The 72,089-nt window shown below is 38.8% G+C and overlaps 1 protein-coding gene across 1 annotated transcript; it reads right to left on the bottom strand.

The window, feature by feature from the left end:
• Positions 1-47,393: 47,393 nt before the first annotated feature.
• On the bottom strand, positions 47,394-53,780 carry LOC149205758 (1-deoxy-D-xylulose-5-phosphate synthase 2, chloroplastic-like). Its single transcript, XM_089395146.1, has 10 exons — positions 53,509-53,780; positions 53,053-53,220; positions 52,784-52,948; positions 51,969-52,119; positions 51,610-51,881; positions 50,785-51,058; positions 49,641-49,948; positions 48,429-48,713; positions 48,058-48,345; positions 47,394-47,708 (listed from the first exon to the last, which is right to left on the bottom strand). The coding sequence occupies exons 1-10, from the start codon at positions 53,668-53,670 to the stop codon at positions 47,559-47,561; spliced, it is 2,223 nt and encodes a 740-aa protein (XP_089251272.1). The 5' UTR covers positions 53,671-53,780; the 3' UTR covers positions 47,394-47,558.
• Positions 53,781-72,089: the final 18,309 nt, after the last annotated feature.

Genomic DNA, 72,089 nt, shown 5'->3' on the forward strand with positions numbered 1-72,089 from the left:
CCCCCTGTGACCCCCCCTGCTGTGTAATTGGCACAACGAAGGGGGGCTCCGCCCCCCCTATAACCCCCCGATTAGCTACGTGGGCTAGTCGTGGAAAGAATATAACACAACCCAACATTATCCCACTTGTTGTTTTCTTTCCATAGGGGGCCACAAGAGAGCTTAGTCATTTATCCAGCCCTACAATGCCCATTGTTTCTCTACACCAAGAAAACTTCTTAGAGCTCATAGATTTTGTCAATGCATCTGTAGTATTCTTCAAAGTGTCCACCTTTACCAGCACCACCTTTTTGTCTTCTATCATATCCCTCACAAAGTGATACTAAACATCAATTTGCTTTGTCTTTGAATGATATGTAGGGTTATTTGCCACGAAAATTGCACTTTAGCTATCATAGTCTATCCTTATATCTCCTTGTACTAACCCCATACTTGAACACAATCTCTGCAACCAAATTGCGTCCTTGCTTGCATGAGTGGCTGCCATGTATTCTGCCTCTATAGTTGATAGTGACACTACAAATTGTTTCTTACTCATCCAACTGACTGCACCTCCAAATATGCTAAACACATACCCACTTGTAGATTTTCTTTGATCTAGATCTCTAGCCTAGTCAACATCAACAAAGCCACAAATATCCAACACCCTATCCAATCTTGGTCTTCCTTGGTAGCACAAACATAACCACTAGTGCCACACAAATACATGAAAACTCGCTTCGCTGCTATCCAGTGCTTCTTCCCTGGTTTTGACATAAACCTGCTCAATAGTCCCACTTCATGTGCAATGTCTGGTCTAGTACAGACCATTGCATACATCAGACTACCGACTGCACTTGCATATGGAACACAGGACATGTCCTCTTCCTCTTCTTGTGTCTTGGGACATTGTTCATCAGATAACTTCACACCTACAGGAATAAGAACATTCACTGGTTTACTATCTTGCATATTAAACCTCTGCAGTATTGTCTCGACATACTTCCTTCGGTTTAACCAAAGCTCTCTCTTTGCCTAATCTCTTTTATTTTCCATGCCCAAAATATAGTTTGCAGCACCAAGATCTTTCATATCAAATTTGGAGGAAAATTGGGTCTTCAAATCATGGATAATATCTTTGTCATTTCCAATGAGAAACATATCATCCACATACAAGACCAGATAAATAACACAGTCACGAATTAATTTAAAATACACACAGTGATCTTCTTTTCTTCTGGTGAAGCCAAGTCCTTGTATAAATGTATAAAATTTCTGATACCACATCCTTGGGACTGTTTTAACCCATACAAAGACTTCTTTAACTTGCATACCATTTCTTTCTTACCCTTCACCGTAAAACCTTTAGGTTGCTTCATGTAGATCTCCTCTTCCATATCCCCATGAGTAAATGGTGTCTTCACATCCATCTGTTCTACTTCAAAATCAAAAGGAGCAGCAACAGATAAAAGTAATCTAATAGAAGCTACCAAAATCAGTTCTCGGTTCCTGGGAATAACCGTTTCCTACCAATTGAGCCTTGTATTTCTCCACCTTTCCTTCTGTATATGTATTCCTCTTGAACACCCATTTTCTACCAATGGGTTTCCTTCCAACCGGCAACTCCACCAGATCCCAAGCCACATTTTTGTGCAAATATGCCATTTCATCAACCATGGCCTCTTTCCAGAGTTTTCCATCCTCTGAATCTACTACTTCATTCACAGTTTTGGGATCATCAGCAGTAAGTGATAGAGAAAAATTTGAACAGAAAGCAGATGGACTATTCCTTTCCAACTGCCTTCTTTCTCGAATCGATCTTCTCACAACCAGAGTTTGTGGCTCTTCATTTTCTGATTCCTCCTCTACTATAGAGTCTGATTCTTCCTCCTTAAGCTCAAACTCTATCTTCTCAGGTTCCTTTGGTTGGAATTCATGTTTAATAACAACTTTCACCTCTCTGAACACCACATCTCGGTTGTACACAACCTTCCTTGTTACTGGGTTCCAAAATTTATAACCCTTTAAACCATCCTTATACACAATAAAGATGCACTTTTCAGATTTACTATCCAACTTGGTTGTTTTCTCCTTTGGAACATGTACATATGCATCACATCCAAATACCCTCAGATGTGAAAGAGAAGGTTTCTTACCAGTCCATACCTCTTTTGGAGTCTTATCCTCTAACGTTGATGAAGGTGATCTGTTGACTAGGTAACATGTTGTCTCTGCTGCCTTTGCCCAGAATTCTAATCCTAACCTGACACCACTGAACATGCTTCTTACCCTTTCCATCAACGTCTTGTTCATTCTTTCTGCAACTCCATTTTGTTCAAGTGTGTATGGAGTAGTATTATTCCGTGCTATACCACACTTCTTACAGAATTCTTCAAATTCCTTGCTGTAAAACTCTCCACCATTATCTGTCCTCAACACCTTTATCCTTTTCTCTGTCTGGTTTTCTACTAGAGCCTTAAATTCTTTAAACCTGTCAGAGACTTCAGATTTCTTATTAAGGAAATATATCCATGTATTCCTTGAGAAGTCATGTATAAATGATACATAGTACATAGACTTACCCATTGATGGAACCTTCAGAGGTCCAAAGACATCACTGTGCACAAGTTCGAATATATGTTTCACCCTTTTACCACCAGAGGGGAAACTCATCCGATTCTTCTTCTCATATACACAATTTTCATAGAAATCAAAATCCAGAGAGCTATTACTCATACCTTATACCATACCTTTACCATGAAGTATTCGAAGGCCCTTCTCTCCAATATGTCCAAGCCTTTCATGCCACAGCATGGTCTTCTCTCCAGAGACCACTAGATTTTCTACTCCACTTTCATGAACCACAGAACTATTGCACCCATCAATAAAAGTGCTACCTTGCAGCTTGTACAGATTGCCAATCCAAACTCCCTGCATCAATACCAGTGCTCCCTGAACCATTTTGCAGGTATCATTCTCGAACACTATTTTTACACCTGCATCATCTAGCTTGCTTACAGAAATCAAATTTCTGGCCAATGCAGGAATATAAAAAACACTGGGAATTGTTCTAACCCTTCCACCTTGCAACTTCAACTTTACTTTTCCACGACCAATGATTCTAGCCTTCCTATCATCCCCCAAGAAGACATCACCACCATCATATTTCTTATACCCGCAAAACCACTCTCTATGGGGAGTGGAGTGAAAGGATGCACTTGAGTCAATCAACCATGCCTCATGATCTACATGTGTGCTTGAAGAAGCCAAGTACACATCCCCACCTTCATCTAAGGCGGTTTTCACCTCTACAGAATGAGCATCATCAGATCCGTTTCCTTTATTAGGAGCTTTAGATTTACAGTCCCTTTTGTAGTGCCCTTACTTTCTGCATTTCTAGCACACCACCTTTACAGGTTTTCCTGAAGATTTAGATCTCACTCTAGATTTAGACCTCCCACTCAATGACTTATTTTTTTCTGTTCTGAGACTGTCCTCATACAGACAAGGCATCATCATTCTAGCTCTCCATATTTTTCTGTCTCATCTGCTCCGTCAGCAAGCATGAGACTATTTCATCAAACTGCAAGGAAGTTGTATTGCTACCTATTGCAATAACCAAACTATCCCACAAATCTGGTAGAGAACACAACAAATTGATGCACTTATCTTCATCTGAAATTTTAATATCAACAGATAATAACTGACTTACCACAATATTAAATGCGTTCAGAGGCTCTATCACCGAGTCTCCATCTTTCATCCTCAGGTTATACAGCTTTTTCCATAGGAACAATTTATTCACCAGAGACTTAGATTGGTACAAAGTCCCTACTTGTCCCACAAAGCCTTCACTGTAGCTTCCCTGATACATTCAGCAATACTAAATCTAAGACACACAATCGTATTATGCTCTTTGCCTTCTGATCCAACTTCTTCCCTTCGTCATCGGACACTCCCGTTGGTTTAGTATTAGGATCTCCTACAATCCACTAATCTTTATCCACCAACAGATCCTCCATCTTGAGTTTCCATAACTCAAAACTCTCACCATTAAATTTCTCAATCTCTATCTTCCACTACTTGCCATCTTCTTTCACTACCAGAATTGATCTCGTATCACGGATAATAATTTCGTTTACCACGGGGCACTCAAAATTCATGGGCGGACCAGACATTTACCTTGGCCTAGAGTTAGGAGTTTTTGGTCAATTTTGGGAGGGGTTAATATCCCCATCAAGGCTGAAGGCTCAGTATATGGGCTCTCAGAGAATTTCATTCTCTTCGAGGCTAGCTCTTAAACAATTTCATTCTCTTCGAGCAAGATGGAAATTACATATATAGAGGCTCTTCGAGAATTTAATTCTCTTTCAGCTCCTTACCTATGCTACGGTTTTGGGACCTTCGCTATCTAATCCCCCGGTTAACTACGTGGGCTAGTCGTGGAAATAATATAACACAACCAAACAATCAGCTGGCGTACTATGATCCTAAGTCTCACACTGCACCTCAATCCCCTGTATCATCGATGACTGGAAATAAGACTATCTCATCCCTCACCAATTTCTCTCTTAGAGTCTACATATATTCCACCTTGGTTGGTGCTTATTATGGTCGACCACCTACTCCTTCTGAGCCTAGCTCGTCTAGTGTTTGCAGGCTTTTAGCGTCACAGGCTGCTTACAAGCAGTCTCATACACCTTTACAACAACCATCACTTTCGTAACCTGCTACTCCTAACTCAACTTAGCATTCAAGTACTACAACTCAAGGTCCTTTTCCTTCTACTGTATCTCTCCTAGTCAATTCCATCCTGGAATCATTCCCCCAGGTCTTATCCATCCTGCAACATTCCCCTAGGTCATTACCCTTCTGGTCATATACCATTTTTATTTCCACTCCCAGTAGTTTATTCTAGACCTATCATGGCTATGTTGATTTTACCTAAAATTACCTTGGGGATCCCAGTATGGGACATTGATCCTCCCACAAACACTCCCCCTGATCATATCAAACCTTACAATTATTTTACCCTAGTTCAACCTACTGTTCCTAACCATTCCTTTGCTTCAGTTCCACAAAAACCTCAACAAGAACCTACTCTTGTTGTGAAAGAATCTGGTGGGGGGGGGGGTGAAGCCCAGTAAAAGGGAACCAAAGACAAGGCAACCCAACCAAATCTAGCTCCTTCTAAGTTGCCAAAGCCTTTGAGTGATGTTGTTGGTCGTGCCACTAATAATTGTCTTGAACTCACTCATATCAGGAATGTGGTCTCTGATACCCTCCCTGATTCTAACATTCCTAAGGTTCATGTCAACTTACTCGAGTCAACTAAGAAGAATAGATCATTATGCATGAATGAACCTTGTGATTTGTGTGATGATTTTGGGCCATTATTCTCATCATTTTCCCGTCTCAAAGACTTTCATTATAAACTTCAAGTGCTTCCCAAATTAGAGGTCACTCATAGTGATTCCACCTCTCCTCTAACTGCGGGTTATGGTCGGACTCTTATGCCAGAGCAAGAAGTCTCTCAACCACCCATCGTGATACCTCCCCCTGATATCAAGATGACGGATAGTAACACTCCTATTCTCTACCTATCGTCATCCATGAGATCAATATTTGGGACTATCTTGACATCTCCTATTGTTATTCTATTGAACCTTATTCAATGAACACTTCAGTCTCAACATCGGTAGATGTCACATCTACTAGTCACATGTCTCCTAGCATTGACGATGTGTATGTGAACCTTGTCTCTAATGAATATGCTTGAAGTAGCTCCTCTTCATCATGTGGTCTCTTTTCCTCCCATCCCCCCATCTTTCATTCTGACAAAGACATCATGGAAGCCATGACCACCTTTGATTATCCTTGAGATGATATGCACCATCATGTGTACTTCCTTCTACAACAAACCCATGATAAATATGTTGTGGAGTCCAAAAACTTCATTCATGGTGAGGTTGATTGGTTCAATAACCTTGTACTTTGAACCCATGAATTCTAACACATACACCTTATGGCCATTACATTGCCACTCAATGTTTGGCTAAGGGGCATCCACTTTTAAGAGTCTACGAGTAGAAATTCTCCCCAACCCTCCTCCTGCATCTAGTAGTGTTGACTTTAGTACCATTATTTTGTCCCATTTAGAAGAAAATTTGGTGTCCCATATCACTCTAGATCACCATGGGTATGATCCACTTAATCATCCCTCCATCTTCACTCAACAACCCAGTCCCTTATACATTATTTTTGTTTCACCCCTTGTGTTGTCTAGGTGAGAATCAGTTCATTATATTCAAATCCATTATTTGGTATAATGACACCATGTATGTGAACCCAGAAATTCAGTCCATTTGATTCATACATGCAGTAACAAGTGAGATTGGTAATCCATTATTTCCTTTCTCATACTACACCCATCATACATTCTTCCCATAAGAAGACATCCATAACATAAACAAATGGCGAACCACATCATTAAAATGTGTTTAGATACCACTACTCTAGATACATCTGGTATGCCCATAGCATGCTACATCTATCCATACAAAATTGGGGGGCATATATGACCCTACATCTCCTTATTATCCACTGGAGGATCTCATGCCAATAGGACTGAATGCTTGAATCCCTTATCTGAGCACTTGGAACACAATGGCACTCCAAAAAATCATCTAGTTGGGGGCATGATTCCCACCTTTGGCATACTTGATCAATTCCCCATCACCACATATGGTGAGGGGAAAAATATAATGCTTGGGGGCATGATGGCCCCTAGCCACCTTCTCACTTGATTAACATAAGCCTTGGACTAGACCCCAACGATCTAGGTATGGTCAATTATCCTTTCATTTCTTGGATAATCTTTCGTACTAACCTCTCTGGCAAGCCATATACACATCAAAAATTGTAGATGCTTGATACCATATCTTCATATTCTACTCTATTTGATCCAATTACCACCTAGCCCCCATGTTTGACTTGGTGGGCAGGGATGATCCTAGACCTTCTCTAGTAGTTCATTCATGTATTCCCATTTTACCTTGATTCTTCACCGGGAACCATCCTTCCAAGAATCATTAAGGCCATTTTTAGAAAAGTAAGGCCACATACCTGAAAGTCATAGATCTAAAATTTGATGGCCATTTTTTCTGCTAGGATGTCCACAAGATTTAGGGCCTTCTCCTCCTCTCCAAATTCTCCTAAAACTCACTATGAAAATGAATTGGATTTGGGGGAAAGAAGCCCTCTTATAAGAAAAAAATTTGTTTTTATGTCACCAATTGCGACCAAACTGTATCCCAGTTTGATGAGTCCTTATCATCACTGGAAATATCTCACCGAATCCTATAATGGGTCTCCATTTATTTTTGGTAATGTGACACTTCACCAGGAAGCCATTTTTTCCATGAGGTGTCACTTTGTTGCCTATTAAAACCAAATTTCTTCATTTGACCAACCTATACTCTGGTACCACTTTACCCAACATTGGTTTACTCATGTTTCAATTTTTGTCATGAGTAAGCATACTTTAATCATGTTTTTATGTTCCCCTTGGGCCTTCCCCATGTGGCAGCATCATCAAGTCACCTTTATTCAGAGCATCCGAGATGAGTCACACCTGTATCTATGGAGTCTGTTACGAGTGCCCTTGAATCCAGTTATAGTATTCCATGCATATTTGTGTCTCGTTCATCGCATCATGTTCATATTTAGCCTACAGCTATATTGCTCCGTCTTTGAACAACCCCCATCTCAGTAATTGACCATCCCCTATGGAATTGAGTCAATCACTCCCAGGTCAACCATGCATATTATGCTCTGACAAGGGAATTCATTAGCCCAACATTCATATTGTTTCCTTCCATCATCATCCCTGGTGTCATTCCATCAGTCACTCTACTATGATACCTCGTCCCTTTGTTAAGGATTCCTCATTTCCTTAACTATGGCGGGCCCTCTTCTATCGACTTCAACACATTTATTCCAGAAGTGTGGTCCAGAGGGTGGTGTACCTTAGTTCTATCCTTCATTTTTTTTCAGTGCCTCGGATCAAGAAAAGGGACTCATCATTTCTCTTTGACTTAGTTATTTTTCACGTGCTCGACTCCAACTCATTATCGCACAAATGAGAATCATACACATGACAATTCAGTGATCTAGACGATTATCCCATCGATTCTTGGGTGTGTGTGAGATGTTCCAGACCTCATGAGGGGGTGGACCTTCAGGTATCCCCCCACATGCCTGTATGTCTGTAAATTTTGATCTAGCCTTACATGTAGTTCTACAAATGTGATGGGTTCGGTTTCAGCCGCTTGGAGTGCCCACAAATTGCATTTTTCCTTTAAATGATCCATTGAGATATTCAGAGCCCTTTCCTCTACAACATGTTTCCTTTAGTTGTGATCCCCCCCCCCCCACCATGTCATGTTGACGCTCATTATATCTGATGTACTCATATGTTATTGTATTTAATCATGACCTATGTCTTTCCAAGCACATTATGTATATGGGATTCATTGTATTATTTTTTGGCCCATTGATGCCAGCATATCATGTATCATGTACTTTGTAACTCAGTCCCACATTGTTGGGCTCACCATTATTCTTTGTACTAAGTTATCTTGGCAAGTATGGGTATGCCTCCCCCACCTCATTTGATATTATGTACTCCAACATAAAAGGAGACTTCTATCAGTTTAGTAGGTATCACCCCCTCCATTTTTGTCCTTCCTTGCATTGCTTCAGTTCTCTCTCTCTCTCTCTCTCTATGACTTCCCTTTGGTGTCTAGTGGAAGTGTATTTTAGTCATAAGATTTTCTCCTAACACACATAAGATTTACTCAATTATTCTCATGGTTTTTTTAAACTAAAACTCATGGGTTATTTGCTCCTAACACTCATGGATTATTTCTTATTAAAGTTTTAAAAACCCATGAGAATAATTGAGTAAATCATTATTTATTTAATTTTCTATAGGAATAATTATTAATTCATTGTTTGATAATTATTCCTTGCCACATTTGACTAAATCGCCTAGGAATAATTAAATAAATCACTATTTATTATGCATGTACAACTCTAAGAATCCATAGATATGGCATGAGAGTCTTCCCTATATACAACACAACTACAAAAAATATCTCCATAGCTCGACTAGCCACAATCCCTTTGAAGTGGGACTAGGATTTCAACCATTATATCCCCTTGATGTTGCACTACGTTTTGTAGATACACAGGAAGAATTTTCCCATGTTCAGTCTGAAGTTGATAAAGCCACCAGGTTTATTAAGTGCACCCAACATATATACCAGCACGTTCACGACATATTAGAGAAATATAATTCCAAATACAAACAACAGCATGATCATAATCGGGTTACCCATAAGATTAGGTGGGCGGCAAAGTTTGGTTAAATTTGCAAAAAGAGTGCACCGATGGAGCCAATTGTAAACTTTAACCACTCTGATACAAGCCTTGAATAATCACTAAGACTATGGAATACAATGCCTTCGAGCTTAGTATCACTGTATTCCTTGGCTTACACCTCGTATTCAATGTGGGTCACCTTCGACTATACTTTCCACCAATTTTTTACACATCATATATTGTTGAGAAGTTGAGACCAAGAGAGTTCAACCCGAACTACATTGAACATGCCACAACTGATCAGATCATGGACACACAGATCAAGAGCACTCGGAAGTAGAGGGTTCAATTGTATTGAGTTTTCAAAGTTGGCCAACTCTTGCACCAAGGCAAGTGGCTCACCAGGGACCAAGTTCAGCAAAATTTTCCCCATCTCATGGAGGCACTCAATGCAATGTGGACCATTAATTCCTAAGGGGGGAGGATAGATCCAAGTGGATATTGGTGGCCAACTATCTATTCCACAATTTACTATTTTTGGTAGTTTTTCAAGTACTGAACTTCTGGATCTGTTTTGAGGCCTTTTTTTGGAAAATGGGAAAACCCACAAGCTATAATAAGGTTTGGTAGTTTAAATTTGTATTCCTTTGATAGATCTTTCTAGTGAGGTATCGTATGCACCAAACAAAGATCGTATACCAAAGTTACGACCCCAGGAAGTTGATGTACCAATTTCATAGAAAATTTTAGGGGCGAATGTTCGCCCTTTGGCGAAATTAAGGGGTTTTAAATTTTTAGTGGGCGAATATTTTGTATCATAGTACATTTTTACAAGTCACCTCAAATAGCCCACCTTATTTTAAGGGAGAGGGTAAACAAGGTAAATTTAGCCCTTGAAATTAGGAGTTACAACCTTCCATTCTCCCATTTTCAAGAATAGATTTTATTTAAGTGAATCCATTCGCCCATTTTCAAGAATAGGTTTTATTTAAGTGAATCCTATGGGCCAAATACCATATTTATAAAAGAGGTATGGTACATTAATAAAAATATAAATAAATGAGAGGTATGGTAAATAAATAAAACATTTTTTATATTTACTCCATAAGTCATCTTATATACATGTAAGGGTGTAAACAAATAAAAGTATAAGTAAAGTGGAGGTATGGTAAATAAATAAAAAGTCTTTTTATACTTACTCAAAAGGTATGGTAAATAAATAAAAATATAAATAAACTAGACTTATGGTAAATAAATAAAACCTCTATTTATATTTAGTCCATAACCCTCATTCTATTTATGAAGGCTCAAGAAAGAGGTTTTATTTAAGTGAATCCTATGGGCCAAATACCATATTTGTAAAAGAGGTATGGTAAATTAATAAAAATATAAATAAACAAGAGGTATGGTAAGAAAATAAAACATTTTTTTATATTTACTCCATAAGTCACCTTATATTTACAAACACTCAAAAAATGTGTTATATTTAGGTGAAACCTATGGGAAATATACTATGGGACAAATATCATGGACTAGATTGTTATTAATACCATGAAAAAAACATTATTAACCCTAATATTAGTATTAATAAAAATAAAAATGGAACATGGTATTGACGCATGGTATTCACCAAAATGGCACATGGTATTGATCCATGGTATTCACCTGGAATGTAGCCTATTTAAATGGGGGGAATTAAACCAGCATAGATCCATCTTTACTCTCAATCTACTAACCCCCGAGAGGTATCAAATATCGTGATATGCAAACTAGCATAGAGTGAAAAAATATTTGATCCCTCTCGGGGCTTGGTGAGTAAAAATGGATGTTGTAATTTAATGTATGTTAAACATTTTAGCTTGGTTAAAATAAAAATCAACTATTAATTTTATTAATTTTTATAAATTACTAATAGTAATTTTTAAGCTACAGGTTTATGATAACCCATGGTAATTCCAAGATCTTACAAGATTTTATTATTGAGTAAAATATTCGCCATGTATGGTGAGAGATTTGCCAAAAAATTATATATACATATTATACTATTGATAAATTCGCCTTCCATTTTTCCTATATACCATGGAGATTCGCCCATTTATTATACATATAAATTTAGGGGGGTTCTTAAAATTTTCCCTGACCAATTTACCTCAACTAGACCCACAACATTTTGGTGCTTCATCTCCTAGGGTTAGGCTTTTGGATGTTTAGGGTTTTTCAATGTTTCTCAATAATAAATAGGTCTCCAAGCCTCATTTTAGCATAGTTTAAAAGGAATGATCCACCACATCTCTTCTCAGAGATAAGCTACCATTGCCTAAGCTAGTTTATTTCCACTCTGCATGTAAACACTTTTCAGTACTTTGTTATGAATGAATTGAAATTTTTTTTTTCAATCTGTCTCTATGTTTCTATTTATATTTGTATTTCATTTTTTCCCTTCATAAATCTAGATCAAATAATAATCCTTAATATCCAGGAGGTAAGAAGAAAAAGAATAAGTCTAAAACTCCAACAGAGGAACAAGGGGTATCACAAGGCCAAGACAACACTAAGTGGTACCAAGGAGAAGAAGAAGAATAGCTTCCCTTGTAAGATTTTTTGGGATGATCATCTTACTCATGAGTACCCCAGGATTAATGAGATTCATAGGTATTTTTCACAACGACCTGCTAATCAACTAACTACCTTGATGAATCCTTCCTGGCCCAACAACAACACATGGTTGCTAGCACTTCTTCTAATGCCTTGTATTTTACATAAAATATCTTTATGGTTAACTCAAATATCAATGTCATGACTCTACGAGCGGATAATTATGAGAATCCTAAGAGTGGAACTTCTACCTTGGAGCCCACGACCCAACCTCTACCTGATGGTCGGCTTCATTTTGATAAGCCATCATTGACCACTATGTCATGCCCACCTAAGGTAACACTTCAAAATACTACGCATAATCATAATTTGAAAGCCACTAACAATTATAGTATTGTTAAGGATCTAGCCCAAGCTTCGACTGTTATGTCCTCACTAGAAGTTTTCTAAAGTTTCCCAACACAACACAATGCACTATTATCTACCATTGGTGGGATGGATCCCTCATATTCAAATATCATGACCTTAAATATTCTTTATAGAAACCCTATCTTCCACGTCATCTAGCATTCTAGAATGTGTTTCATGCTTTTGGACAACGTGTTCATACGAAATTTTTGGATGAAGTGGCATCAACATGCATTATGTCATCAAAGAGTCATAAATATCTTGGTTCCCCAACATTGTTTGCACCTAGATCAACATTTAAGGCTTTTGACGGGCATAGCTTGCAGCATCAAGGGGTATTTTTTTCTTTACCTATAGAACTAGGGGGAAAAATGATCTCTATTGAGGTCAAGATCATCAATGCAACACTTGATTATAACCTCCTTTTTGGGAGAAGTTGGTTTTATGCTATGATCATTATTGTGTCTTCATTATTTCGAGTCATCATGTTCCCAATGAGGGTAGGATAGTCACCATTTACTAGTTAGACTTTTGTAAGCCTAATCTTCAATTTCATGATAGTTAGATGGTCCCATCTTTTAGTGATTCCACCACCCTTTCTAAAAGCATTGGAGTAGGGATTTTCAGATATTCCTCATTGATGGTCACCTTTCCCCTTGCTCCATCGAATCCATTTCCATATACTTACATAATTAACATGATATCTTCTATCACTAATGAATCTCTTAGACCTCTTGATTCTTAGGAAATGCCTATGAAAGATGATTCCCATGGGGAAAAGTTCCACATTTTGAGGAATTAATCACCTCTTCAATGGTCCCACCACCACTTGATGACACTTGTCATAAACTCCATCCCAATATGGAATATGATCAAGCTACATTTCCCACATGGGTCATCACTCCATCACTTTCACATGATCCTCGTAATGTTGAGTTGCCTTAAGATAAGCCCCTCTCGGAGGTCATGTCTTCACAAAATAATCTAAGGGACATTATGCCTCATGATTCCTCTACTCTCCTGACATCAAAAATGATGGATATTGGCACTCAAAATATTGAATCAAACCATGGGTAATTTCTTGTGTCGTCCAACAAAGTGCCACCCTTGGACTGAGTCAAGTCAAGGATTTTTATCATTGAACTTGTTGCTAGATTATCCACTCTAACTTCCCACACAGATGAATGTCTCATACACTCTTAATGTCTTAATGAATTTTATCAAGTAGTTCTCTTAGCTCAGGAGACCATTCACCCTTTATGTCCTCATTTTTTCCCTGATAATGTTATGGTTCTAAGATATCCTAGGAATCATCAACCTTTAGGAATGTGGAAGTCTAATTGGATGTGGCATGGCCCTATCATGGTGTGCCACATTTTTCCAACAACCACACATGAGTTCATACATTGCAATCCTTGGATTATGCATGATAGTGGGCACTATATTGCATAACCTATTAGACTATGTCATGATTTGTACATATGTATATAATACAACAAAAAATAAAAGAACTTCATCTTGCTTTGAGATATATCACTAACACTGGAATATAACACTAGGACCCATTTATTTTTTCATTGCATTATTTGTCTTTTCCATCACTATTTCACCTTGCCTTAGGGTCCACCCCACCAGGTTACGACGTTAACCACTCCTTTTTGCATGTCAAAACTTTTGTGGTAGAGCATACCCTCCATGGACACCCTAGAATAGCACTCAATTGTTGTTTTGGTGCCCATGCAGTAGTTTTTCGTAGGTATGGGGACCCTCTTTAGTACCAAGCATGACATTGGGAATGAGCCTCATGCCTCTCTTTTTCAATAATTTCTAGATATCACCCTATAGGGGGTCCACACACATCTTTTTTACATGTTTCTTTATAGTCTCCTATGCTTATGGTCCTAACTTTATTGCTCAATGCTTTTGTACCAATGCTTTCTTTCATTTTTCTTACGAGTTTTGTAGCCATGATCGACCACTTCCCTTTGCATTGGCCTTTCCTCCATCTCACAAACTTCCATTACCTTTGAAAAATATTGTTGTGATGAGTGGTTTTCCATTACTAGACACATTTCCAACACTTCTTACTTTTCTTAGGTAGGTTCAATCAACATCAAAAAAATATATATATCGTTATTATACCACTCATCTCTTTGGAACGAGATTTCTTTTGGCCTTCTTTTCATGCTCATTAAACATTGAAAATACCGAGATCCTTTTTCTATATTTTCATGCTTATTAAATATATATGAAAATGATAAGTTCATTTTGGTATTATTTTCATGACTTGTTAAACTCATGAAAACCTCGAGCTTCTTTTCCTACCATATTTTCATGTTTGTAAAACCTCTATGAAAACAAAAGTTATTTCCGTATTTTCCTACTCATTAATTAAATTGAAAGTGGGTGAGTGATCTATTTTCCATTCTCAATCTCATCAAAACATGAGAAGGACATGAATATACCTTTATCTCTTTTTTGGCCTCTCTACAAAACTTATGAAAAAGAGCCTATTGAGATTACTTTTCTTCTCTTTCATGCTCATTAAATTATGAAGGGGATACAGTATAAAAAAAGGGGGGAGCTTTCTTTATCTTTCAAATTTCCATCATGGAAGTTGTATGTCACCCTTAAACACGGCAGTTGTTTGATTCATTGTCTTACATTTGGTATTTTTAGTATCTCACTTTATTGGTTACCCTTCTACACTATGGGATTTGGTGATGCCTCTTGTGTCACACTCATGTTTGTTGGTATTCTTTAGTGTATGTTGACAAATTAACTATTGTGTCATTCCATTATATTTCCAATGGAAGTACCAATCACGATTTGGTCATCTACAAGTATTTTTATACCTTTTTTGTCGATCATCCCTATGTCAATTGTGCATCAATTCTTCATTTTCTATCATCAAAGGTCTTATATTGGTGTTAGTTTCATGTTAATGATGGGGGATAGATTAAATCCCTCCTTCAATAGATATCTGCTTGTTGACTTCAGAATCTTATCTGGGATGTAGATCTAGAAATATTCTAGTACCTTGGAGCTTGCAGTCATTAGTGGTAGGTTTCCTCATGGTCCACATTAGGTTTTCATCATTACCACATGTTGAATGATTCTGCAGAGTGCTCAACTCCATCTCATTGATTCACACTTTGTATATTGTCTTAGGTCCTTGGGAACCATTTTCATTATCAATGGCCACCCTCATGTCTATTAACGTGATACCTCAATATCTGGTAAACAGACGGTCTCCCTCCATGCTTGACATCAGCTCATTCATTCAGATGCAGTTGAGTCATACCATTATGAAAAAATCAAAGACCTTGGGGCATGAGGCTACCTCACTCATTATCATTTCCTTCCCCAAATTATGATCGAAGTATATCTTATGTACTTTGACAACCATATTTGGGGGCACTCACATTAGTGTCCCTTCCTACTAATAGCTTGTGTGCTAGAGATCTATATTGTATCAGACTAGTCCTTGATGACAATAATCCACAGTATATTGTGTGGGCCACCATGCTCTATTCTCTTAGAACTAATTATGGGCATGCCTACCTCGGGGATGTACTTATTTATGTATTTGAATATACCTTTTTCTATAATATAGGGCTCTTGTTCATGGTCTCTCCCTATGCCTCACTCACAGGTCTACTATTGTAATGTATTTCATCCATCTGATTCTCTTTTGACCTTATACATTTGGGGGCATCTATTATAGCTCAAAAATTCAACCCCTAGAGTCTAAGAGAAAGAAACAATCCTTGCCAAGTCAAAGGGTCAACTTGTGATAAGTGGAACATCCAAAAAAGTGGCATTTTGAGGGTTCAAGACAAGCTTGTACAGTTTTGGCTATGAAACAGAAGGTCTATCAACATTGCTTTCTAGTGTTAAGATCAAAATATTAGCTAACAACGCCCTCTCTCCATAACAGTTATGAAACAAAGTGCAAGTTATAGAATAATTAGCTTGATTTGGTTAAGTTTTATCAAATCAAGATTGATTCAGTCATGTTTAATCATAATCTATGATATTGTCAAGAATGTGTCTAGTTTCAATGTGGCTAATCACCAAATAAATATATATAAACCAATCTCTTCACTAGTCATAGGGGATAGGAACATTATTGTATGCCAAAATGATGAAGATATTTTCCATGATAAAATTATGCTAGCAAGTTATAATTCTAGTGAGCATAGAGGTTAGGAGAGTGATCCAAGAAGGAGCTGCAAGATTTCTCATCCATGTATTTTTAGTTCATGATTAATGAAATGTAATGGAATATTCTCCCATTTACCTTCATGTATATTTTTCTTATGTTTCATGAGTGATTTGGTTTGCATGCACTAACATTGTGTTTTCTATTGTTTGTGTGTAGGTTTCAAGGAAGAAGAAAGAGCCAATATCTCTGGGAGATCTTATTCCAAGCTTGATATGCCAATGGAGACTATATTCTCATCATAGCAAGGTAATGCTTTCATATTTTCTACTTGACTACTTGTGTATGCTTAGAGGTTTTCTTCCTTATTGCATCACTTTGTACATGCACACATTGTCTGGGAAAACTGTGGGCAAGTCTGTTGGGCTTAAATTAGCCTACTATTGTAGGTGAAATTTTCTCTTTAACATGTTGTTGATATTTTCTGTGTATAATTTCTCAATGATATAAGTGGCATAATATGAATTGATTGGATATCATTAGGAAGTAATTATCAGATTAGAAAATCAGTTTCTACCATTCATTTTTTAAGAAAATTCAATAAGTTGTGATATGATGAAGCATTGATATTATACAATGATGAACGCATCGTTAGGTAAATGCTTGCATTGAAAGTATGCTAAAAAGATTGAATAAACTACATGTAAAACCATGTTATAGTGATCCAGGTGGATATTGGTGTCCACCCACTTATTCCACCTAGAGCCCCCAGTCAGTTTCATCTGTTTCCTTGTTCATTTCAACATTCACTATTATTAGTAGTTTTTTGTGTCTCGAACTTCCGGATTCGTTTTGACCCCCTAAACGACATTTTTTTGGGGTCTGCATTAGGCCCTGAAGCCGTTGATAGGGGCCTCTAACAAAACCTATAGTACTCAGTGAGACCTTTCCAACAAGGTATCATACACGCCAAATAGAGATAATATGACCAAGTTACGACCCCAGGAAGTTGGCCGCCCAACTAACCCCAACGGGGCCCATAAACGCTTGGTGTTACATATCCTAGGGTTAGGGTTTTGGTTGTTTAGGGTTTTCTCATGTTTTCCAATAATAAATAGGCCCTTGAGCCTCATTGTAACAGAGTTAATAGGCATGTAGCCGCCACATCTCTTCTCAGAGATAAGCTACCATCGCCCAAGCTATCTTATTTCCATCCTATTTGTAAGCATAGTTTAGTATTTTTATATTAATGAAATGAAGTGTTTTTCTACTGCATATCTGTGTTTATGATTATACATGTAGGTTGTTGCGTTCTTTTTTAAGCTCGGATCAGTCGTATCAGAGTGGTCTTCTCTTTCTCTATTTTTCTTTGCATTTCCCCAATGAGGTCAGGGTATAAGAAGTTAGGGCTTGATCTGGTTGAACCATTGCAAGGTCAACCTCGCAAAACTTGACGACCTCCCATGGCAGAAGAAAAGAAAGATGAGGGGTAGGAGAGCCTTTCAAAATGTTGCTTGAGGAATCCCTCGAGCGATAGAGAGATGTGATGATGGATAACTTTTCCCAGATCCTTTGACGGCTACCCACATGCGATGCATCTTCATCCAATAATGACTCTGGAGGCCCCACTCCTTTTAAGGTACAAGTTAACTTTGATATTCCCATATTCGAAGGCATGATAGATGTAAACACCGTAGATAAATGGTTAAATCAGTTGGAAGGATATTTTTTAGTTCATGACTTTTCCAATCAAGAAAAGATTAATTTTTCACTTCTCAAAGCTGCCCCACATGTCAAGGACTGGTGGGAAACTTTTTGTTAACAAAAGGACAAGAGTGAACCCTCGTTGTTTTCAACCGCACCCACATGGAATTCTTTTCAGAAGCCATCAAGGAACAATATTACCCTGTTAGGAGCTATGAAGAAAAATACATAAAGTGGACCACGCTATGGTAGGGAAGGGACCAATATGTGCCAGAGTTCACAAATATTTTCCATAACCTTCGCACAAAGTAGGGTATCAAGGATATTGAGTGGAATTTGGTTCTCAAGTACCGTGACTCTCTACACAAGTACATCCAGGATGTTATGAAACCAGCTCACAAAAAGATAGAAAAGAGAGATCCACACCTTAGAATTCAGCCTCTTCGAGGGGGTGACCTCCTTTACATTACATAAATGAGAAATTCTTGGATGATACAAATGAAAAGACCTCCTTTCTATATATAGGAGTCTAAGGGGTCATAACATAATCAGAGCCGACATAACAATAATAATTTAAGGGCACAATAATAACAATAGTGGGCTTCTATGGGGCACAATAGTAACAATATGGGCATCACATGGGTACATCAATATAATAAGTGGGTTGTACTAATAACAATAAGGGGTTACACTAGTAGTATAGGGGCCTAACATGCCCCTCTCCTTCAAAAAGCATTGTCCTCAATGCTTGAGTAGTTCTTGATGCTTCTGTATAAAATTCTTGTCCTCCCATGTGGAATCTTCAGCGGGTAAGTTCTTCCACTTGATGAGATACTTTGAAATTGATCGATTTCATAGTTGTCGGGTTCTTTTTTCTGTGACTGCTCCAGGTTCCAATATGATTTTTCCTTCCTCTTCAATTTCTGGCAATATTGTTTGAATTAGGATCTTTTGCAACTTTTGAATAAGTGGCCATACTTCTTCGTCCTTCTTCCATTCATCCCTTGCTTCGTTTATCCAATCTGGTTGGATAATAGAAATAGCACAAAACAATGCTTCCACATCCCCATCCTTGAAGAGTCTTCCCATTCGGTAAGTGTTGTGGGGAAAAATGCCTATGCAGGACGATCCTATCCACCTAAGGTGTGACAGTGCCTTAGCAACAAATAGAAACAGCTATTCTAGTATTATTCCTTTATGAATTAAGAATGAAGAGAGATGGATGGACTAACCGATGTCTTCCGTTTGTCCCTCGATCCGGTTTCTCTTCTCTTTGAGAGTTCCCAGCTACTTGCCTTCTCGCTCGCCCAGCTTCAACAGGTTCCTGCAAGATCACAAGAAGGGAACGCTACACAAAGACATAGATTCATATTCCTAACTAGTTCAGGATTAGAAATAAACTAAACATACTAATGCAATCATACATCAAAGATACATCAGTATATAGGAGAAACCAAGATAGCTTTATTGATGAATAACAAGGTTCAGGAGGAGATACAACCAAGAGAGTTCCAATCCAGCATCTACCTCCCAGTGAATGAAATCCTTTCTTCACCTCCCTTCAAAGCATTAAGCACCCAATGATTCCAATCTCAAACCAACAGCAATTCTTTGCAATAACAAAATTCCAGCCTCCTGGATCTCATGGAGGAGAGATCCATATATAGATGTTTGGAGAGAGGATGAGTCAGCTTGAGATCTGACTAGTGTCCTCTCCCTCTGTCAGTTCTTGCTTCCACTTGGAGACTAAGAGCCTCTTACTCATCACTAGTCGAATTCATTGAGGCAAGTGTCATTGGAGAAGATTCTGGAAGCTTCCAGGGTCTTTCCACCTCGTTGAATGAACTTGCCATTTGTCATTTCCCGCTCAGCGCACCCTGGTAGTGCTTCTACCTGCGTTGCAGTGCACCTAGCCAGTGTAATCTCTGCATTTCAGCGCAGACAGCTAGTGGAGCCTCTGAATTGATCCTGAATTGACTGTTTCTGAGCAGTTTCTGGTGGAGAACTTCTGTGAATTGCTGTGGTTTGTTAGCCTTGTTCCTCTAGGGGTAGGAACAACATGTTTAGGGACTTTGGATCCCTTGGATTATGGACATTTCATGCTTATAGCTGTAAGGCACAAAAATGTCTATAACAGTTGCCCCCTAAAGTATGAGGTCGTTTATCGGGTGAAATGCTTTATTAGGAGGATCCGAAGTTCTTCCAATGCTGGGAGGAGACCTATAATAAGATACAATACAATACATTATTTTTCATACTGCTTTCATGATCTAGCTGAGGCGGGCATTCCCATGCTCAGCTTTATAAATGCATTTTCATGTACATATAACAGACAATCGTCTGATGATAGACTGATGATTCTGATAGAGCCATCATCCTTTTGGTAGGATGATTATCTGTGCTGTAAAGCTGTACATTTCTATGTCTTTATTTTCTGAATATATATCGCAGCCTGGATGGATGAAACTAGATCCGGGGTCTTCAATCTCGTCCGATCTTCACTCTAAGTACAAGTCAATCCATGTGAGAATTGTTCTGAAGTCGAACATGGAAAGACATTGCTTGATTGTCAGTCAATGATGTAAACTGTTAACAAGCGCGAGAGGAATCACCGATAATGAAGATGACCCTCAAGGTACTGCAGTACAATTCACGTGGTGTGAATAGAGGACTTGGCGTCGAACACCACGCAAAATCTTTCGGTCGAAGGTCATTGATGTGTACCTGTCGCCGGAAGTGAGAAACTTGCCATTGAGGCATGCAAGCTTCAAAGTACTGAAGGGGGTGTTCCTAGATCAACTTCTTGGATAATGAGCTGATGTCAACAAGAAGTGATCCGTCAAAGGAGGGCCTTAATGAATCCCACATCAATGACACGGAACGAAGCTAATGATTTTGATGGAGGTGAAAATGATCTGATGACATATGATTCAGGGTGGCGGCCATGAAAGAGTATAATGTATGGTAGTAGATGGGACACAGGTGACTTCTCTGAACGACTTCTCTTGAACATATGGTGACACTTATGCGATGGATCGGTAGCATTACCCCAAATATGGATGGTATGGCGAGACCATGGCGAGGTGACCGGTGAATGAAACAACCCAACCCGATTGTGGTACGGAGGAAAAGTGTCATGTTCAAGAGCGACTTGCTACCATCAAAGTTTTCTTGAGTTTCTCCCAATTTTTCCCCAGTCATTGCTGACCAGTACCTCTTTATTTTTGTCAAGCTTGAGGAGGATAACATATGCTTGTTCTATAATTTACCCTTCGGGCAAACCCATCGCTATGTTTTAACGAGCCTAGCGATAGTGAAACTCGTTCTCGTCTAAAGACAAGTTTGTCGCTATTTCATGCATTTAACGAGTCTAACGACAAAGATAACTCGGTCCTTTTCATTTTTAGAGAGTCTGAAAAGGTACGTAAAGTCAACTCTGAAAGTCATTTTTCGTCATCTAATCCCTTAAGTCCGAAAAAGTATAAAACAATACAAAAGGGATGAGTTTTCGATAGTTTTAACAAGCCGAACAAAACAAGCGCTCGATCTTTTTGTGCAATAATCCCTCAGGTCCAAAAAGATTAAAATCTAGAGGAGGGATAGCACTTCCAGTCGCTTTAACGAGCTGGAAGGCCAAAACTCGGCAATCTTTTCATATTTTACGAGTCAGATGAAGAGAGCTTAAAGAAGACTCATCTTTTGAGGAACGAGTGATAAAACGGGTTAGCAGCTGATTCCAGGTAAAGGTTGGAATTTTCCAATCACGGCAGTGTCACAAGGATGGCTAGCGAAATCACTCTTCGCAGTTGTTCCTCAAAATGGGTAAACAATCATATGGAGGTGAATGATCGGCCAATGGAAAAGTGGAGGTGATGGGCAAACACGACCAAGGCTTTAATGGCTGATGATATTACACTCACGGTGGTTATTTACCGGAATAGTTCATTTTTTAACGAGCTTAAACGCGGGTGGAAACATTTGCTCGATCTTATGTTTATTTTTTAATGAGCATGAACTATGCGCTAAAACTGCTCGGATCTTGCGTTTATTTTTTAACGAGCATGAACTGTGTGCTAAAACTGCTCGATGCGGGTTTATTTTTTAATGAGCTTGAACCCTGTGGTAACACTGCTCATGATAAGTTTGCATGCCCCCATCATAACAACGCAAATCGAGGTGCATGCCCCCCAAGCTTCATTGCATTCAACTCGGTGGTTGGAATGAAGGTTTACCTTTGAGATTTGGAAAGGGGATTGTTTCATTTTTTAATGAGGTTGACACAGTAAAAGAACTATCCTCATGACTCCTTGTTTCATTTTTTAACGAGGTTGACACGAGATAAGAACCGTCCTCAGAGCCCACTGTATTTACAGTATTTGATAGAAAATCGAAAATTGAAGGATGATAAAGGTCATCTTTAGTATCTTCTCCACAATCCAGGAGAAGGGAACGATGGTGGGAATCATTCCATGGCGCCCCGTCAATTACCATTGATTGAATGATTCCTTCGTTTGTAGAATGTACAAGTGACGAAGGATTTGAAGAGGTGCCATATTCCTTAGACCTATCTATCCAAACACTCGATGAGTGTTGATTTTGGTTTGCCCCCCAGGCCAAGAAAATTGATTGCTACAATATTTCTAATAGGGCGATGATCCATGCTGACAAAATGTTTAGGAATCTTCCAAATCCGTTAGATATAGAAGATTTCATATTGTAGGTTTCCACTGTGGCCACTTCCGCCAGATTACTTGGAGGCGGTAGGGAAAAAGTACCCATTAAGGCAGGGTCTTTTATAAGGCCTACTCCAATATTTTGAAGCGAATGATTACTTCCATGGATCATTGGAATGCTTCCCGTAACTTGTGAACTGTCGGGGGGGAAAGTTTGTTGGTCGACGACTGTAATTCCTCCTTGAAAGGGAAATGCAATCTTCCTGAAGTAGGTCGACACAACTACGGCCATGGCATATATCCAGGGCCTTCCCAGTAAGATGTTGTAATCGAGGTTTCCGTCGATTACTTCAACATCAACTTCTATTGTTTTGCCCCCTAGTTCAAATTTCAAGTTACTTAAAATCCTGTATGGAGTGTATGATCGTCCATCAAATGCTTTTATTGTTGTTGAAGATCGCGACAAGGGTGGTTCCAGCAACTCATCGACATAATACATGTGGATGCCCCCTCATCAATAATTGTTCGATGAACCGTTTTGTTGAGGTCTTTCACTTGAATAAGGAAAGCTAGTTGAGCTGGTAATTGAGGGTCATATCCTTTATGATCAAAGGCCACAAGATTGGAATCCATTGGGCCAATCCCATCTATTGCTGATAATAAAGCTTGCTTTTGGGAGGGTCAATTCTGTGGTACCCCAAGTGTCGACATAGCGGACGACGATTGGGCCAGGTCCTCTATTATATTATAATTCTGTGCTACTTTTGCACGAGGATTAAATGTCGATTTGTGTGCTACTCCCTTTGGCGACTTTATCATTGGTTCAGGAATGATGGGTGGCACAACTTCGGTCAAAGTTGTTGTCGAACTACTAGGTTGTTCATTAGCCTTGTTATTCGACAGTTGTGGATTCCCGTAATCTTTATTCCTTGTCAAAGCATCATTTGGGTGCTTTGAGATAGACAACATAAGCACTTGGGATCGGGAAGCATTTTGATTAGCAACCAGTTTGGTTCCCGGGTTTGGAAACGGATCAGTCAATACTGCTGAGGTTTTCGGACTCTTAAAGAATCTTTTAAGCTCAGCTTTGTATGGACATTCATTCGTCCAATGGTCCTCATCGCATATTTGACACCCGAAAAGGGGTTTCCTTTGCCCAGAAGGGTTTACAGAAGCTTTTTCGGGAGATGACTCATCCTGCTTCTTTTTCCTCCCTTTCTTTTTCTTCTTGCCCCCTGGCTGCTTCAGTTTTTTGCCCTTGTCGGTTGACATGGCATTTACTTCTGAGGCAAGAAGTTCGTCTTTTGCATTTTGATCTGAAATCTTACGGGCTTTCTTGGACGTAGCCTTTGTCGATTTCGCGTTTGTCGTACCAATCATGCCATCGCCGGCGTGAGAGTCAATGTTTGATTTAGGAGGAGGAGGAATTGAGAATTCCGGTCTAGGGGCATCAGGTATTTTGTCGTAGAGTGTGCCAGACTGAGTATAGACCAAGTCTAGATATTGCACATGAGCGATAACTTGCTCTTCCGTTACGACTCCCCCCTTTGCCACATCTTCCGTTATGGCAGGAAGTAACGACTTGATAAACCATTCAGCTAATAGCTGATCGGGAACGTACGTTTTTACCATCCTACGACGACGTCACCACTCATGTATATGATCAGATATGTGAGTGGCTGTTGTCTGTTTGAAATTGGTTAGGAGTTTCGTTCCCGTTTCATACCTTATCGGTAATTGAAAATGGGTTAAGAAAGTCGTGGCTAAGGTACTGAAATTGTCGAACGAAGCTCTAGGCAATTCAATATACCATTTTGCCGCTGGACCCGTTAACGTCCTCTGAAAAAGGTGAAGTCTTATCGAATCATCATTCAGGGTGTTTGATGAACACCACAGATGAAATGTCATCACATGATTCGACGGATCTTCACCCGGATTTCCATTAAACTTAGGAATATCTGATGGAAGTTTATGCGGAATCGCTGGCCACCAAGGGGCATAAGCAATTGGATCATTCGTCAGCCGGTTTAGATCTGGTAATTCTAGAGTTGTTACAAAGGGCAACTATTGGTTCAAGTTAGGCGAAGCATACCCAGGATAAGATGGAATCGCCTGAGCAGTGGGTCTTTGCATACCAGCATAATGTATTTGATGCTGGCAACTTTGACAAGGTTGATGGGCATAACCATTATAGTATGGTTGTTGATAACCGCTTTGGAAATGCAGTTGCCCATTACTTACAAAGACTTGTTGCTCAGGTCCTTGATATGATTGCTGGAATTGCGGTTGTTGAGATTGAACCAGCCCTGGTTGTTGGACCATTTGCTGTTGTCCAATACTGGATGATTGACCAAGATGAGGAGTCATAGTACTTGTTTGAGCCTGAGTCGCTCCAGATAAGGAGGCACTAACCTGAGGTTGTGATTGAGTTGTCGAGACAAGAGGTTGTTGTATTGCAACCTGAGAAACTTGGGGTTGACATACAACAGGTAGCGCTTGTACTTGCGACGCAATCACCATACCAGGTATAGTGGGAATATTCGACACAGGGTGGACTGGTTGCGTTGAATATGCAACCCTTGGTTGCTGAGGCAGTATTGGTACCCAACCGCTGGATGTAATTCCAATTTGACCTGAACTTTGTTGTAAACTCCCATATGGTTGTTCTCCGGGAGGGAACAATGAAAAGGCATACTGCCCTCCATATGGTGGCAATCCAGTACTTAAAGGGCAGATTGGCCTTTGAAGACACATTGGATCAATTTGTTGAGTTTCAACATAAGAAATACCAGATGATAATCCGGATCAAGAAATAGGAACCAACCATGTCGTCGAAGCAGTCCCTGATGGGACTCCAGCTTGTTGTTGATAACTTGCCGGGACAGATGATATGCCATCGAACATCGTTGGGGTAGCAGCAGGAGGCTCTGCCGCTGCTGTGTCGGATGACACAGTCCTGGACGTCGACGGTTGTTCAGACATATCTAGTCTATCCAAAAGATTTTCTAGCGATTCTAGAAGAACTTACGATGAAAAGAGACTAACTTCGAAGATCAACGAGGGAATGGTGATGATTATTCCGTTTAAAATAAATTTTAACGACGCTTAGACACAACCTGCTTTTTCAATTTTAAAGAGTCGAGAAAAGCAAAAGATGACTCTAGTCTCCTTCGATGTTTTAACGAGCCCGAAGTGACAAATGCTCGGATGGACTTTTTCCGTTATAGAGTCTGAAAAAGGCCAAAAGGAACTGCTCTGGAGATCTAGGTAGAGGGTGTGCCAAACTTTTCGCAAAACCGCAGAATACTTTTTAAGGTACGGGCGGTCAATCTTCCTGAATGTTGTGTTCAGTGCATTGCGATCAGTAGGGCGGCCGACACGGCTTCCTAAGGATAAAGGTTTTATGCCTATAGGGGTCTCCCAATATATACCCGACGGTACGTGGGAGCACAATCCGTACTGGCGCTATCGTCCCTCAGGAGGAATCACCCACCATCAGCGAGATCGACAGTCACCAGGCTTTACGACGTCGGAACACGTCTCTAGCCTAGACCTCTATGTTGTGCGTTAAGTTACAAAGCGTTGTTAAGTTCATTCAATTTATTTTAGGTTGATCTTTCTTAGAAGTTTGCCTTTTTGGATCACCACGAGATGTATGATACAATTCCTAAATGCAGTCTAAAGATGACAAGCAAGCTTTTATATCTTTTCAACAATGAAAATCCTAGCTACAAAGGGAAAAGAAAGACACCATCTTTTCTCAAAGAGCAATCAGCACACTCTAAATGTACTTTTCCTAAATCAAGCATGCAAACTATCAAGATGCAAATGCACAATGCAGGTGTTTGTTTTCCGCTTTCTTAATATTGATGCCTAAAAAGAAAGCTTTTTGTACAACTTTGAATTCGCTTTTAAATGACAAATACAAACAAGTTTACTTTTTCGAAATCAGAAAGGATAGAAGAGATTACAACACTTAACGATTTTCGAAATGAATACTTGTTTTGACACTCAAAAGAGACAAACTCAAACCAAAAGCAAAAATGAATGTATAACCAACTGTAAACAGCCAATGAACTCTCTCCTAAGATCACAATCAACAGATTTGAATCAAGGGCTACAGGATGACTATTTCACTCTTGCAAAGGGAAACTGTAAATGATGCCACAAACACATAAAAACACTCACAGTATTTTGTACAAAAGGAGGCGGAATTTAAGCAGAGAAAAGGGGCTATCAGACAAGTACCTATGCTGGTTACAGGCTGCAAAAATTAGAGATCAAAACAAGGCAAAACAGAGCAGAGAACCCCAGCTGCACAAGGCCTAACTGGATCAGCGCACCTGTATAACAGGTAAACTGAATTTCAATGCAACTAGCCTTCACGGGAACTGCGTTGAAATGCAGAGTCTCTTCACTGAGCCTGCGCTGAAGGAGAAACGAGAGTTTCTCACTGGGTTCTGGGTCACGGTTTGCTATTTAATCTACAGTTTCAGGCAAAATCAAAGAAAAAAGCAAGGTACAATCAAAGGGATGATTTGAAGGAGGGCTAAGATCTATCACAAAGGATCATCAAATCATTTGTGAGTCCATTGTTCAGATCATAGACAAATCTAGTGATTGGATCAAAGCAGCAGCTGTCTACTTTGCATCTGAAAATAGCAGATGCAGTTCGATTGCTGCTCTTGAGTCTATGAAACAAACAATGATAGAATCACAAATAAAATGACTAAACAGATCTCCCCAGTGGAGTCGCCAATTTGTTGTGGGGAAAAATGCCTATGCAGGACGATCCTATCCACCTAAGGTGTGACAGTGCCTTAGCAACAAACAGAAACAGCTATTCTAGTATTCTTCCTTTATGAATTAAGAATGAAGAGAGATGGATGGACTAACCGGTGTCTTCCGTTTGTCCCTCAATCCGGTTTCTCTTCTCTTTGAGAGTTCCCAGCTACTTGCCTTCTCGCTCGCCTAGCTTCAACAGGTTCCTACAAGATCACAAGAAGGGAACACTACACAAAGACATAGAATCATATTCATAACTAGTTCAGGATCAGAAATAAACTAAACATACTAATGCAATCATACATCAAAGATACATTAGTATATAGGAGAAACCAAGATATCTTTATTGATGAATAACAAGGTTCAGGAGGAGATACAACCAAGAGAGTTCCAATCCAGCATCTACCTCCCAGTGAATGAAATCCTTTCTTCACCTCCCTTCAAAGCATTAAGCACCCAATGATTCCAATCTCAAACCAACAGCAATTCTTTGCAATAACAAAATTCCAGCCTCCTGGATCTCATGGAGGAGAGATCCATATATAGATGTTTGGAGAGAGGATGAGTCAGCTTGAGATCTGACTAGTGTCCTCTCCCTCTGTCAGTTCTTGCTTCCACTTGGAGACTAAGAGCCTCTTACTCATCACTAGTCGAATTCATTGAGGCAAGTGTCATTGGAGAAGATTCTGGAAGCTTCCAGGGTCTTTCCACCTCGTTGAATGAACTTGCCATTTGTCATTTCCTGCTCAGCGCACCCTGGTATTGCTTCTACCTGCGTTGCAGTGCACCTAGCCAGTGTAATCTCTGCATTTCAGCGCAGACAGCTAGTGGAGCCTCTGAATTGATCCTGAATTGACTGTTTCTGAGCAGTTTCTGGTGGAGAACTTCTGTGAATTGTTGTGGTTTGTTAGCCTTGTTCCTCTAGGGGTAGGAACAACATGTTTAGGGACTTTGGATCCCTTGGATTATGGACATTTCATGCTTATAGCTGTAAGGCACAAAAATGTCTATAACAGTAAGGTCACCATTTTTTAAGTGCATGTAGTATTGCCAACATTTCCTTCTCATAAAGAGCTTGCTTGAGATGTAGTAGTAAATATACCCAATCACCTACATCAAAACATTTTTCACTATGATGTTGATCTACCTGTTGTTTCGTTTGATTTTGCATCGAAGTGGCATTATCCTTTAAAATTTGGAGAACTTGTTGTTGATGCTCGATGTGATCTTCTACTGCGTGAACCTTTTTCTTCTGGATATGTCCTTCTATCTCTAGAGTTTTAGGAGTGGTAATTTCTTCCAATCCTTTAAAAGATATGGTCGGATTCAATTCTTGATGCTCGATGTGATCTTTCACTTCTTGAACATTTTTCTTCTTGATATGTCCTTCTATCTTGATAGTTTGAGGAGTGGTAATTTCGACCAATGAATTACAAGATATGGTTGGATTCATTTCTTCTTTCTCAATGTGATCTTTCACTTCTTGCACCTTTTTCTTCTTGATATGTCCTTCTATCTTAAGAGTTTGAGGAGTGGTAATTCTTGCCAATCCTTTACAAGATATGGTCTGATTCATTTCTTCTTTCTCTAGGGTGGGGTCCTGGCATATATCTTATTCTTTTGATGTTTCTTGATCCTTTTCTTCCTCCTCTTCATATTCTATGTAAAATAATTTCTTCTCAGCACACTTATGACCTTTAGTGCATTTGCTATCACAATTGTAACAAATCCCTTTTTCTCTTTTTTCTTCTAATTGTTGTGGTGTAACCCTTGTAGGTTGTGGAAGGCTAGGAGAAACAACACTTCCATCTTTATAGTTGTGAGGGGTATGCTTCCTGGTTTCCATAATTTTTCTTTCCACTATGTCACAAATCCCTTTTACTCTTTCCAATTGTTGTGGTGTTGCTCTAAAGAAGGTGTTGCTCTTTGTATTCTCATAATGTGCTATTATTTCCTCTGTGAAAATTGACCACGTAACAAGTTGTTTACGAGAACAAAGCCCTTCATACCATAAAAATTGATCCGGTTCTAAATATGAACATGTAATACATACCTTTTGTAACAGTGGTACACCATGTAGATCAAAATATTGTTCCATCTGAAGTATCCAATTTACTGGATCCTTGCCATCAAACTTCATCATCTTGCTTTTTCTTGATTTTAGGAGCTCGATATTAAAACGACTGTAACTTTGTACTTTCAAATCTTTAAGTTCTAAAATTGCAATCTGTAGTAGCCCTCTGTGTCCTTTTACCAATGCCACTAGTTTGATCCAAATTGGATTCTCCAAGGAAGAGTTATGCACAATCTCCCAAGATGACCTGATTATAGACTAGTTCAGTAGAGCGAACTTGTACAACGTGCCACAAGTCACTGTTTCAACCTTTGGCTCTGAAAAATATACAAAAGAAACTACAGTCCATCCTCTTTCTATACCTTCTTACGAAATTTCAATCCGATGCTCAGAGAGAAAGCTATGACGATTTTACCCAGGTCACCTATTTGGAATGTAACTCAGGAGTCTGCAAAAAGACCAACTTCCTCAGATCATATCTCCGCAAATATAGCGCGAAAATTTCTGAAATTCAGACCCGAGGTTCAGCATGATGTCTTCTCAAATGGGTTTTTTTTAGCATCTGAAATGTCACAGAAACAAAGTTATAGCGAAAATTCCACAATGACCTATTTGGCACAGCGAAACCCTAGAATCCAAAGCTCTAATACCAAATGTTATGAAACCAGCTCACAAAAAGATAGAAAAGAGAGATCCACACCTTAGAATTTAGCCTCTTCGAGGGTGCAACCTCCTTTACATTACATAAATGAGCAATTCTTGGATGATACAAATGAAAAGACCTCCTTTCCATATATAGGAGTCTAAGGGGTCATAACATAATCAGAGCCGACATAACAATAATAATGTAAGGGCACAATAATAACAATAGTGGGCTTCTATGGGGCACAATAGTAACAATATGGGCACTACATGGGTACATCAATATAATAAGTGGGTTGTACTAAAAACAATAAGGGGTTACACTAGTAGTATAGGGGCCTAACACAGGATGAGATGGAGTTCCTTGACATTTCCTCACTTCACAGGGCATATCGGTACGTTGTCAACCTTGAGCAGAAGTTTAAACAGAAGAAGTGGTATTTTGGATCTGCAAATCCAAAGTAGGGAAAAGGTGCCCCCAAACCATAGAAAAGAGGACCGAGCCAAGGCGGGGCTACCTAGGAGAGCCCTCCGAAGCCTCAAGAAAAGAACAACACCACGAAGACGAGGAAGGACATGGGAAAATGGTGTGAGTTCCATAAGAGCTCCACTCACAATACAAGTGAGTGTCAGGCCAAGCAGTCACTGGTGGTTGAGCTAAAGGCTTCTGAATTAGACGCGGGTTCTAACTCGAAATCAGAACCGGATAAGGGAGTTAACAAAGGGAAGTAGGTCATTGATGCAAAGCTCAGTGCCAGCGTGGCCAACACAAGATCCAAAAGATTGAGCCTAAAGATAGAGAGGAAGGGGAAAGTCTCTTCCACACATAGATGTGGGTAAAGGGTTCTCCGTTGCAGTTCATGTCGACAATGGGAGCCAAAAGAACCTCATTTCAGCAGAGGTCGTGAAACTGTTGGGCCTAAATACTACATCACATCCACAATCTTACACCATCAGGTGGTGTCATCAAGGACAAGATCTTCATGTTAGCTAGCAGTGTCGCCTTCCCTACAGCATCAAGCCCTTCACGGATGAGGTACTGTGTGACATTGCTCCCCTTGAATTTTGTGATGTATTTCTAGGACATCCATACTTGTGGAAGCCACATGTTGTATATGAGTCTACACCTCACTCTATGATTATTACTTTGGCTAATAAGTTGTACAGGTTACTGGAGGTAGCCCAACCTACCGCCATCTCTTTAAGCACTGTAAAGTAATGCAGTAAGATCATTTCCTAGACTAGCAAATTCATTTTCCTTATAATTTTCCCCTAGGGTAAGAAGAAGGTTGTGACCATAGATTCGAGTCAGGGCTCCTCTGCACAGCGACAACATATGGACAAGGTCATGGAGGAGTACAGGGATATTTTCACCTCACCCATAGGGGTACCTCTACACTGTTAGGTCAAGCAATCCATTGGTCTGACCCCGAGCATGCCACTGCCCAATGGAATGATCTATCGACACTCTATTTTAGAGAATGATGAGATCAAGAGGCAGATTCAGGAACTATTCCATAAAGGGAACATCAGGCCAAGCTCATCACCTTGTGGGAGCCCGATTGTATTGGTAAAAAATAAGTATGGGACGTGGAGACTCTCTAATGAGTATCAGGCATTGAACAAGATCATTTTCTGGAATAGGTACCTAATCCTGTAGATTGATGACCTTCTGGACCAGCTCAAAGGGGCCAAATATTTAAGCAAGATTGACTTAAAGTCAGGTTATCACCAGGTGCCTATTGAACCCTATGATGTGTGGAAGACTACATTCAAATCCAAGGAAGGCCTTTTCCAATGGTTTGTCATGCCATTTATATTGATGAACACCCCTGCAACCTTCATGAGACTCATGGACGACATCTTGCAAACCTTCACCAATGCATTCGTGGTGATGTATTTAGATGAAATCTTGATCTTCAACCAGATTTGGGAAGATCAACTCCACCATATTTGACAGGTCCTTCAAACCTTGCGATAACACAAGTTGTGTGCTAACTTAGTAATGCACCTTTGACCTGACCTAGGTCCAATATCTACGATATATCATTTATGAGGAGGGTGTACATGTGCACCTATCCAAGATACAAGTCATTCGGGATTGACCAGCCCTAACCACTCTAACAGAGCTCCGCATATTTTTGTGTCTTGCCAATTTCTACTATAGGGTCATGTTGGGGTTCTCTCATATCACTTGGCCTTTAAGTCAAGTGAGAAAGGGCAAAGCGAAAGAAAATTTTTTTGTCGGAAACCAAACAAAAAACGTTCTTCAAGTTGAAGAATCACCTTTATTCTGCACCAGTGCTCATATTACCAGACATAGAACAACCATTTGAGACTGAGACAGATGCCTATGACTATGCTATTGGTGTGATTCTTACTCAGCATGGGCATCCACTGGCTTACCACGGTGAGACAATTTCAGACATAGTCTAAAAGTACCCCACTTACGACAAAGAAATGTATTCCATTGTGCAGGTCTGTCGTTAATGGAAGCATTACATTCTAGGGAAGGAAATGGTCATCCACACAGATGATCGACCTCTACAATTCATACAAACACAAGGGAAGTTACATAACAACTTCCATCATAATGGTCCACCTATCTACAACACTTCCATTTCAACATTAAGTATAAGAAGGGAAGCAACAATAACATCATTGATTGCCTCAACCGACCACCAGTCATGGTGCTAATCACTGTGCTCGACTCCTGCGGGCATGAGACATCGGGGTGGCCACATCTTTATAAGAGCGATCAAAGATTCGGTATGATATACTAGACACTCCTGGAAGGGAAGAAAGTTCCAAATTTTCACCTTCAAGATGCACTATTATGCCACCTGGGACACATCTATGTTCCTTCAAGTGAGCGTGCCAAGATGATTTTGGAGGCACACTACAGTCAGCTCATTGGACATTATGGAGTAGAGAAAACAATGGTGGTATTGGAGAATTATTTTATTGACCAAAACTTCATCAGGATGTTGGGAATTACATTAGCTCCTGCACCACCAGCGTCATTTCCAAACCAACCATTAAGAAGCAAGGCCTATATACTCCTCTACCTAATCCCAAACAACCTTGGGAATTTGTCTCCATGGATTACATGTCAAGCCTTTCTTCTACTAAGAACGGCAGCAATTGTGTTTTCGTGGTTGTTGATAGATTCTCTAAGATGGCCATCATGGCGGCCTGCAAGAAGAGTATCACACCAGAGGCCATTGCTAAGCTCTTCTTTGAGAAAGTGTGGGTACACTTTGGGATCCCACAGTCTATTGCCTGATATCAGGACAACAAATTCCTGAGTGCATTATGTTCAAGTCTTTGGTCCATGCTGGATACAAAAGTTACTGATTCCATGGCTTTCCATCCCCAAACTGATGGCGAAATAGAGGTTTTCAACAAGATGATCGTACACATTCTGCACATGTACAACTCAAAGCATCGAAACACGTGGGACGAAAGTATCCCCTATGTCCAACAATGCTACAATAGAGCTCTCCACAACTTAATAGGCCACAACCCCTTTTAGGTAGGGTTTGGATTTCAACCATTATGCCCCATTGATGTGGCCATACCATTTGCAGCCACTTAGGTAGATTAGGCTCATGTTTGGTCTAAAGCTGAAAGGGCTAACAGCTTCATTGAGCACATTCAACACATTCGCTAATGGGTCCATGATATATTAGACAAAGCCAATGCTAAGTACAAGCAGCGCCATGATCAGCATCGAGTGTCGCACAAGTTCCAGGTGGACGACAAATTTTGGCTACATTTACAGAAGGAGCAACTTGCTAGACCCCAGTGCAAGCTTCGCCCACTCCAATATGGGTCATACACCATCACCAAGGCCATTGTTGACAATGGCTTCGAGCTTAGAATCCCACCATTCCTTGGTTTGCACCCAGTGTTCAATTTAGATTGCCTTTGGCCATACTTTCCACCATTATTGGACACATCTGACATTGTAGAACATCTCACACCAATAGAGCTCAACTAGGACTACATGGAATAAGACACAGCTGATCAAATCATGGACACATAGATCAAGAACACTCACCAACAAAGGATATAGTAATATCGAGTTGTCAAAGCAGGCTAACTCCTTCACCAGGGCAAGTGGTTCACTAGGGACTAGGTTCAACAGAAATTTCCTCACCTCATGGAGGCTCTGCACGCGATGGGGACCATTTATTCCTAAGGGGGGAGGAATGATCTAGGTGGATATTGGTGGCCACCCGCCTATTTCACCTAGACCCCCCAGTCACTTTCATCTGTTTCGTTGTTCATTTCATCATTTACTATTTTTAGCAGTTTTTCAGGTCCTGAACTTCTGGAGGAGTTTTGACCACATAAACGACATTTTTTTTGGGGTCCACAGTAGGCCCATACCCATAGTACCTGTACCCAAACAGAGATAATATGACCAAGTTATGACCCCGAGAAGTTGGTTGCCCAACTAACCCCAACGGGGCCCACAAACTCTTGGCGTTTTTTTTTGTGTAAATAAGCTTTGATATTAACAAAAGTAGCATATAGTACAAAAATTCTGCCGAAGCAGATGACTGGCCGCTATGAAGCAGGCCTTACCAGCTAATAACAGTTTGAAAATAGTAGAAACAGAGAAACAGAGTGCTGCAGAAAGGTACACCTCGCAGGGCGACTTAGGCCAAAAACTGGCGAGCACATAACTGAGAGAATAAAAACAAAACATACATAACAAAGTCCGACAACGGGACAGGGAAGACTGATCAGAATTTGTTTGAGGAGTCCGGCACTGTGTGCAACTCTTTGCAGTTGAGTGCATTTTCCTGGTTACCCTTTGACAGACCACCCCGATGCGGCTCTGGAGGCTTGCTGTCTTGCTCAATGTTTTTCTTGAGCAGCTTGATCAGGACAGTGAGCTTTCTGCTTATGGTATCTACCTCCTCATGCAGAGCAATGAGCTTGAATTCACTGCTTTGAACCACCGCCATGTGCTCCTTTGTCATTGTGGCAGCAAACTGCTGGAGAGTTCTCAATTGCTCAGCCTGCTCCGCTTGGACATCCATGGCCTTAGCCAGGATGGTCTTCATGCGCCACGCTTCTGCTTGGGTGCGGACGAACTGAGTCGCCCGAGTGCTGGTCGTCCCCGGATCTTGCAGCCAGTCAACTTCCTGGCTTAACTGATGGTCAGAAAGTTTACTCTCTTCCTCCTGTGCAGAGGCCTCCAGGTCAATAATTTTCCGTTTGTTCCGTTCAGACGTTCTCCGCTCGAACATTTCCCTTGCAAGCCGCAGGTCGTTGTTTGCAGACTGGTTGCGGCATCCTTCTCCCACCATGGGAGCCCTCTCTTGATTGTTGCTTGCCTTGCTTGCCTGAGTGAAAATAAAATTCGATGATCTCTGAATGTTGAGCACCGAAACATTGATGCTCCAAAGGAGAACAAGGAAGGATATATAGATAATTGGGGGAAGATTTTGGGCGGTGGAGCGGATTGCGACATGCAAATTGCATTTCCGATCAACATAAATGCTGCGATTCGGAGTTGTGGAGGGGAATTGCGATGATTGAGAATGTTTTCGATCACCTCCTCCTGCACGGATCTGAAAGTGCCAAGTGTCCCTCTGTCATGCGGATCTGCGGCGGCTTATGTCACTCCGGATCATGTTACTGTACAATTGACTGTGTCCTGCGGTGTGCATTATTCCCCTCAACCCTGTTGTCCTTCTGTGCTTGCTGTGTATTGATGGCTCTCGTCCCGTCGACCAATCCATACTCTTATGGTAGAGAATTAGGCGGTCTGGCATTCTTCCTTGTCAGCTGCCACCAAATCTATTCGTGCGAGGTGAGAGCACCGTTCCTTTAATTGATTACTCTCGACCTGATGCCAACAGGTGTCCACCATTCCGTTTGGGTTCTCGATCCCATGGTTTGCCAAGTGGTCGGCAACCGAATTAGCCTGCCTTCTTACCGACTGGAAGATGAGGCCTTTCATTTTCCTGAGCAATTTCCCTATGCTCTCTGTGACCATAGCTAGGCGCCAGTGCTTGGTAGCCTTGCTGGCCAACGTTCCCCCATAGATTTTCCTTGCCACCAGAATGGCAACCTCAGAGTCACCCTCGATTACTGCGTTTTCTGCCTGGTTTCTTTGAAGAATTGTTAAACCTTTTTCCATTGCAGCGAATTCCATTTCATTGTTAGTGCCCTCGCCCAGCGCTTGACTGTAGATATGGATTATTTCACCTCTCTGGTTTCGAATGAGGCCTCCTATGCCAGCTGGACCCGGGTTACCTCGCGAGGCGCCATCAAAATTCAGTTTCAGGAAGCCCTCAGGAGGCCGAGTCCAATCCTTTGGAGTGCTGTTAATGTTCTGCTGTTTAGCTTGGGGATTTTGGCTTTGGTCGTAGCTGATATTGAAGGCCTTCAGGATTCTCTGGTCATCCGCAGAAATTTGGATGGATGGGTCTACTTTACTTTTTACCAGAATCAATTGGCGAATATTCTCCATTAAGGTAATTCTCAGGTGCTCTATATTCCTATGTTCGCTTTGGAAAATTCTTCTGTTCGTTTCTTTCCATATTGTCCATGTGATAAAACCTGGCAGAACTTTCCATATGCTATTGATTTGAGGGTTCTCAGAGTAATTACTTGGCCAATTAGTGATGGTGTTTTGGATGGAGTCCATATCTCTTCTGTTTTGCTGCATGATGCTTTCAATCCCTTGCCAAATGTGGTTAGCCCAATCGCATGTATTGAACAATGATTCATAGTTTCTTCTGCTTGATTACACATAGGGCAAAAAGAGGGGCCTTCAAAGCCTTTTTTTCGCAGGTTCTCCCAGGTGAGCGTCTTGCGCCTCATAAGGAGCCATAGAAAAGTTTGAATTTTTTGCCAGAATAAGGGATCCCAAACTTTGGTGAACCAAGGGGTTGTCTCCCCCTGCTCTGTGAGTTCCAACTGCTCTCTGGCTTCTTTAAGAGTGAAGTTGCCATTGCCCTTCATACCCCACCTCAGCTTGTCCGCCTCCGAGGTTATCCTAATTTTCCGTTTGTGAAGGACTTGGAGCAGGTCCTGTATGTTATTATTTTCCTCATTAGGGTTTTCGGTATCTAGAAGGGTCCATTCTCTCCAATCTTGGTCAATGCCATTGGGGGTCCAGTAATGATGAACGGTGAATTTGCCTCTGTTATGACAGTTTGTTTTGTAATCTTCAAGGTCTGGGTTTTCAAGCTTTGGATGCTGTTGCCAGGCATCTTCCCAGAAGAGGGCTAATTCCCCATTTCGGATCTCCCAGAAGTTGTGGTCCTGTATTAGGTTTCGGTTTCTTTTTGCTAGGTTCCAGATTGGAGAGCCTTCCGGTAATTCTTGAAGTCTTATGAGGTCTTGGTTTCTGCAGTTGGGAGTATATTTCGCCTTCCAGTGTCTGGCCCAGGGAAGGTTGGTCTCTTTCAGCCAGCGCCAGCATAGTTTGGCTCCCCCAGTTTTGTTGCTAATATCGGGGTCTATTAGGTTTAACCCTCCAGCAAGTTTCGATTTGCAGATCTTTTCCCAGGCCACTAGAGCCCATTTCCTCTTCTCTGCGCTGCCACTCCATAAAAAGGATCTTTGGATGGATCGAATTTTCTGCAGGATGGCCTTGGGCGCCGGGAGGATAGAAAGCATGTACTGAGGGATGGCCTGCAGGATGGCTTTAGTTAAAATAAGGTGCCCTGCAAAGTTGAGTGCCCTGTGGGTCCAATGGTTGCATCTTTTTTCCATGTTTGCTATGAGCCTTTCCCAATGAACCTTTTGCCAGGGCTTGGTGGTGAGCGGGGCTCCCAAATATTTCGAGGGCAAAGAACCATTTCGAAAGCCTAAGATGCTGGTAAGATGGATTTGAATAGAAACATGAGTGTTAAAGAAAAAAATTGTCGATTTGGAATGGTTTATGTCCATACCTGATGCCATGCTGAAAAGAGATAAGATAGACTTGTAAGCCTTGGCTTCTTTGACAGTTGGAGATCCATGCAGCATAGTATCATCGGCAAACTGCTGGTGAGTAGTTGCAGGGGTGGAGGGGAGATGAAGCAATCCATTGATTTTCCCTTCTGCTTTGGCTCTGTGAATATATCTGCTAAGCCCTTCCATGAGGATCACAAAAAGGAAGGGGGACAGTGGGTCTCCTTGCCTTATGCCTCGGGAAGGAGAGAAGGTGGTCGAGGGGGATCCATTAACTAGAATAGAGAAATTTGTTGACTTGATAAGAGCGAGAATCCATTTGGTCCACCTATTATCAAAACCAAAAGCCTTTAAAGTGGCCTCCAGGTAATTCCAATTCACTTTGTCGAAAGCTTTTGAAAGGTCGAGCTCGATCATCATACCGGGGATTTTCCTGGACTGCAAAGTATGTATCATCTCCTGCGCCAAGAGGATATTGTCCAGAATTTGTCTGCCTTCCACGAATCCTGACTGCTCCTCCGAGATGATGTCAGGGAGGATAGGTTTTAGCCTGTTAGCGATGACTTTAGAGATGATTTTATAAATCACGTTGCACAGAGCTATGGGCCGGAACTTTTCTGGAGTTAGGGCTTCCTCTTCTTTGGGGATTAGGGCTAGGAAAGTAGAATTTAGGCCTTTAAGAATTGAGCCAGATCGTCTTGAATCTTCAACTACTTCCCAGACCTCTGTTTTGACTGTTTGCCAACAAGCTTTGTAGAAGTTTATAGTAAAACCATCAGGGCCCGGAGCTTTATCATTTGTCATGCCTTTAACAGCCTCCTCCACCTCCTCCATTGAGATTTTTCTTAACAGAGAGGCATTTTGTGCTGGAGTAATGATTTGGGGAATGGCCTGAATTATTTCCTCTCTCGCTTCCGATTGATCTTCTTGAGATTCTTGGGCAATTTGCTTAAAATGACTAGTAAGCAAAGTTGAAATCTCATTATGATTTTGAATAACTTCTCCAGATGCATTGGTCAGCTTCAGAATTTTGTTAGTCCCCCTGTAATCCATCGTTGATCTATGGAAGAACTTTGTATTTTGCTCTCCCTCCTTCAACCATTGGATGCGAGACTTTTGTTTCCAAAGGATTTCTTCCTGTTGGCAGCAGAGCTGCCATTTCTGCATTAGTATCTTTTCCTGTTCATTTGAGTCCTCCCTATTAATCCCTGAAGCCCAGTCCTTATGAATTTGACTTAGTCGGTCTTCTATCTTGTGCTTTTCCTGGAAAATATTACCAAACTCGAATGCATTCCATTCCTTGATTTTGAGTTTGATGTGTTTTAGTTTGGATTGGAGTTTAAACATTTTGGTCCCCCTTATATTTCTGGGTTCTTCCCACCATTTCTTCACCAGATCAGGAAAGTTTGGGTGAGTTAGCCAGAATTTCTCAAATCTGAATGGCCTGTTTTTGGGGGTCTCAAGAAAAGCAGCTTCCAGGGCGATGGGCCAGTTGTCTGATCCCCCACAGGGGAGGATATCAGAGTCAACTGTTGTTCCTTCCAGTAAGATGTTTTCTGAGATCAAAAAACGGTCAAGGCGAGAGGCTATCCGGTGTTCTCCTCCTCTTCGGTTGTTCCAAGTGAAGAGCCCATTTTTTGGGGGGATGTCGACCAGTTGGGCAGATTCCATGAAGTCAACAAAGAGTTCTGAGTCTCTATTTAGTCGCCTGAGGCCTCCTTTTTTTTCCAGGAGGGTGGTAATCATGTTGAAATCCCCTCCCATTATGATCTTTGAATGTTGGTGTCTTAGCTTTAACTTCATTAAAGAGTTCAGAAACGAAGTTTTATCTTCTAAACGTTGAGACCCATAGACATTTATACAAAGGTAGGTTTCTGAGTTACCTGTTAGTTGAAATTCTGTGGCAATGTATGATCTGGTAGCTTCCATAGAGGTGATTTCAATGACTCTGGAATCCCAGAGGGTTGCAATGCCTCCTTCCCATCCGTGACTGGCTGAGTCTATGTATTTGATAGATTTTCCTAGCTTTTTGGTGATGTTCTCCAGCTGATCAGTGGCACATTTTGTTTCCTGAATGAGCATAATATCTGGCTTTTCCTGTTGTAACTTCCTCTTGAGAAGTCGTTGTTTGACTTGGCTGTTGAGCCCTCTTGTATTCCAGGAGATGATTTTCATTGATAATGATGAGGTTATTTGTAGGACAGGAAGGCGTGTAAATCCTTCATTTTGCCTGAATTGATCATAAAGATACCCAAATCATGAAGAACCTCTCCATTCGTCCTTCAACCTCTTTTTATGTTTTGCTTCCGTCCTAATGAATGAAGAAAAATACTTTTGGATTGGTTACCTGTGCTTTTCATGATTCCTAATATTTTCTTTTGCTTGTCTAGTGCCGCTTGTTGTCTTGCTATGAAGAGGTCGCTGATCTTCTTTATTTCTTCCTCCGGGATATTTTCCAGCCCTTGTGTTCTCCAGTGTTTTTCCATATCTGACAGGTTTACCCCTTCTTTTTCTAGAACTTCATTGAGTTCCAGGTCTTCCCCATCGCTTGTTAGCATATCTGTGTCTTCATCTCGTTCATCTGCTACTTCATGCGTTTGTATTGCTGCGTTTTCGATGGTTTCCTCTACATCCATTGATCTGTGGTCTGTCTTATTTTTTTGAGGATCTTCTGGTAGCCTTGTCTCTTTGTTGTTACCTTCCGAGTCTGCTTCTGAGTCCAGAATGCTGAAGGGGTTAAGAGTTATGCTGGGATCTGTCACTGCTTTGTTTACTCTTTTCCTGTAGGCCCTTTGTCGTGATTTTGGTTTTTTGAAAACCTCCTGGTTCTTGGCCGGCTACTCAGGCTTGGCTTCTTCCATAGGTTTGATTAATGGGCATTCCCTTACAAGGTGACCGTGTTCATGGCATTTCCTACATCGGAAAGGGATCTGTTCATAGTCGAATGTTGAAAGTAATCTTCATCTCTGAACTGTAGCCACAGTCCTTCATGTAGGGCACCTGAGACATCCATTTCAACGTAGATCCTGGCACAGGAAGTGTACTTCCTTTGCATCGTTGCCTCCGAGGCTTTAATGAAGGTGCCAAGTCGGTCTCCTATGCGCTTTAGAGTTGCTAGGCCCCAGTAATCAATAGGTAAAGAGAAGAGGCAGATCCACACAGGGACTTGGGTGAAGGTTTCCTTTTCAGGTACGAAGTTTGCTTTCCAAGGCCTCATGTAGAGGCCTGCTGATGAAAGGAAGTAAGGCCCTCCATCGAAGATCCTATCCTTGTCTTCTAGGTTAGAAAAGACAACAGTAAAAAATCCTTTAGCTCCGAGATGAAGTTTGACATCACCTTTTGGTCGCCAGTGATGTTTGATCCATTGGCAAAGAGCTCTTTCTGTTGGCCACAGACCCATAAACTTACATATGATTGCATGCTCCATCATGTGGTCTCTGTAGGCCTGAATATCTAGATCTGAGAAAACCACACGGAGGGCTTCCTTCTTTTTGGGTTTGCAGACTCCTTGTAGGGTATTTTTAGGGCTGAGGTTGGAAGTTTCCGTTTTATCCTCGTTTTCTATGGGGTGTTTTCCCTCCCTGTGTTCCTTTTCTTCATCTGACGGAGCTATTATTGGGTCTGAGCTGTTTTGGCCTGCGTTCGGTTTGTTCCCGTGCTTCTCCTGCCTGTTACTGACTTTTCCTGGCATCTCTGATCTGTGATTTGGATCTTTCTGCCCCTGGGTTGCTCTTCCGCTGCTTGTCCCCGAGCTGTCTTTTCGGGCTTCATACCCAGAGATATTAAAACCTTCGTGAGTTGTGTGTTTCTGCATGACTATTTCCATGTAAGATGGGGTCCCAGTGGACCCCCCGTCTGTCATTTGTTGGGCCAGTACATGACCTCTGAGAAGGAGATCAACTAATCGGTCTCTGTGCGCTGCCAGAACTATTGGAGAACCTGTTCAAAACAGTGCTAAACCCTAGGTGCAGGGTTTTCCTTGCAGAGCTCCCTCATCCCAACTTGATTCATAACTTCGCAGTGGATCGCATGGGGCCACAAACTCTTGGCGTTACATCTCTTGGGGTTAGGGTTTTGGTTGTTTAGGGTTTTTCTTATGTTTTCCAATAATAAATAGGCCTTTAAGCCTCGTTGTAACAAAGTTCAGAGGCATGTAGCCACCACATCTCTTCTTAGAGATAAGCTACCATCACCCAAGCTATCTTATTTCCATTCTGTTTGTAAACATAGTTTGGTATTTTTCTATTAATGAAATGAAGTGTTTTTCTACTGCATCTCTATGTGTATGATTATATCTGTAAGTTGTTCCATTCCTATTTAAGCTTAGATCATATAGTCTAGTATAAAATATATATATAACTATGATATGTTTTTAGAGAAGGTTTAGGAATGCAAAGAAAAATATCTAGTTCATATTACCCATGAATAGTTACCAAGGATGATAATAGAAACAATTGTTTTATCTATTGAGAACAAAATATGTTAGTGTGTTATATTTATGAAACCTTTGGAAAGATATTGTATTTTCCTAGACTTTATATGATGTTATAACAATAGGCATTTGTATAAATTTATCTTTGTTGTAATACATACGAAACTTGTATGTGTTGAGTATGCATATGACTTGTAGTCATTTTTTACAAATGTGGAGCATATCTCTTTGTGTCTTTATTTTGAGCATCCTTAGTTCTGTCTCAAGTATGCATTTCTTTGTGTATTTATTATATCATATTGAAGAGGAGTACCACCTCTTTAAAAACAATAGAAGGATTGTTCTTTGTAGTGTTATCTCTAAGGAATTGAAGAGTCCTAGATATGAACAAAGATTTCAATCCAATGGTGTCCAATGGGAATTTTAGTGAAGTGTTATGTGTGCATTTGTCTCAAACCCAACAAGAATTTATCCTACGTGTTGGGCATGCATTTCTCTTATTAAGCCCAACAAGCATTTATCTTATGTGTTGGCCATTTTTTTTTATGCCCAATGGAAATTTTCCTCAGTGCTAAGCATGCATTCTCCTTAGTGACAATGGGAATTTTATTAAGGGTTGGGCATGCATTTTGTGCCTTGGGAATTTTTTTTTGTGCCTATGGATGTGTCTTGGTGGAGTATTTGTGGTATGCATTTAGTATGCTAGGCATGCATATAGTGGGCCTTTATTATAGTTTAGGTTTGCATTGGTGCAAGCCTTGTGGTTTTCATTTAGTATACTCAACACACATATTATGGGAATGGTAGTCCCGATGGAAATCTTCATAAGGGTTGGGCATGCATTTTGTGCCTTGGGATTGCATTTTTTGTGCCCTTGGCATGCATTTTGGTGCCTATGGGAATGCATTAGTGGAAGCCCTTTAGCATGCATTTAGTGGGGACGATCCCAAAAAGTTGAGAGAGTTTCATAATGTCATAATTTTGTTCCTATAAATCAAAATTGAACAAAGTTGATACCATAGGAAATATCTTTAAGAGATGAGTCCAATGGTGAGCCTAATGTTGGGTCTTGAAATGAAGTGTGAAAAAAGAAAAAAAATAGGGACCCCCCTCTTTTTCATTAAGGCCACTTAGAGATCTAGGGTATGGTTGTTACACTACATCCAGTGCATCATGACCATAACTTTTCATGTAGAACAATTTTTCTATTTTTATTTTTAAATTTATCATTTAATCCTTTAAATGTCGATAATTCAGTTGTCATCGAACACAATATTTGTATTAAGTTTGCATAAAAATTCCCCTAACATATCGCCAATCTAACACCCACCCACATTTGATGGACTTTGCCTACCCATCTCACCACTCTAATGGGAAATGCAAGATGATGCATTACAAAATGGCCTACAACCATGATTTTTTATGTGATATTTATGCCTATGTATATGTTGTACATTTATATTTCTGCCTATGTATATGTCATACATGTGACAATTTCCCAATACATCAAACTTATGTATAAATTCCATGTGGAAATAATGAGCATCAAACATATGACCATTTTCCTCAACTGTGATGTATGATTTTTGCCACATGGTTGTCCTCATACATCTTATGTTAGATTTGTGCCTATTTATATGTCATAAATGTGACAACTTCCCAATACATCAAACTTATGTATAAATTTGTCGTGGAAATAATGAGCATCAAACGTATGACCATCTGCCTCAACTATGATGTATGATTTCTGCCACATGGTAGTCTTCATGCATCTTATGTTAGAGTTGTGCCTATGTATATGTCGTACATGTGACAAATTCCCAATAGGCCAAACTTATGTATAAATTCCATGTGGAAATAATGAGCATCAAATGCATGACCATCTGCCTCAACTATGATCTATGCTTTCTGCCACATGGTAGTCTTCATGCATCTTATGTTAGACTTGTGCCTATGTATATGCCGTACATGTGACAAATTCCTAATACATCAAACTTATGTACAAATTCCGTGTGGAAATAATGAGCATCAAATGTATGACCATTTGCCTCAACTTTGATGTATGATTTTTTCCACTTGGTAGTCTTCAAGCATCTTATGTTAGAGTTGTGCCTATGTATATGTTGTACATGTGACAAGTTCCCAATACATCAGACATACGTATAATTTCCATGTGGAAATAATAAGCATCAAACATATGACCATCTGCGTCAATTGTGATGTATGATTTCTGCCACATGGTAGTCTTCATGCATCAAATTTACAATGGCATGAATTGTGTGTCTTAGATTTGAAAAAAATAGCTTGACCATTCAAACATCTAATGTGCGTTCATCAAATTGATGTTAGTAAATCATAGGAAATTATGCTAATTTTTCTAATGCTTTGATGCCAATAACTGTTATAACATCAAATGCAATTACCTCTATAAGTGTATCTATTTTGGAATAGGGCTTTCAAAATTTTAGTTTAATCATCAATAATTATTAGGTGGATGGTAAGGATTTACCCTCCATGGAATATTCTAGAATATTTATAATAGTACACACAAATCAATGATTGAGATTTATCTCTAAAGTAACTATGTGCTTTTTGTGTTTTTTATTAAATTGATTAATTAAAAAATGGCATTGAACAAGTGCCATATGAAGTGAATTATGGTTTTTTGAGCATGCGGTATTGATAAGTCATGGTATTGTAACCAAGTCTATTTACAGATTAAGAGATTCCATGCTTAAGAAACTTATTTGATGTTTTATTTAAATGTAGATATGTTTAACTTATATTTTTATTCTTTTTATATTAACTCTTTTTATAACTAATAATAATTTAAAATAAAGTTAAAATTTAGTTAATTTTTATGATTTTTTTATTTTAGCAATGTGATAATAATTACAAATTTTCTTGATACGTATTGGTAGTTACCAATCATTTAATTTATATAACTGCCCTAGTTTTCAAACCTTATATAGGAATGAAATGCATATGCATATTAACATTCAAAACCACTAATCCATTAACCCAAAATAGAATACATCCTTAATTCCTTAACCGAGATTAGAAAATAATGCAGTGAACCACCATGCACCACAAAACCATCAAAAACAAAAAATGTGTGCCAAAAACTACCAAAAATGGATGCAAAATTCATGTGCTTTTACTACACTAAGGAAAATTCATGTGCTTTTACTACACTAAGGGCACAAGTGGGGCTAGTCTGCAAAGAATATCACATACCCAACAAAAGAAGGTTGAACATTGAAATGGAAATCCGTTTTATGGATCCAAAAGAATTCTAAAAAAAATCAATGTAAAATGAAAAAGGTTTTTTTTTTTTTTGGTGAATACCTCCCATAATGAGCATAGCCACCAAGTAGACTTACAAAAGGAGAACAAAATAGTTAAATAAGGAGAAAACTTGGTCACCACTTAACATTTACATGATGAGTTGCAAGACTACACTAGCAAGACCACTTGTGAAAAAGGAAGAAGTTTGGAGGCTAAATGAATTTGGGTTTTCCCTCTTGTGAAAAAGGAAGAAGTTTGGAGGCTAAATGAATTTGGGTTTTCCCTCTTCATTAAGATAAGTAGTAGCATGGAATAAACAAGCCACTATCCTTATACCTAGAAAAAAATATGGGGTTGGAAATTAAGGAGGATGATATACTAAACACTAAGTGAAACATAAACTGTAAACCATGCAAAATGAGAAGAGGAAGATGAAGGTGAACAACAAGACAATGGAAAGAAAACCACAAGAAAATTTTTTCTAGAAAATCAACAAAATAGTGAAACAAAGAAAACTCTTGGTTACCACTTAAATCTTTTGAAATTAGATATACATAAAGAAGTAGGGGAAAAGAAGAATTTGAGTTTTCAAAATTAAGAATATACATAAATTAACAAATTTTATTGCATCATGAGTTATCTAAATTCAATTCACAAATGACTTTATACTAACAATAGCTAAAAGTGCTAAAGCATCCTCACTACTAGTGATTAGATGAGTATCCATCATCCAAAAATTAGAAAATGCTCTCAGGAAAAAATAATAGCCTTGTTACAATTTGAAATTCATAATAAAAAAAATTACAAGGATGGTTGTGTTAAGACTAACACCCCAAACTAATGATGAAATAATAAAAAGGTGTTCAAAGAATAAATTATGATTTAAATATGAATGTATTAAAGCTTATAACCTCTAAAGATAAAAAACCAAAACATGTATGTGTATGACAAAATTCAGTAGTATAACATTCACATGTGATGAAATCATCATCTTCTTATTTTGAAAAAGTTGAAATATTCAATATAAAAAACCAAGGGGGAAATCATTTATTTTTACCCAATTTTCTTTATAGTAAATTCAGGATAGAATAAGGTTATATTCCATTAATCATCAACCTATTACACAAGTTTTTATAGCAATGTGGAGTTCTACCTCGAGAATGTAATGATTTTCATTATATTATTTATTCAATCACTCTATCTATTAATTATTTGTTACTAATATTTACATGGCTACACACGACTAAACCGTGTGAGTTTTGCTTCTTCGTTGACATTTACATATTGCTACACAAGACTAAACGTGTGAATTTTCTTAATCAGTGTGTTGTCAACGCTAAATGCTCTTAAAACAAGATATTATTTTCTTTATTATTAGAAACTGTAGACAGATTTACATTTGACAAATAAAGGGTCTCATGGGTGACCAGAGTCTTCCAACTTGCTGCATAGCCTTATTGATAGGATAAGCAAAATCTACGCTTGTCCCCTTAAAACATGATGTATTTATCGGTGCTTCAGAAGAGCATCATGAGGCTTGCCCAGGAGGGACATTATGGTAGCTGCAATATGCTCTGGAGTCAAACCTGCTTCTTCGATTTGATCTTTGGGAGCTCCATGGTCAATGTATCTATCTGGTAACACCATTGCCCTCCACTGCAATCCAAAATTTAAAATATGTTATGATAATTTGAAATCGCTGAATCAAGTTAATGTTAAGACAATTTGAAATTGATGTTATGATAATTTGAAATAGCTCAATTTAATTTGATTGTAGATTTAGTAAATATTTTAGAATCTAACTTAAAAAAGTTATCCAGTTATTTGCGCTAGTTCTATTGATATATTTTCTAAATCTACAATCAAAATAAGAATGACCACAATAACCATAATTATTGATATATTTTCTAAATCTACAATTAAAATAAGAATGACCACAATAACCATAATTATTCTATATTCGAACCCCATTACTTAAATACAAATAAATTTTAATGAAATCAACCTTCAGCTTTCCATCAAGTAGCCCGTTCAAAGCCAGGAAATGGGAGACATGGGATCCAAAACCCCCAATGGATCCTTCCTCCACAGTCAATAGGATCTCGTGCTCTTTAGCCAACCGTTTGATCAAATCTCCATCCAAAGGCTTGCAGAAACGAGCATCTGCAATGGTGACTGATATGCCAGCTTGTTCATTTAGGATTTTTCCAGCTGCAAGACAATTCTGTATAATCGTACCAAACCCTAGAATCGCAACTCGAGTGCCTTCTACCAGAATGCGACCTTTGCCAATCTGCATACAGTCCAACCTATCAGAAACACATAATAAATCTATGAGCTAATCCTTTTATACAGAAGATGGAATCACCAGTATACCTCAAGTGGAACACCCTTGTTATTTAGGGGCAAATTTGACAACCCTACTCCGTTGCCCCTAGGGAACCTGAAACAGCAGGGTCGATCGTCAATTGCTGCAGCAGTTGCAACTATGTGCATCAGTTCTACCTCGTCTGACGGAGCCATTACAATCATGTTGGGCAGGCAGGCCATATAGGCCACATCAAAAGAACCACAATGAGTAGGACCGTCTGCCCCAACCAGTCCGGCCCTATCCATTGCAAAACGCACCGGCAGCTTTTGCAGATCCACATCGTGAACTACCTGCAACAAGACACGTTCTTGTTAAGGACTTATTAATTTTGTTTATTCCCATTCAATAATGTTATTATAAAGGTAGAGGCCTGTCATGGTGAATGGGTAATTTGTCCGAGAAAGTAGAGGTTTATGTTGAAGGGGTAATTTGTGGGAAAAACTAGACATTTATCATGGTGAAGGGGTAATTCAGGAGACAAAGTAGAGGTCTGTCATGGTCAATAGGTAATTGATTTAGAGAAAATAAATGGTAATTTATTGGAGAAAGTAAAGGTCTGTTATGGTGGAAAAAGTAAAAAAAAGAGTAATTTATTGGAGTAGTCCAGAATGAAAAGAAAGATTGAAATTACCTTTATAATGGGGTATTTAACCTTTTAACCTTATCACAATCAACCAAACATATCTATTTTATGAAGAAAATATTTAACAACTTACAAAAGACTGAAATTCTCTTTATAGTGAGGAACGTAACATTTTAACCTTATCACAACTGGTCAAACATATCAATTTTATCAAGACTATATCTAACAACCTACAACTGGCGAAACATATCCTTTCTTTCTCTCAACATCCCTAGATAGGCCGACACTAAGGTTAAGACCTGGAACCAAAAATAACAGCTATTGAGACATGACCTTGATAAAGCCAAAAAATAAAATTAAACAAACACCTCATGATAAAGCTGCAATGATTTGGCTAGAAGCTTCCACCAACTAAACTATTCACTACCCAAACATCTTCCTTAACACTGAACCTAATTGAATTAAAAAACAAACCTAATTGAATTCAAAATCAAACGATGCTCCCAACCCTCTACCCACTAAAAGATTCTCAAAATAAACTATACTCTCAGCATGAAATTCTTCTTCAAAGTTCATAAGCTCTAAATTTGCATATGCAACAAATTATCTAATAAAATCAGCCTCAACTAATTACCTGATCATAACCGCGTTGCAGGAAAGTAGAATAAATTGCACAGAAAGGTTTCAGGCCTTCTGTAGCTAGGCCTGCAGCAAATGTGACCGCGTGTTGTTCTGCTATTCCTACGTCGAAGCAGCGTTCTGGGAACTTCTTTTGGAAATAATTAAGTCCTGTGCCTCCGCCCATGGCAGCATGAATACCCACAATTTTGCTGTCTACTTCTGCTTCTGCTATAAGAGCTTCTGCAAAGTACTGTGTATAGCTCAGAACGGAACTTTTTGACTTGAATTGTTTGCCCGTAACTGGATCGAACTTCACCACACCTGCACATGACAAGGACAATTCCTTTTATACGTGGTAGATTGGTTACCGTTTAATTTGGGTGTGTAATTTAGATAGTAAGATTTGGTGGTTTAAAATGTAATTTTAAAATTATAAATAAATTTAATATTTCTGTATTTAAGTTTCTGTGTTCTATAATGAATTATACAAAGTTTTTTCAGTAGAAATCACATAAGAGAAATTTTTGATTGAAGTGTTTCGAATCAACAAGTGTGGTTCATCATTATCTGGTCTTGATGATGAATCACACTTGTTGGTTCGAAAGCTTAGGCTAAAAATTTCTCTCATGTAATCTCTAAAAAAAACTCTACTTAAATTTAATATTATTAAAAAAAAAAAATTGAATTATACAAATTATATCACTCAAACTTATGATTTTAAAATAATCTAATTATGTAAATTATATTATTTTTTATTTCAACCAATTTTTATCACAATTTTAAGAAATTGATAAAAGAAACTCAAAAATAAGAAAAATTATATTAAACATTATAATTTTAATCCAGGTTTACTAAATTTGGAGCCAAATTAACCCAAAATTGAAAAAAACTACATGACTTGTTATTGATGGCAGTGTTCAAAGCTGTAGTACCAGAAGATTTTATCTTTTAAATAATAAAATGATTTATGGGAACTAAGAACCTTTTCAGATAGACATGTCCAAAATCCATCAAAAAAACTGAAACCAGTCTTACTATAACAGACCATGATATGCCCCAAAAAAATACAAACCATGATATCCAAAGGTATGAATTTTTTTATAATAATTGAAAACAGATAAAACAAAAATTATATTCATTTCTGGTCTATTTGTTACCATGTAATTTGTCTGCAGCTTCCTCCGCTGGAGGGTAACCCTTTCCTTTCTCTGTCACCAAGTGAATCAGCACGGGTCCCGTAGCCGGCATGCTTTTAATCTTCTCTAAAATGGTCACCATGTCTTCAATGTTGTGCCCATCCACAGGTCCAATGTAATAAAGACCTAGCTCGTCAAACAAGGAGGAACCTGCTGGGCTGATAAGACCCCTTGCATACTTATCAACTTTCGATGCCACTTCATGAGTTGGCCCACCTATCTGCTTCGTGAGACCCTGCAACAGCCCAAAAAAAGAGTAATCCTCATTTCGTAGGCATGGAAATTCCTATATATCATTCAACGTACCTTAATGGTTTAATATAGTTCAAGCTCTATTTCATTTCGATAGTAGATTTTGGTGAGTTATATTTCATTTTGATGGTAGATTTTGGTAAAGTCAAACAATTGGTTTTTTTTTTTTAATTTCTAAATTTTTTATTGAAATCAAATTCAACAATTTTAATCACTAAAAACTATATTTTATCCTCAAGAAAACAATGGAACTATGTTTTATTTTCAAGAAAACAATGGTTTGAAAACTCTGCAATATGCTTTTTGACAATTACTTTCCTAGGACTATAAGTGACTAGCATCTTTATTTAAATTCTGGATTTGAAAATAGTCCAGAATCAGAATCATACATGAGGTAGGTGAAATAAATAACCTTAATTATAACTATCTGAGTCCAAAATATTCTTAACATCTAAGATCAAAATAAATTCAATAAACCCAGATAATCTAAACAAAATTCCACTTGTTTTCAGGACAATATATGTAAAATGTTACCTTGGCGGCTTCTCTGAGTTTGCGAAGTTTTTTGCTGGACTGGAGCTTTGTGAGAGCCCTGGTAAGTGCTCCTACGGGCGGCGCAGCTCCGTCTAGTGTGGCAGTTGGCAGCGAAACTTGCTTATTATCATTAAGAATTATGATAAGATTGGATTCCAGATATCCTGAATTATTCATAGCCTCGTAAGCTTGTCCTGCTGTCATGGCTCCATCCCCAATCACGGCCACCACATGGTTTTTTTTCTTCAGTAAATCTCTCCCAACTGCCATACCTGCAAACCCATATAATTCTTGTAACCAACTGTTCATTCCAGCCCCAAATACCTACAGCATAATTAGAAATTCTGCAATGAACGTACCGAGTCCAGCGGAGATACTGGTAGAACTATGTCCAGCGCCAAAAGCATCGTATTTGCTTTCGTCCCGTTTGGGAAATCCAGCCAAACCAGAGGTCTGTCTGATTGTATGCATTTTGGATCTTCTCCCTGTCAAAATCTTGTGTGGATATGACTGCACCCATTTCCACAGCCTGGTTAAATGCATTCTAGCCAAAATCTCTTTTACAATTCATCTAGAATACAAAATATCTTACAATTAATCATCGAAGTAATTTCTTATGGGCGGTGGGCAGATTGATCTTTTATTTTATAGCTAGAAGTGAGAGAGATGCTATATATTCTAGTCTCCTCTATATCAACAATAAAATTTCAAATCTCTAAATCCATATTTATGGTAAATTTTTTTACATTCACTTATAAATATTATCCATCTTATATGTAGAGAGACATTTTTCAGATTAATCATACTATTAAGATTTAGCCGAGGTTTCGAACCAATTAATATGGTCTATCCTCAATATCCTTAGTTGGTTTGAAACGTGGACCAAATCTTAATAATGTGATTAATCCCAAAAATATCTAGCTACATTATGGATCACAAAAGTCTTAGATCTAACATATCTTACATGACTAAATTTATATTTAATTTTTTCACATTTTTATAAGAATTAGTTTTTAAAATTTAATTCATACAATTATAAATTATAATTACAAATTATTAAATAACAAATAATATCATGTAAATCTATAAAACAAAAGAACCTACCCATATATAATAGAATCCAAATTACTCTACAATTCATCACTAGAGTTACAAAAGGGTAATATCATCATACCTGGTGACCAACATCCCATATAATCTTATCCTCTGGAGAATCAAAGACATGGTGAAGAGCCACTGTTAGATCTACCACACCCAGGCTACCTCCCAGGTGGCCTCCAGTTTTTGCCACACCGAACACAAGTTCTGCTCTAATTTCCGTGGCCAGTTGCTCTAGATCCTACAAACAAACCTACCCAATTAGAACACTGATAAAAATATTTCGAGTCCTTGAAAAAATAAATATGTCAGTAACAGATGAGAGACAGACATTAAACTTCATACCTGTATAGAGAGATTCTTTAAGTGTACTGGATAATTAACGGTGTCAAGCAACGGTGTAGGAGGTTTCTCAGCTGGGAATCCACTCTTTGAAGCAACCTCCACAGCTGCTTTCACATTTTTCCCCTTTTCTCCATCGGAATTACTTAGCTTAGCAAACAAGACACAACGCTAGTGCATATTGTAATACAACAAACAAAACTTCTTTAGAATTTGATTTAACAGGGAAAAAATGAAGCAGCAAGTAGAAACATAAATAAAGCCAAAAGTTTAGGGATAATTTAAGTAGAAACATAAATGAAGTAAAAAGTTGAGTAGTAGTTAAATAGTTATAGCTGTGTTATAAAGTATTATATAAAACTATTAGATTTAATATCAAGCTATATCATAAAAGCATAAAATTTAATATAAGGCCATACAAAAATTGAAATAAAACAAAAAAAATAATATTGCAAATACCTTTCTTTTAGTGGTCGCCCTAATCTGTCGAAATGAGCAGGGTATTGCAGACTGAAACCACGTACTATTCCGAGAACCCAATTCAGTCATTGAATTGAAATGGGTGAAAGGGCAGTCTACTTGAAGGATGGGTGCAACTCCTGCCCTGCTTGCAATTGCCATATTGATTGGCGAGCAGAAAAGCTTCAATTGAAGCAGAGGCAGGCAATTGCCAGTGTTTAATTATTGCAGGGCGTATCAGTGGCCTCCTTTATATACCGCTAATGTGTTGGCTCAATCTCACAATAAACCTCATGTTATTTTCTTTGACGAAGGCTTACTGTGATGGTGGCCAGCAATCCTGATACCTTTTCTTTGGAGGGTAGCGGGAATTTTGATGGCTGAAGGAAACCTAATTTTTTATTGTCCGTCTCTTAAGATGCTCATCTCTCGCACATGGTTGCTGGAAAAGGTAGAGATGCCAATTTTTTGTCATTTTGTAATGAATTATACGCCAAGTTTACTGATTATAGGGCATAATTCAAATGAAGCATTGAGCATGACTGCATATATATACATACTTTCACGTGTTTTGGTAAGTTTAAAAATCTGTCGCATCGTGTTTGACTTTATAAAGAAAATGGGAAATCGTATGGCAAAGTCAACATGTAATTAGTTGGATAGCTCTCGCTCTTTGCCATGAAAAGCCGGAACTCTGACGTTGTTTGAAAAAGTTGGACATATGAGGGTGCAACTTGGAAAGGTGTTGTATGGGGTTGAAAATAACTAATTTGTTAATGGTTCATTAATTCACTAGTTGTACGGTTAGATTTTGGCAGGTCAGTCATCCAACAGTGGGCATATACATTTTGTGTGTATTTATGTTTTATGGTCAGGGATATTTATGGTCTCCGGGGTATTTATGATCTATGAGTAGATTGATTATTTGTTGACATTGTATGGTTTGGAATGGTGGAAAATTGGATGTTGCGGATGTATTTTTATAGATTCAATATATTTTATAGATTCAATGTTTGTGTACCCTTGTTGATTTGTATTTATCCAAATTGTTTTTGTTTTCCAAAGTGTTATGACTAGCATCTTTGTTGTTATTTCTTATATCATTATTTTATTTAAAAAAATAGAAAAAGTATTGGTTTAGATATTTTTATGTTTTAAATAGATATTTTTTTTCTCATAAAATTTTCAAAATAATAATAAATTATATTTTTAATAATTTAAAAAATTAAATATTTCTAAAAGTATTATTTTTTATATTTAATATATATATAATAAAAATGATAATAGTCATTTTATTCTAATGACTTTAAGGAGCTAATACTTTCGATGTATTTTACAAATTTAATGTTCGTGGACCATTTTTGGTTTGTATTTATACAAAATGCTTTGGTTTTCAGAAGTGTTATGACTAACATCTTTGTTGTTATTTTTTATATCACTTTTTTTTATTAAAAAAAAAAACTAGAAAACCTGTTAGTTTAGATATTTTTTTGTTTTAAGTGGATATTTGTTTTTTCTCATAAAATTCTCAAAATAATAATAAATTATATTTTTAGTAATTTAAAAAATTAAATATTTCTAAAATATTATTTTTTATATTTAATTATATCAAAAAAACAATAATAATGATTTTAAATTATCTAAACAATAATCACAGAAGTCTAAATTTTAATAATAATTTTATTTATATTATTTATTTAAAAATCAAATTACAGAATATAAAAATATTATTATTTAAATATATATATATATATATATATATATATATATATATATAACCGAAAACATATTAAAAAAATATCAATCTACCATCTAAATTTATCGTTAGGTAAAAGTTGTTTGAACTTCAACCTAATCAATACTAAGATAGTTCAATCATTTTGGTCCCCTTGATCGCTGGCAAATTTAACTACCTATTAAATTATAAATTCAAGAACATGGAGATTTGAAAAAGAAGTAATATAAAATGTATTTAGTTTTTGTCTATAGTGTGACGGTATTTCCATTTAATATAGTTTTTGTCTATTAAATGTAAAATAATGTTTTTACGTTTCCATTTAATATAGTGTGATGGTATTTCTTTGAATTTGTTTAATATAGTATTAAATGTATAATGTTTTTACGTTTCCATTTAATATAGTGTGATGGTATTTCTTTGAATTTGTTTAATATATATTATGGATCGTTATTTTTTCAAAAATCTACTTTAAAGAGAGGTTTTTCAATTCTGTTAGTTATAATGCTATGGTATTTTTTTAATTAGGTGTTTAGTTCTTTAAATATCTATTGCAATTATTTAAGAATTTTTTTAATTAACTATAATGTTATCTGTTTTATTAAATTTATTGAATAAATATTAATGTAATTATATAAATTAAATGATTAATAAATATTAATAGATTTAATAAAAAATAATTATTTTATTATTAATAATTCATATATATATATATATATAATTATTTGTCTTATAATAAAATTAAGATTCCACCATATAAATTAATAAACAAAAAATAAAAAATTTGTATATATATATTTCATTTTTCATTTATTACTTTATATGGTGGTTTATATTAATCTCAATGGGAGTTTAATGTTGGATGAAGTGATTAAAAAGGAAGAAAAAATTTTAATGTCTTTCTCTTCAATTTGAAAGTTCTTATCCAATTTTAATATAGAACCATTTATTCAAATAATTATAAGTTGTTTAAAAATAATATCACAAATTCAAGTAGGATTTTGAATCAAATTACTAATATCAACACTAGAATCAAACACCACCATCTGTAACCTCTATCCACCATATAGAATTTACCATACACAAGTAAAAAAAAGAAAAATGATTACACAACTGTTACAATGCTAAATCCAATATAACATCATTAATTCATTGTTTTGGGACATACAAATATAAAATTAATTTTACCATATGTTTTTTCGACTTGTCAATGACATGACTTTAGTGCAATACAATATAGTCTCATCGATTACAGTGGAGGCCTTATAATCTTTCACTATACACTAATTTCAATGCGGTATTAATCATACCCTAAATTAAACCCATAATAACGGTGATCCATTGAACCCATAGACCTCTTTAGAACTTGTCCGGCCCTAGTCTTGTCATTTACACATCGTCTCACACCTATCTTGATCTACATCATCCGATGTTAGGGTTTCAATTGTGCGGTTCAGATTTCTCCAAGACGATTAAGGGTAACCATCCTTCCCTCCGGCCTCATGACCACATTGTTCCTCTGCCTCCCATCAACTTCTTCTCTACAATGCCCCGTCATGGTTCCTCTTCAGCGAGTGTTGTCCAAATGGTAAGATCACTTACCTCTTTTCTTGGTTCACAGTTGTTCAGTCTCGTTAAGGTTTTGTTGAAATCTTTCATTGTAATCGTTCTATAGCCACAATGGCCGCTCTCGGCAAGGGTAGCTCAGTGGCGATGCAAGTTCTTGATGGCGAACCCAAGATGGTTGTGTGGCAAGACTTACGTGGCAGCTGGCCCGTCCTTGGTCCTTCCCGCGCTGGCACAAATTGAGGTTTGGTGAGGGTTTATGGCGCCTTCAATGTGCATCCAGCCTGAGGTTGGTCTCGTTTTATGTGAGCACGATGTCTATGGTATGGCTCGACCTGGGTTCATTTGCATTATTGTTCATTTGATTTATGCTTCCGTTCCTCTGTCGCTCGTCTGGTTCAGCTCTGGAAGAAGATGGGTCTCTGTTGCCCGCTATCCTCTTGGTTCTTCTCTGGTTCCAGTCCTCTATCGTTTGCTAGTTATAAGAATGTTTTTCATTAGACCTGGTGGCTACTGTAAACCTGGTTTTCCGTGGAGGTCTAGGTTTGGTTTGTCATTCTAGGTATGCCTTATTTCCACTATCTGTGAACGATTCTTTTACAACTTGCAGGTGATGTTTTCTAACTAGGTTTTGGTCGCATTTCACAGGCCCTCCGCCTCTTACTCTCGTCGATGTCTTGGCTGCTTATTTGACAAGTAAAACCCTGTTCTGATTCCACTATTTCGACTTCCTGTAGTTTTTATTAATGACCTTGCTCCTTGTGAGTAGGCTGTGGTATCATGGAACTTCGGTCATTAGTTGCACTCAAGTTGGGTTTCAACTCGTGGCTCGGTTGTGGAGTCCGACCTCCCCTTCAGGTATTCACCGCGGGTCAAGTTCCTTGTTTTTTCTCTGGTGTTGTTGTGTGCTATATAGCTATGCTTCCTCTCTAACAATCTTCTTATCACTGTACAGGTATCCCTCTCCTCTTTGTTGTGGCTGCAAGGGGTTGGCTCTCAGGATGAAACATCATGGTCTCGTCCTTGAAGATCTGGGTCTGATGTGCTTAAATTGGGTCGGGTCCTTCCTTGATTGCGCTCTGCGGTTGCATTTTGGTTTCAGGCTATAGTTGTTTAACCCTTGGGGTTTCAGTTTGTTGGTCTATCTATACTTGGTTGCGTCCTGTGCAATGAGCCCATCCTGTCGATTTTGTTTTCTGTTCTGAGAATGTGTTTCGGATTTCTTTTGTTGGTTGTCGTGTTTGTTGTTTCGTCTGTGTACTGCTTTGGTCTATCTGGGTTTTGGAAACCCTCCTCGGCCTATCTCGTTTGTATGAAGGATTGTTGGTTATTTTTTTTAGGGCTCTGTGTCTCAAGGCCTGTGTGGAATCTGGAAGTTTTGTCCCGTACTTCCGTGGACCTGATGAATATATATATATATATATATATATATATATATATATATATATATATATATATATATATATCTGTAAATTTCTAATTTAAATCAAATAGTATGTATTTGGTAATGTACCTGGATGGTTTGGCTTTGTCGTATTTGATCCTTTCAGTCTTGGTGCACAGTTTGAATGTTAATCACACAATTTGTTGTTTAATTACTATGCACAGTAATTTATACTTGTCGATTTTGTTTTCTGTTCTGAGAATGTGTTTCGGCCTTGTCGTTGTCGTGTTTGTTGTTTCGTCTGTGTACTGCTTTGGTCTATCTGGGTTGTGGAAACCCTCCTTGGCCTATCTCATTTGTATGAAGGATTGTTGGTTATTTTTTTTAAGGCTCTGTGTCTCAAGGCCTGTGTGGAATCTGGAAGTTTTGTCCCGTACTTCCGTGGACCTGATGAATATATATATATATATATATATATATATATATATATATATCTATAAATTTCTAATTTAAATCAAATAGTATGTATTTGGTAATGTACCTGGATGGTTTGGCTCTGTCGTATTTGATCCTTTCAGTCTCGATGCACAGTTTGAATGTTAATCACACAATTTGTTGTTTAATTGCTATGCACAGTAATTTATACTTGTTGCTTCCGAAACAGTGAATACCTGTAAGCTTTCTTTAAATTCATAAAATAAATAAATAAAAAATAAAAAAATTGTTCAAAGTTATGCTTTCTTTCCTTTTTTTTCATCTAGATGGCAGCAACCGCACTTTTGATTCTGGGTTGCCGATTTATGCTTGCTAGCAGCCTCATACTGTTGAGGAACCACTCTCAGTTACATTATAGTTATTTTACAGTTTCATTCAGTTTCATTTTTAACTTATTTTAAACAAATCCTATTCTAACTATTGTTCAATGTATAAATAAAAACATTGGTTGTAACATCCTTCATTTAAAAATAAAAATAAAACAACTAAAAGTGAATTTAATCAAAACAGCTTGTCCAGTTATTGCCTCCCTAGTCGGATTCTCCTGCATCAGGCTCTCGGGGTGAATGAATGTCATGGCTCCTGTCCGTGAGCTCTTCAATCGAGTACCCAATGCTTTGAATCTAGCCTACATCAAACCAAGAACTGTCCTCAATTGGAGGGTCCTTCCATTTGATCAGGTACTGTAAGTACTCTTTCCGTCGAGTCTGCCTGGCCACCTGGGCATCTAAGATTTATTCGATCTCTAGAGGCTTGGCTGGAGGCATCTGTTTGACCCATGACTTAGTCTCTCCTTGGGTGTCATGTGTGTGTTCTGTCAAACTGTCCTCCACATTAGCAGTAATGTAAGGGTACAGGTCTGCCATATTGAAGATGGGCGAGATCCCTATACTCGGGGGTAGTTGCAGTTCATATGCATTTGCAGAGAACTTTCGTAGTATCCTGCAAGGTCCTATTTTTTTTAATTTCAGTTTGTTATATTCGCCTTTAGGAAACCTTTCTTTGCGTAGATGTGCCAGTTCTAGGTCCCCTACATTGAATTGCACTTCTCACCATTTTAAATCTTCCTTCTATTTATAACTTTGGCTGTTGTCCTATAATTTGGATTTCACTTGTTCATGAAGTTTGTTGATCACCTTCGCGAAGTCTTCACCATCAACACTCCTTCGTTCCAACTGACCCAAATCCAGTAACTCGTTCACATCACGGGGGTGCATCCCGTATAGGATCTAGAAAGGAATTATGAATGTACTCCTATTGGGTGAATCATTATAAGCATACTCTGCTTGTGTGAGTACGTGATCCCATTGTCGTGAATTTTCACCAACCAGACTACGTAACAAATTTCCCAGAGTTCGGTTCACCACCTCAGTCTGCCCATCAATCTGTGGGTGATAAGTTGAGCTGAAGTGTAGTTTGGTATCTAGCTTTTTCCATAAAGTCTGCCAAAAATGACCTGTGAACTTCACGTCCCAATCTGAAACAATAAACTTCAACAAGCCATGTAATCTGATAATCTCTGTGAAGAACAAAGTGTGCTACATGTGTGGCATCATTTGTCTTCCTACAGGGAATGAAATGCGCCATATTGGTGAAGCAATCCACCACCACCATGATGGAATCGAACCCCTTCTATGTTCTTGGCAAACCTAAGACAAAGTCTAAACTACTGAGTCCCATGGTCTATTCGAAATAGGTAGGGGTGAATATGATCCTGTATTTTGACTGTGTCCCTTCGCAAGCTGACACATTTTACACCTAGCCATAAATTTTTGTATGTCTCTACGCATTTTTAGCCAATAAAAGAAGTGGCTCACTTGATCCAAAGTCTTATCAATGCCAAAATGTATGACTAAACCCCCACTATTTTTTTCCTGGATTAAGTTTTCCCTCATTGAACATTCCGGAATACACAATTGTCCTCCCCTGAACAACAATCCTTCTTGTATGTTATAGTCTAGCCATGAACTGTTGTCTCTCAATAGCGGATTCTGGCAAGCTTCGTACGCTTCCTTAAATTCTGCATCTATTTCATACAGATCCTTAAGATGCTCAAATCGTAACACTTACACTCTACTTTCCTGTAAAATCAAATTTCTCTTGCTTAACGCATCTGCCACTTTGTTGGCTTGACCGCTAATGTGTTTCAATACAAATGTAAAACTCTAGAGGTACTCCACCCACTTCGCATGTTTATGGTTCAACTTGTGCTATTGCATAACATACTGCAATGTAGAATTGTCTGAAAACAAAACAAGTTCATTCGCCATCAAGTAATGTCTCCAATGTTTGAGTGCTTGGACCATTGCATAAAATTCCTTGTCGTAAGACGTATACTTCTACCGACTCTCATTCAGCTTCTCGCTGAAATAGGCCACTGGCTTGTCCTCTTGGCTGAGTACTGCTCCAATGGCTATCCCACTGGCATCGCAATGAACTTGAAAAAGTTTGTTGAAATCTGGCAACCTCAAAATTGGTCTTTCGATGATCTTCTTTTTCAGCAGCTGAAAACTCTTTTCCGCTGACTCCGTCTAATGAAAAGGTTGATTTGCCTTTTTAACGATATCCATCATGGGTGCACAAATCCCACTGAAATCTTTTATAAATTTTCGATAAAAACTCGCCAACCCATGAAAACTCCGCACTTCAAACAAACTCCTGAGGGATGGCCAGCTAACTATGGTTGCAACCTTTTCCGGATTCATCTTTAATTCGTTTTCTGAAATCAAAAATCCTAAATAAATCAATTCTTTCTTTAAAAAAATACACTTCTTCAAATTTAACAGCAATTTGTTTTGCTGCAACTTTTTTAGGGCATACCTGACATGTTGGAAATGTTCTTCCTCTGTCTTACTGAAAATAAGGATATCATCTAGATATACAATCACAAACCTTCCAATGTATTCCTTTAGCATCTCGTTCATCAAGCGTATGAATGTGTTGGGTGTGTTGTTCAGTCCAAATGGCATGACCAGCCATTCATACAGGCCTTCATTGGTCTTGAAAGTTGTCTTCCATTTGTCCCCTTCACAAATCCCAATATGGTGATATCCACTTTTCAAATCAATCTTCGAAAAATATGCCACTCCACTCAAACAGTCCATCATGTCATACATCGACGGTAAAGGAAACCTGTACTTAATATTGATCTTGTTAATTTCTCGAGAATCAGTACACATCCGCCATTCACCTCCTTTTTGGGGAGCTAAAAAAGTTGGGACCGCACAAGGACTTAAACTCTCCTGAATCAACCTTTTACCCAACAACTCTTGTACCTGCTTCTTGATCTCTTCATTGTCCTTTGGACTCATCCGGTAAGCAGATTTGTTTAGTAAACTAACCCTTGGAATGAAATCAATATGGTGACTGACACTCCTTTTTGGTGGAAATTTATCTGGTAGATCATCGACCACAATGTCACTAAACTCTTGCAGCATATCCTATATCTCCTCAGGTAAGTCAGTAATCTCAGTATGGATTAACACCACTCTTGGCCTTCGCACAATTGCATATTTTACCTCATCATCTCCAATCTACTGTAGAAACTATTTTCCTCTTAACAATAATGCTTTTGTTCCACCGTTTTCTGTCGTATCCTCCTCTTTCATGGGTACTAGCGTATGCTTTATCCCATCCTTAGCAAACTTGTAACAGTTTGTCTTCCTATCATGGAAAACTTAACTATCATACTACCATGGTCTGCCCAATAGTATATGGCACACATCCATCGGCATGATATCACAAGTTACTTTATCCTTATACCTACCATTGTGAAACTCCACTTCGCACTACTCATCAACCAGCAGTTGGTGTCATTTCTGTAACCAAGACACCCTATATGGTGTTGGGTGCTTCAATATTTTTAAACCCATTTTTTCTACCATTTCAGTGGCTACCAGGTTGTCAGTTTTCCCACTGTTAATAATCAATTTGCAGCATTTCCCATGTGATTTACACATAGTTCAGAACAGTGCTTTCTGCTGTGTCTGGTCAGCTAACTCTTTAGCGGGTTTCAACAATACCTTGTTTAACACTAAGGATTCTCCCGTTTTAGGCATGTTGTCCACTTCTTGTGGTAGTGCCTCTGCTTCTTCCGGATGAGCAACATATGCTCCTCTTTGCCTCGCTCGATCACTTTCAGGACATTCGAAAGACCTGTGTCCCCACTTGTGACACTTGTAACACTGATAGGCATTTCCTTTGCCTCTGCCATTACCTCTTCCTCGTTGGTAAGGTCTTCCTCCTCTAGTGTTACCTTCTTTTTGAGTTGGTCCTATAGTTTTTGAACTGCTGCCCTCTTAATTGCTGTTGATAGTTCTGCCTCTGCCAAAAGATTGTCCTCTTCCTCTGCCAGATCCATGTCCTCTTTTGGCATTTTGCTTTCTGGCGATCTTTTCTTCTACCTTCAAAACACTTTCATAGGCTTCCTCTATGGACTTGGGGGAAAGAATACTAATCTCATCTAGTATCTGCATCCATTAAGCCATTCACAAACCTTGATGTCTTTTCTGGGGTATCTTCAACATAACCCGCTTGTAGGTTCACTCTATGAAATTTTTCCGTATACTCCTTCATAGTCATTGCTATTTGCTTCAAGTTCTACACCTGCCTATACAGAGCAATCTAGTAATATTTGGGTAGAAGCTTACTCTTCATCTTGGCAATCATCATGTTCCACTTTTTGATCAATGGTTTATTTAACCTTCTCCTTTATGCCTGCACACTGTCCCACCACAATGCGGCATATCCCTTTAGTTTGGTGGTTGCAAACCTGACCTTCTTATCTTCACTGATTTCTTCACACTTGAAATATTTATCTAGCTCACTAATCCAGTCCAACAACACCTCCGTAGATAAACTGCCATCATAATTCGAAAGCTCTGGCTTCGGCTTGCTACTTGCCAACAAAACTGATCTCAATAATTTTATCTCTGGTCCCTCTTCATCTAACCCATCTGTCATGGCTGCAACTTCTTCTTCACTGTCATCACCACCTTCTGGATCCCTACGCTTCCCTATTTCCACTGCTGCCAATTGGGCATTTAGGATCCTAATTTCTTCTTGTAACCCTTCATTGACTACTCTCCTGATAGCTCTACCTCGACCTCTTCTTCCTACTTCCATTTTTTTTCTTTTGAGAAAAGAACTTGCTCTGATACCAAAATTTGATGGCAAACCCAAGATGGTTGCATGGCAAGACTTATGTGGCAGTTGGCCTATCCTTGGTCCTTCCCGCGCTGGCACACACCAAGGTTTGGCGAGGGTTTATGGCGCCTCCAATGTGCATCCAGCTAGAGGTTAGTCTTGTTTTGTGTGAGCATGGCGTCTATGGTATGGCTCGACCTGGGCTCATTTGCGTTGTTGTTCATTTGAGTTATGCTTTTTTTCCTCTGTGGCTCATCTAGTTCAACTCTTGAAGAAGATGGGTCCCTGTTGCCCACTATCCTCTTGGTTCTTCTTTGGTTCTAGTCCTCTATCATTTGCTAGTTATATGAATGTTTTTCGTTAGACCTGGTGGCTGCTATACACCTGGTTTTCTGTGGAGGTCTCAGGTTTGGATTTTCATTCTTGGTATGCCTTATTTCGACTGTCTGTGAACGATTATTTTACAACTTGCAGGTGATGTTTTCTAACTAGGTTTTGATCGCATTTCATAAGCCCTCCACCTATTACTCTCATCGATGGCTTGGCTACTTATTTGACAGGTAAAAACCTTGTCCTGATTCCACTATTTCGCCTTCCTGTAGTTTTTATTAACGACCTTGCTCCTGGTGAGTAGGTTATGGTATCATGGCACTTCAGCCGTTGGTTGCACTCAGGTTGGGGTTTTAACTCGTGGCTCGATTGTAGAGTCTAGCCTCCCCTTCAGGTATTCGTCATGGGTCAAGTTCCTTGTTTCTTCTCTTGTATTGTTGTGTGTTATATAGTTATGCTTCCTCTCTGACAATCTTCTTGTCACTGTGCAAGCATCCCTCTCCTCTTTATTGTGGCTACAAGGGGCTAGCTCTCGGGGATGAAACGTCATGGTCTCGTCTTTGAAGATTTGGGTCTTATGTGCTTAAATCGGGTAGGGTCCTTCCTTGATTGCGCTCTTCTGTTGCATTTTGGTTTCAGGCTATAGTTGTTTAACCCTTGGGGTTTCAGTTTATTGGTCTGTCGATACTTAGTTGCCTCCTGTGCAATGAGCCCATCCTGTCGATTTTGTTTTTTGTTCTGGGAATGGGTTTCGGCCTTTTGCTATTGGTTGTCATGTTTTTTGTTTCTTCTCTGTACTGCTTTGGTCTATCTGGGTTGTGGAAACCCTCCTCGGCCTATCTTGTTTGTATGAAGGACTATTGGTTATTTTTTTTAGGGCTCTGTGTCTTGAGGCCTGTTTGGAATCTAGAAGTTTTGTCCTGTACTTCCGTGGACTTGATGAATATATATATATATATATATATATATACTATAATTTTCTAATTTAAATCAAATAGTATGTATTTTGTAATGTACCTGGATGGTTTGGATCTATCATATTTGATCCTTTCAGTCTTGGTGTGCAGTTTGAATGTTAATCACAAAAATTGTTGTTTAATTTCTATGCATAGTAATTTATACTTGTTTCTTTTGAAATAGTGAATACATATAAGATTTCTTTAAATTCATAAAAAAAAATGTCCAGAGTTATGCTTTCTTTCCTTTTTTTTATTTATCTAGATGGCAGCAACCCCACTTTTGATTCTAGTTTACCTATTTATGCTTGTTGGCAACCTCATACTGTTGAGGAACCAACCTCAGTTACATTATAGTTATTTTCGAGTTCCATTCAGTTTCATTTCTAAATTATTTTAAACAAATCATATTCTAACTATTGTTCTGTTTATAAATAAAAACATTGGGTGTAACAACCTTCATTTAAAACTAAAAATAAAACTAACTAAAAGTGAACTTAATCAAAACAGCTTGTCCAGTTGTCGCCTCCCTAGTTGGATGCTCCTGCATCAGTTCTTTTCACATAGGTAAATATTTTATTTTTTGTTTATTTGTTATATTCCAGCTCGGCAAGGTGTTCAATATTTTTCTTGCTTTCGATGGTCTTTAGAGTGTTAGGATTCGACTTTCCCTGTATAGTTCCTCTCTCAGTCTTTACAAGTATTACTCTTTTAACTTTTCCCGAGTTAAGAATTTCAGTTGGATGCTCTGAGCTTATTTGTAATATATCTCTGTATTTGTTCATAGGTGAGGAAGGAGTCTTGATTTTCCTACCTCTTTTTTGGTGGTCAGCTCCATCCATCCTCTATTAATTCCAAAATGTTCCTTGTTTCAGGTTAGAATCTCGACTTGCATGGTTTCCTCACTCTCCACATGTAGTCTTAGGTTAATGGGACATAAAAGATATCTCCCTTTTCCTTAAAGGGATTATGTATATTTTTGGTTGAATTTTAACAATCGTATGAAAAGCCCTTTTGGGTTTTCTTTTACTTTCCTTGAATGCTGCTATAGTGGTCTAAGTAATTTTCAAGGTTATTTAAATGTTAGTATTGTTCCAGAAGTTAACATATATTTTACTCATGTGGATTCTGAGTATTTAACTTTTTATAAAGAGTGTATTTTGTGTAGAGGTTTCTCCTTCCTATTTTTTAAGAAACCATTTGTTTCATTGAGGAATTATATGGACTAGGATTATTGAGTTTAGATAAAGAATATTATTTATGATTCATGCATTTTGTACGATTTCCGATTTATATTGCTGGTAAATGGTTGAGTTATTTTCCTTCTTAAATAGAAATTATTGTCTTGTTCTGAGTTTGACGGGATTCCCTTGGACTCATTGAAGGGTAAGATTATTGGAGGTCTTCTATCTTGGCCTTACCTGGGCTTCTTTACCCATCCATGATTATTCTCTGTGGCAACAATGAGTTTTCTCTGGTAACTACATGGGACACTATTCTTTGTCACTTAGGGTTATATGCTTATATATTTGCTACGAACATTCTTTTTTCTATATTGTGTGTTTTTATGGCACATATTTTAGTTGAAGTGATCTAATGAATAGTTATTGTAACTGGAATTTGTTACTTTGTTTTACCCACAACACGGGGTGTTGCGTCTTTGAGTTTCTTTTAAAATATTCACGTGAATGTTTGTTCTTATTATTTTTATTGCTTTAACATTCTAATTATCTAGAGGTTGCAAAGAAAAACCACATTTGTTTCCTCAGTAGGGTTCCACCTAACTCTATTGTAGTTACTTATTAATGTGGAGAGGGACTAGTTTTCCCAGGAGGCCACTGGCTCACCACAAGAAAACTAACCCTCGGCACCTTCTATAATTGTTTTCAACATAATTTGGAATTCCTATATCCCGATACATGTAAGAATAAGTGATTGCAATTATTATTTTAATTTTCAAAGATTTCTCTCCCTTGTATTGTGTTACCTAAGTCTAAGTTCTTCTTAATACCGACTCTTTCTTTTAATACACTAAAACTAATCCAACATTGAGAGTTAATTTTACCTAAGAAAGGAAGTATATCTCACAAATAAGTCTTCTTGCCAAAGTTTATATGCAAATATAGAAAGGGTTTATGGCCTATTCTTTACCCTTGTGAACAATTATTCTCAACAATAAACTTGATTTGTTTTTGTTTACATATTCATCTCCTACCTAGGCATATCATGAATAGTCAGAAGAGAAAATATACCAATATGTTTAGAATTCATTTCTTTTACAAGGAATAGAAAAAAAATTATCATTTGCATACATGTAAAGATCATTATAGAATTGAGGTTTATAATATCAATCATGGTCAACCATGAGGCTTTCGGGTGGAGCTTCTGAGAGCGCTTAGGGTTTGATGTGGCTCTGCAACTGGCAGGCCTTCACAGACTACGTCGTTCAGCCTTTTACCTCCAGCTATAAGGCATCTACAACACACTTAGGCACAACTTCCGCCCAATGGAATCCCCTCAGGGGGAGGACATGGTGCCTCCCCCCACTGATACGGAAAATGCCCTGTGACAGACTGAAAATGTCAGGAAGGACCCTCCACAAGACACAGCAACAGAGAATGAAAATGTGGTGACGAATAACAACACAAATGAAGAACCACAAGTGACGTCAACCACCGCAAGCTAGTAGCAGTTGACAGACCCAAAATCGAGCTCCCAAGTCAGAGAATCAACACACAGATCTAGTTTATGAGGGATCATGCTTTGATAGGAAAGTTCATAGGCCTTTGGCCAACAGAGAAAGCACTACACGGCTAGATCATAGCCAAATGGAAGCCAAAGGGCATATAACTCTGTAGTTAGGGCCCAAGGGCTTCTTTACTGCCATTTTCAATTGTCTGGAGGACCGAAACAGGGTATTTTATGGAGGACCTTATTTCTTCAACGTAGCAGGGTTATACCTAAGAGGATGGATCGAGCGCTTTAACTTGGACAAAGAAGATCTGACCTGGGCCTCGGTGTGGTTGCACCTTTACTCTCTCCCCTGGAGTATTGGGACAAAGACTCTTTGCGAGACATTGGGAATGGTTTAGGCGAATTCATCAAAGTGGCAGAGGAGACAAAGCTGAAGCGATACACCTCCTATGCGAGGATCTGTGTATACATGCACCTCAAAAAATCTCTCCCAGATGCGGTAAGCCTCTACCATGATGATTATGAATGGTTACAAACAATAGATTACGAGCATGTACCATTCCGCTGTCGAAAATCCCACGCCCTGGGCCATTTATTCTAAGACTGTCCCTCCAATATAAAATCCACGACCACCCCTTCAATGGACAAATCCGACTCGGACGGGTTCACAAAAGTCCCCACTCGGAAAAAGACCCATAAAAAGCCCTCTACCTCAGCCAAAAAACCTGTCACCAGCACCTCCTTGCCTTCAACAAGCAACAGCTTTGAAACCCTGCTCCAGCCAGAGGTTCTTATTTTAGATAATCAAGAACAACCTGTAGCCATTCCTAAGACTTCCGCCCATTTTACTCCATCCAGCTCAAAGAAAGCCCCCACTCCTAAGCAACCCGCGGACACCAAACCGCCCTCTCCCTGCAACCCGCAGAAAAATACTGCTCAGGGAATGGAGATAGATAGCACTCAGATGCAGCTCATGATAGTAGATGATACAGAGGCAGAGCAGGAAACAATACAACACATGGAAGAGGAACCGGAGAGCTTCGACATCAGAGATCTAGATATATTGGGACTTGAACAGGCATGTAAGAAAAAGGAATATGACAAAATTCCTGAGCGACAGCTAGAGAACTTAGAAGTAATTCTCTCAAGATCACAGAAGCAAATATCATTAGGTGTCCAAACTGGTAGTCAGTGGGATGGACGAAACATCTTCAAAGACAAAAAGAAACGAGGAAGGAAAACAGATCTTCAAAGAACCATCCGCATAGGGGAAATGCTGGTGGAATCTGGAAGATACTCCAAGCTTACCAAATATTATAATCCCCTTCATAATTGTGAACCATGAAGCTCATCTCATGGAACATTAGAGGGCTCAACAACCCGGGAAAGGGTCGACTAATAAAGAACATGCTACAACAGGAAAAGCCTCAAATTCTCTTCTTGCAGGAAACCAAGTGTAATTGCACAACATTGGATTGGATCCTAGCCAAAGCGTGGCCAGGAAGTAAAGAAGTGGCAGTCGACGCCATAGGAGCCTCAAGAGGGCTAGCCATCATTTGGGATGATAGAGCTATAACACTTACCAACATACATGCCAGTAAGCACTTCATTCAAGCCATGTTTCATATAACAGGGACAAATGTTCATGGACATTTAACCAATGTTTATTTTCCCTAGGAGGCAACAAACAAAGTAGACACACTGGACACCTTAACTCAGATCAACTCAGAAAGATCCCACCCACTTTAGATCAACGGAGGGGACTTCAACATGATTACAAGATTGGAGGAAAAAAGAGGAGGAAGGATCAAGCTAGACTGCGAAAGCACTCATTTTAAAACTACATTCATAATAATAGGCTTATAGATATGGAATTCAGCAATGGCGTTATACTTGGAACGACAGGCGTATAGATGCCCACCAAATTGCATCTCGGTTAGACAGATTTCTGCTCTTTGATAATGCAATTCATCTTGGTGGGGATCTCTTGGCCTTTATACTACCACTCTCTGGCTCAGACCACTGGCCTATTAGGCTCCACTGGCAAAGACCGGGAGACAATGTTCGTAGGCCCTTTCGCTTTGAAGCCTTTTGGATGAATCACCCAGATTTTAATAACCTGATAACAGAGACATGGAAAAATTTCACACCACCAGAAGGCACAAAAATGTACAAGTTCCAACAAAAGCTAAAAAATCTAAGGAAAAAATAAAACAGTGGAATCGCTCTACCTTCGATAACATCTTTCAGGCGCAACACTCTCTTGAACAAGCAATGTAAAAATTACAGCAGATAATCATAGCTGAAGGTAGATCTGAAACCATAGCAAAATAGGAACATCAACTACAAACACATATCTCAGAAAGAGCAAGACAGGCAGAGATTCTTTGGAGACAAAAATCGAGGATTCGTTGGCTCAAGGAGGGCGAGTGCAATACAAAGTTCTTCCACCATACCACGATCCAGCGAAGAATGCATAACAACATTACTCTCCTCCAAAATCGACAAGGGGATCATCTAGAGAGGCATGAAGATATAGAAGAGGAACTCCTCACCCACTTTCGGAGTGTGCCTCACGAAAAGGAGGTTGATCGGTGGCCAGCTATAGAGAAGATCATCAAGATTATTCCCAAGATCGTAACTGAGGAACATAATCAAATACTCCTCGGGCCTATATCTCTACAGGAAGTGGAAAGAGCTATGTGATATCTCAAAGTTGGGAAAGCACCTGGACCAGACGGCTTCACTTCGAACTTCTTTCACAACTTTTGGGATCTAATCAAGGAGGAAGTCTGGCAAGTAGTCAAGGAGTCCAGAGTTAACAGATGGATGCTTTCGTCCTTGAATGCCACCTTCATCACCCTCATCCCTAAGGAGGAGAACAGCCAGACTCCAAACAAATTCCGCCCTATTGCACTTTGTAATGTTATGTACAAAATTGTCTCCAAAGTGATCGCCACATGCCTCAAGCCCTTGCTTCCCCTGCTTATATCACCACAATAATCAGGATATGTGGAAGGAAGGCAGATCACCGATGGAATAATTCTCACTCATGAAATCATTCATTCCCTAAAGCAAACCAAAAAGGCAGGTATGCTTCTTAAAATCAACCTCTCAAAAGCTTTCGATACTTTAAGCTGGAAATATATTCAAAATATGTTGCTAGCCTTTGGCTTTGCCCCCACTTGGGTAAGATGGATTATGAGTCTCCTCACTTCTACCTTTTTATAAATTCTTGTCAATGGGACCCCCTCCACCCCCTTTCACCCATCCAGAGGTATCCGACAAGGGGACCCTCTCTCACCCTTTCTATTCGTTATTATGGCAAAAGGTCTGGGACGTTACATCAATGATGCTCTTCAAAACCAGTAATTACATGGCCTTTCTTTCCAGAACACCCCTTCTTTCACCCACCAGCAATTTGCGGATGACAATATGTTATTTGGTCATCCTTCGGTCCAAGAAGCCCGTAAACTGAAATCAATTTTATCTGACTTTTCGGATGCCTTTGGCGCCTACATTAACAAATCAAAGTCTCAAGTCTTCTTCTTTCACACACCTCCCATCACTCAATCCTCCATAGCCAGAATTATGGGCTTCTCGATTGCGTTTCTTCCCTCCGAATACCTAGGAGCTCCAATGACAGCCTCTGCCTTAAAGCACTCATCCTGGAAAATTCTCCTAGAAAAATTGGAAGCCCGTATCTCTTCATGGACCTTCAGAGCTCTCAATATGGCGAGTCGCCTAGTGTTAATCAAAGCAGTGCTACAATCTATGCCGCTCTACCTCTTCTTGGTCCTGGCAGCACCCAAATGGGTTCTTAAAGCAATAAAAAATCTTCAAAGGGATTTTTTATGGGGGAATACGAAACAAAAAGAAAATGGGCTCTGATAAAGTGGGAAACAGTTTGTCACCCAAAATCCTCTGGAGGCACTAGTTTATGGGAACCTCAGCACAACAACAAGGTTATGGGAGCGCGCATCTGGTGGAGATGGCTCTCGAACCCATATACTCCTTGGGCAATCCTTTGGGCAGCTAAGTATGCTCATAATAGACCAGTTGATGATTTAATTCGGCTCAAAGAATTTGGCACAGGCTCTGTAATTTGGAATGTTGTCAAACAACATAAAGATCTAATCCAAGATCTAATCAGGAATGGAGACAATGCAAGGTTTTGGGAGGACTCCTGGTAGCAAAGACCAAAATTGAAGGACCTACTCACACCCCACCAGCTTCAGGATTGGGTAGAGCAACCGACGATCAAAGTAAATCAATT

The sequence above is a fragment of the Pinus tabuliformis genome, chromosome 1_2 (assembly GCF_031772625.1).
Source record: "Pinus tabuliformis cultivar Carrire ecotype Pingquan chromosome 1_2, CPIR1, whole genome shotgun sequence".
Taxonomy (NCBI): Eukaryota; Viridiplantae; Streptophyta; class Pinopsida; order Pinales; family Pinaceae; genus Pinus; species Pinus tabuliformis.

What these genes read in the sequence shown, in the direction of transcription:
- LOC149205758 (XM_089395146.1), bottom strand. Translation starts at nt 53,670, where the DNA reads ATGGCAATTGCAAGCAGGGCAGGAGTTGCACCCATCCTTCAAGTAGAC. An exon ending in CAGTATCTCCGCTGGACTCG is followed by an intron (nt 51,882 to 51,968) that starts GTACGTTCATTG and finishes ATGGGTTTGCAG; the next exon opens with GTATGGCAGTTGGGAGAGAT. An exon ending in TGCAACGCGGTTATGATCAG is followed by an intron (nt 48,714 to 49,640) that starts GTAATTAGTTGA and finishes GTCTTGTTGCAG; the next exon opens with GTAGTTCACGATGTGGATCT.